Genomic DNA, 72089 nt, shown 5'->3' with positions numbered 1-72089 from the left:
TCGTGGAACTGAAGTCGGCCTTCGTCCAGCCGGGCAATAATGTTAAGTTTCTTTACCAAAGGCTATTAGTGAAATATTAAAAGAAATCCTGATTGTTTATTTTTTCTATCAGTTCAATTTTATTCCAATTTTTGTCATTCGACTTTAAGTTCAGTCATCGACGGTGATAAGATTTCAAACAAAGCCTTTAGAGTCATCACCTTTGCCTCTGAATTACACGTGCAGTGACATTATGAATCTAATACAGAGAACCTGTTGTGAAGAACCTTAAGTGACGGCAACAAGTTTGTGGTCAAAATATTTGTCACTGGTAGAGAGGTCAGAATACATCGGGAGCAATAAATTCTGAAGTTAACAAAGGGCTAGATGATGTTTAATTCAGCAACAGCATTGAGGCAAACGTCGAGACTGGGGATATTGTCGAGGTGGGTGTGGGCAGATTCGATGGCAGAAAGAATACCGAGACATAAAACAGTTCAAGGCAAAAGTCAGGTTGAGGATGTGGACAGTCATGTTTCTTCTGCGATGGTTATGAGTGAAGAGTCTGAAACTAATTTAAAGGAAGCCGAGTTTGTGACTGAAACTGAATAAAATACTCTACGTCTTTGCGAAATATAAATAACAGAATTAGCAATGATTTTCATCATAGTTTATAGAATTGAAAGGGATAGACTTACCAGGAACACCAATAATAGCGAGGATGGGGTAGTAACCAGCTTGAGTAATCCTCAGTCCGGCTTCGATCCGCAACTCTAACCATGGCCAATCCTGAGAAAGCCAGTAAAGACCCAAAGATAAACTCCTGTTCATTGTAGTAACATTCCAATCTAATATTCTCAAATTCGGATCCATTGCTGGAACATTTCAGTCTATTGTTCTGATTCACTTCTTCTCCCTCTCTCTGGAGCTGCTATCCCTATCGTGTTGAGAATCACGCTGCCCCTGATACTACGGGACAACAGGTTCAAAGAAGCCCCTTAATTATGGAAGAGGAAACTCTCCAGTGACACAGTTAGGGCCCATGGAGACTGATATCAATCATTGTCACTGAAAAAACAGCTCCAGTTAACCCATTCCACTGCATCACGTATAGATCACACTAATACTTAGTCTGGGTGGGGTATTGACATCGCAGACTATTGGGTGAATGGCACATCTCCAGTTGTAAAGTTCGAGGTGACGGAGAGAGATGATGTTTTCTCTTCACAAGCTCGATGATTCTACTGTGGTTTGGCAGGGTAGGAATTGCTGGGTTCTCCAGACCATCTATGACTGATCACCAGGCCTACTGCATGCTTTCGTTTTATTTATTTATGTTTAACTTTGACATTTATCTGCCAACATTTAACGGCTTCGGTGCGATTAGGCATTTTTGAGAGGCTCCTGCAGTGCCATAGACGGCTTGATACACTCTATCCCTTGTAGTCTTTGAAGCTGCATTCTGGTCCTGTGGAGAGATGCCCAAGCTCTCATAGAAGCAGGAATCTTAGTTTTACCTTTTGCCAGTTATTGGTAGGGCCTCAGCAGGGTTGGAAGGCAGGAAATCTCTCCCGGCTGCTGCACTCTCTCTTTGAGATTTCTCTCAGAATTGTCTTTTGATGTTCGCTCCTCCTGGATTGGAGAACTGCATGTGAGACAATCTGTTTCCTGAATTTGTTTTGTGAAAAGCGGGTGTTTATAGAATGTTGCCATTTTGGAGTTGTTACTGTATAGTAGTTAAATAATCTATTATTCTGTTATGTTTTCCAATAGCATTAAGTTATTACAAGTTGCTCTTGTTTTTTATTGTATTTTATCGATGGTGTTTGAATATATTGTATTTTGCTGAATGTCGAATATTTTGACCAAGCGAATTGCATCTGAAACAGAGCACCTCATACTTACCATTAAAATAAGAAAACTTCCGGGTTGAGTCGACCTTCATCATATGTTTTCAGGTACGTCAGCTCATGTGCATCGCAAGAAGGACAGATATTCATGTTTTAATTGGTTAATTACTTAATGGACAACATGTTGCAGAAATACGGGGTTTAACAGACGGAATGCGCTGAGCTGGAGGAGTGATAGCTCGATAACGAATTATACTGGATACTCAATCCACTTCACAGATCCAGCCCAGACACGTATAAACCTAGATCAGATACCTGCTGGGCACGGAGCACTGTGCAGACCAGGCTCAGCAATCTTTTCAGGATGGAGCATTGTCCAGACCCGGCTCAGGACAACCCCGCAATTTGTCTGGGATGGAGCACTGTGCAGACCAGGCTCAGGACAACTCAGCAATCATCCAGGATGGAGCACTGTGCAGACTAGGCTCGGTACAACCCAGCAATCTCTCCAGGATGGAATACTGCGTAAGTCTCAGCAGGCCACTGGCTATCTGTCCAACATGGGGACCAGCACAGTCACACCGGAGCATTGATTCAGTAACCCAGGTGAAACGGTCTGTCCAGCATTGGGTGATATGCAGCCCACACGAGTGTCTTGCTTTATAAAAATGGTAAGCACGTTTTACACAGACCAATCAAATGTTTACACTCATTTTATGGTTATCGATATCCAATCACAATTAGTAATTCTCGTTATTTCATTTGTCTCACCTTATCGTATTCAGCCAAAGACGGCTTTGAAATACTTGTCTCATCATAAAATACAATTTCTAGCAGAGAAGGTTTTTACCCTCAGTCGTTATTTTGACCGTTATCTGAATTGTACCTTTTTCTTTGTTATGAAAGTTTCTCTTGCCCTTTGCCTGTGACTGTTTCTGTCTCCCACTCAGTTGGCTGGATGGCTGGTTTGTGATGCAGTTGGAGGCCAACAGCGCCGGTTCAATTCACCACACTGACAGAGGTTACCATGATGGGGACGCTGTCTCACCCTAAACCCATTAACGGAGGTGTGGTGACCCTCAGTTTAAACGAGCACAAGTGGTCTCTCTCTAAGGACAGGGCAGCTCTATGGTCCTTGGAACTCTGTTCTATCACTGTTAGCATTTTAAGATGTTTTCTAGATTACCATTTCGTTTTGCCGGATGTTCTGAAGCAGTGTCATTTTGTACCACTGCCAACATTTCCCCAAGCTGCACATCCCTGCACATTCCTTGATAATCCTTGACTCTGTTGTTACTTATGAACCTTCTATCTGTGCCTCAAAAATATTCAATATCTCTGCCTCCAACGGTCTGCGGGGAAGAGAGTTCCAAAAACTCATAGCACTGAGAAAACAAAAAAAAAAACGCCTCATCTTAGGTGTGAGGTTATTTTTTGTCTACTTCCCTGAGATTGGATATAATTACATTGGAAGCAGTTCAAAGATGTTTCACTTCATGTATTCGAGGGATGGAGCCCTTATATTATGGTTACTCATAGGAAGAGAGGTGATCTTACTGAAACATACAAGATCTTCAGCAGCATGTATCAGGTAGATACCCACTGGGTATTTGTATCGTCCAAACCTCTTGATATTGTTATAGAACCTCAACCGTGTGGAGGCAAGGCATTCTGCCCATCAAATCCACATTCACCCAGCGAACAGCATCCCAGCCAGATCTGACCCCCATCCGATCCATGTAAACTTGCATTTCGCATGACTAACTCACCTAACATACACATTCCTGGGCAAATTATCATGGCCAATCCACTCGAAGCTGCACATTTTTGGACTGTGGATGGAAACTGGCATACTGGGAGGAAACCCACACAGACACAGGGAGAATGTTCAAACTCCACATACAGGACCACCGAGGTTGGAATTGAACCCAGCTCCTTGGTAATGTGAGGCAGCAGTGCGAAACACAGATCCACCATGCTCCTCCGTTAGTTATATTAGTTACTTGTGTCTGACTAAAGAAATCTGCTTGACTTGTTCTTATCATCTAGTCTAAAACTTTTATCATCGGCCATATCACCAACCTGTTCACATTTGAAATGAGATGTGAGTAGTGAAGGAGTGGGACTAGAAAAGGAAACAGTGACACCCTCCAACCTCAGTCAGAACCGGAGTGAGGAGAAATTCACAAAGTGGGAATTTATTCACGTAGGAATTCTCCTTCCCAGAAGTATGGGATGGCTGAAGCTTCATATTATATCGAGTCTGGCTTCATCTGATTTTCCATAGAAAGTTGAATCAGGGATGATGGTGCTTGGAAAGAAAAGTGTAACTGGGACCACAATGAGATGAGCCACGACCTTGTTTACTGGTGGAGTAGTGTCAAAGGGCCGAATGTCCCATTCGTGTCCCTCAGCCTTATGTTCTGATATTCTATTCAGCCCTTCGGACATGCTACACAGGCGCAGATCGAGGCCACCCCGATGGTTAGGTGCAGTTTGGGAAATCCAGGCTGAGCCAGGAATTGACCCGCACCCCAATCCCTCTTTTCAGGCTTCCCATCTCTGTAACTTCTGCTCCAGATGTGGGTCATGTTACAGACTCAGATTCGCTGTGAATACTGCCCTGTACCCGCATTCAGCGTTAGCTCAAAACAATCCTCTGCTCTCCATTAATGCAACATTGTTTAATACCATTTTCAGAAAAATAACCAGTTACTCTCCAGAAGAATAACATAAAACGTAAGAAATAGAAACAGGAGCAGGCTATTCGGCCACTCAAGCCAGCACTGTCATTTAATAAGAACATGGCTGATCTACTTCAGGGCTCAACTCCACTTTCCTGCTAATCCCTTGTATCCCTCAACTCGCTGTCAAAATCCAATCCAACCAGTCTGTAAATACATTCATTGACCCAGTCTCCATAACCTCTGGGTTAGGGAATTCCAGGCATTCACTACCTTCTGAAAGAAGACGTTTCTTTGAAATCGATACCCTTATTCTGTATCTACAACCCTGAGTTCGACTCTCTGCCTTGGAATTTATCCACATTCTCGAAAGCTACTTGTCAAGCCCCCTCTGCATCTTGTCCATTTCAGTAGTATCATCCACATTCATTCCAACTACAATGAATAAACGCCTCACCATTTTAGATGTACTCAATAATTAAACACTTTCCTTCCAGGAACCCGCTTCATGAACCAACCTAGTTACTTGTTGCATCAGCATGCTGACGTTATGTTTCAGACACAAAAACAATCCCATCCCTTTTGTGGGTGTCCTCACCATTAATTAACAGCCTGCCTTTTGGTTCTCAGTGTCATCCTCAAACTCGGATATATATTGCACTCAGCTCCGGCTTTCAGTATAGATTGTAACTAAATCTTGCATTGGACTGATATTTGTGATACTCCAGCAGATATATTTGATCAGGAAGATCCATTAACCCCGACAGTCTGATTTCTATTTGTTAACCAACCGTCATCCCATGCCAATATATTAGCAGTCAAATTATGAGCTTCTGTCTTGTGTAACAAGTTTTATTTCGTGAAACCTTTTGAAAAATCTCGAGAAAGCCTCGTGTCTACCAGATCCCCTTTATCATGTCCGCTTGCAACATTCTCAGGGATCTCCAGAAAAAAAAAATTGCATGATTTAACAGGCAAAATATAGATCGCCTTTCACAAAACCATGTTGACTTTGCGTGAAGCTTTTCTAAATGCCCTGCAATTCCTTCCTTATTAATAGACTCTAGCAGATTCCCAACAATAATGTTGAGGCTAAATGCTTACTGCTTTCAGTCTTGCTGTTTTCTTGAAAACAGGCGCCACATTGTAGGGTCTCCAGTTTACTGGAACATTCCTGCAATCCAGAGTTATGAAATATTTCTTACAGTAACACCAGTCACTCTGTAACCGCTGCTTTTAAAACCAACTGTGAATTACAGCTGACCTGTGTACCCTTACTTTTATCTGTTTATTAAAAAGCCTTGTTCCTTTTGTTAGCGGCAGTTCAAGAACTTCGCTCCTATTGCTATTTACAGTGCCTTTTAATGTGAGGAATGATATAAAGTTCTGGTGTAAGTTATCTGTCTGTTCCCTCCAGGCATACCCTCCAAACGTTCTCAATATATTTTCCTGACTTCATTTCTACTAAAGGGCATACATTCATCTTGAACTTTCTTTATATACACATTAAAGCTTGCTCTGCTTGCTTTTATATTTCTTGCCAGTTTGCTTACATCATATCGTGTCTTCCCCTTTTCCTTGCTTTCTAGATTCATACAGTTATATCGCGCACAAACAGACCCTTTGGTCCAACTTCTCCATGCTGACCAGGTTTTCCAAACTAAACTAGTCACATCTGGTTGCATTTGGCCCATGTGCTTCTGAACGTTTCCCATTTATAAGTTTGTCAAAATGTCTTTGAAATGTTGTAGCTGTACTTGTATCTTCCTGTGGCCGCTCATTCCATAAGCAAATTACCCTCTGTGTGAAAACGTTGTCCATTTGTCCCTTTTAAATTTCCTCCCTTTTAACCTTAAAGCTACGTCATCGATGTTTGGACTCTCCTATCCTCTCAAAAAAACCTTAGCTATTCACCCTATCCATGTCTCCCATGATATTAAAACTTCTAGAATCTCGCCCCTCAACACTCCATCTAATTCTAGCTTCAAGAGCAAGCATTTAAAGATAAGCACTGCAAATTTGTGACAGTATTAAAAATGACAGGTAAACAACACTGAGCCCAAACTTCATAATGTGATTTGTTTTTTCTCCATGTTACAATACTAAGGCAGCTTGCATCTCCTACTAGTGCTAATAAGACGTCAAGCAAACACATTCCTTTGTCTAAAGGGGGTGATGATCTCTACAGTGTAAACGTTACTTTGGCCAGTTCTATGTAAAAAAAAAAGAATTCTTATACCATATGGTCAGCATGCACCTTTAGCAGAGTGAGATGAAGGCTGGGTGTACTTTTTGGATTTGGGATCACAATGTGAATTCAGTGCAAATGGAGAATGGTGTTTTCAATACAGTCACTCCAAGAATAAAACTTTCAGGAGTGAGATGTGAGTGGGAGGTCTAAAACAGCATGAATGAAGAGGCCGAGCCACACTGAGATCAGAGGCAAGGTGGCAGCACAAAACGCAGATTGATGCCAGTGCAGGGAAGGTAGACTGGATCAAAGAGCTTCAGGTGAAGTGGGGAGGGACAATAATGTGAGACAATGTGCTCTGTAATTTGAGATGGAGAACCTGGTATCAGGAAGGGAGGGTAACAGGGAAAAGGATGGAACAGCAATGGCAGGGGTTTCTGGGGGGAATTCAGGATGCAGAGCTGAAAGTCATGCCCAGCATCTGCATATGATCTCTGAAGTAAACATCCTAAATCTGACCCTACACTAATGCTCATCATAGTATCCTTGTCAAACATGGGTGGTACATCTTCTAATCGACTCCTTCTTTTTGAACAGAAACAACAATTTCTGAGCATTATTGGATATCTGTTTGATTGTCTGCCAGGTATAGACACTGACCTTCCTCTGGGTCTACTTCCACATCCTGCATCAGACCAGATGTGAGACAGAAAGCCTCAATTTAGATGTCTGGTTCTTTTCGATCATTCAGGGGGGACTTCTGCATGTAGCTGTACACATGATCAGCGGAGGCTGACTACATTCTCCCAGTTTCTCCGTCTCTGTTGTTTCTGTTTGATGACGCCACATTCCAGTGAACTGCTTGTGACGTGACCTCCTTTTCCTTCAACTCAGAAATCCACTAATTCCGGTGGACAGGGCTTTCAGCTGTGACTATTCCATTTCCCACGCTTCTGCCCTCACTCCGTCCCCTCCTTCCCAGAACAATGATAGATCTCCCTCGTCCTCACTTCTACTGTACTAGAATCCACATTCACAGAATCATTTTCCGCCACTCCCACCATCTCCAAGGGGACAGCACCATCAAACACATCTTTCCCTCGCGACCACTGACAGCATTTCATAGGGACCATTTCTTCTGTGACACCCTCCATCATCCTGAACATTTCCCAAATCCCCCATGACACCTTCCCATGCAATGACAGAAGCTGCAACACTTGCCCATTCACCTCTTCCCTCTTCACTGTCCAAGACCCCAAACGTACCTTCCTGGTGAAGTAGCATTTCACTTTTACTATTTCAATCCGGTCTCCTGTCATTGCTGCTCACAGTCTCCTTTACACTGTGGAGACCAAATAGAGACTGGTTCGAGGACCACTTTCAAGCTGTCTGTAGGAATAACCGACCTTGCGCTCATCCTAACATTTCGGTCCTAGCTGCTGCAATGTTCCAGTGAAGCACTACCCAAGCTCGAGTAACACAAAACTTTACACTTTGATGTGTCACAGCCTGCAGGAGTTAATACACAATTCCAAATTCACAGCCTGATTCCATTATGGCTGTTCTCCATTTTTCATATATTCTACTTCCTGGCCTCCCAATGATCTCGTCTGTGTCTTTTTTATCCTGCACTCAATAGAGACAACCTATTTCTGCCATCCACACTTTAATTTACACCAATTTTATATCTGTTTCTCTTTCACCATATTTAAAAGCCCATCCCTTTGTGCCATTGCATCTCCACATGCTATGTTTCCTATCATCCCTCGTCCACTTTTGCCAAGGCATTAAGCAGCCCTTTTCAGTTCTGAACAAGGACCACGCTGGACTTGAAACACTATCTTTGTTTCTCTGTCTCCACAGATGCTGACAGATATGCTGAGATTCTCCAGAAATTTCTGGTTTTGGACATGTCCAAAGGTATATGTCAAAGCTGCTCAAATGTCCTGACCCACTTGGTTTGCCGGACACTGGGAAGTGAAAAATAACAAACGATGCACAACTATCTTGGTTCTGAAACTACATAAGCCTGGAATCATTGACACTGCAGAGTTCATATTAGAAACCATGGAGAGAACTGAGTGAAGCACATTCAATTTAAACACCGAAAATGGTATAACTGCAAGGGAATACGTTCAGATGAATGTTAGAATTAGAATCGCGACAGTGTGGAAACAGGCCCTTCAGCCCAACAAGTCCACACCAATCCTCTGAAGAGTAAACCAAGCACACCCATTTTCTTATCCTATATTTACCCCTGACTAATGCACCTAACCTGGATTTTTTTGGTTTGTGGGAGGGAACCAAAGCACTCAGAAGAATCCCACAGGGAGAATGCACAAGTTCCACAGAGACGGTCGCTGGAGGATGGAATCAAACCTGGGTCCATAACGCTGTGAGGCAGCGGCACTAAACACTGAGCCGTGGTGTTACCTCACGGAATATGTTTTGGAGTTTTGAAAAAACATGACAAGTAAGAGGTGTGGCACAACAAACAAACGTTCAGAGGAATGAGAATGTGAAAATGGAAGTGCTACCACATGATAAACCAGAGTAGCTCACGGGGTACGGGTCAATGGGTCTCGTATGAGTTGAGCGACAGACATCAGAATTGCATCGCAGAAACTGCAGCTCAAACCCGGGAATTCATGCAATAGTGTAGATCACAGTTGGACAGAAGCAGAATTGTACTAAGTCACAATCTGTAACTTTTTGCCCAGGATAATTCCTCAGTCCATTATTCCCATTAAGCTGAATGATGTTTCAGTCACGAGTGTAGATGAACATACCAGGATCAGAGACGTGTGTACCTAAAACTGATGACAACGCATTTAAAGCTGCCACACTTGACTACTCACTTACATTGCAAACAGCAGGACTAATATCTGATAGAGAGGACGAAATGATTACAAAGCAAACAGATCAGACCGAAGCTCTGCAGTCTTACCACAGCCAGTTAGAAATGGAGTTGAACTATGAAACAACTGACGAGAGAAGAGTACTCCACAAATATTTTTTTTTTATAAAAATGTTCAATGGGATTAGCGTGTCGCTTGGTATGTCATCATTTATTGCCCGGAGGGTAGTTAAGAGTCAAACACATTGCTGTGGGTCTGGAGGTACAAGTAGGCCAGAGCAGGAATGAATGGCAGTTTCTTTCCCGAAAGGGCATCTGCGAACAAGATGGGTTTCCCACACAATCAGCAACTGTTTCATGATCATCATTAGACTCTTAATTCCAAACATTTATTGGATTTGAATTCCACCATTTGCTGTGGTAGAATTCGAACTCAGGTCACATGAGCATTGCCTGGGTCGCTAGACGAACAGCTCAATACCATTAGATTATTACTTTGCCACTCCCCGAAAGAATGGAACTTTGCTGCACATCAGTGTAAAAGACAGTATGCAATGTCTGCACCATCCTCAGCCAGAAGTGTTCCTTAGATGATGCCCACAGAATCACAGATGCCAGTCTCCAACCAATTCGATTCGCTGCACCGCACATGAAGAAAGAGCTGAACACAGTAGGTACGAAAAAGTCATTGGGCCCTGACACCATTCTTGCAATAGGACTGAAGACTTGTGCTGCATAACAAGCCGTGACCCTGGGGAAACTGTTTCATTCCAGCTCCAACTCTGACATCTCCCTGGCAACGTGGAAAATTCCTCAACTATGTCCAGTCTCTTAAGAGAAGAATCATTACAATCTGACAAGTTACCACCCCCTCAGTCCCATCACGATAGACAAAATGGTGTGAGTTATTTTTGACAGAGCTGTCAAGCAGCACAGAAATTATCTGCTCAGTGTGGTTTCCGATTGCGCCCCATGTGGAAATGGTGCTGTTGTGGAAATGTCACTTGATTACCAATCCCGACCAGGCCAATGCTCTGGCAGCTTGTGGAAGTTCAAATCAACTAATAAGATATCAAAATCTAAAATCTGCTGTCAGTAACAGTGACCTTGAAGCCAATGTCGATTGTAAACACCAATTGCCTTCCCAATGTACTTTCAGGCAGTGAATCTCCCCTGCTTTCCTGTTCTGGCCTAAAAGTGCCTCCAGACGACAAACATGTGGCAAACTCTTCAACGATCTCTAAAATGCCAAGCAAGACATTCTATTGTATCAAACTGTTCCGAGCCCTTAATGAATAAAATTGGACAGTACACCCAGCACCAGTCTCGGTATCAGAAACGGGAATGGGAACACAGTCCTGTTGATCCAGCAGATGCCTCCTTCCTGACAGCTGAGAGCTTGTGACACATTTACAGAGTTTTCCCACAGACTGCACAGAAACATCGGGAAAGGAGTAGGTCATCCAACACATTGAGCCTCCCCCATTCTAGTTTTTGGTCTAACATCTCTTCAATTTTTTTTCACAAACACTGCATACTGTCTATCCGTTGACGTAATTAATTATTGGAACAATATGAATTAGGAACTTCCGTCCATCAATTTTGCTTTCCCATTCAATATAACGGTGGTTGTTCCTTTCTCCCCACACCAAACTTCTGCTGCAACCTTGTCCCTTTAGGGTCAAGCAATACTTAACGAAATTCAGTGCCTTGGCTTCCACAGGCTTGTGTAGCATAGAATTCCCAGATTCACCAGTCTATGAGTTCAGACATTAATTCTCACCTCAATGCAGAATGACCTGACCGTACCTAATACTGTGGCCGCTTGTTTTAGACATCCCAGCCAGGTGCATTATCATCCCTGCTTCCAATATATCTCGCCCTGTCAGAGTATTATATATCTCACTGTGATCTCCACTCATTTTTCTAAACCACATGGAATACAGACTCAGTCGCCCCAAAATCTGCTCCCATAGCAAGTTTGTCATGATAGACATCAGTCTGGTCATTCTTTGCTACTCTCCCTCAATGTCAGGTTTGTCCTTTATTAGGTAAGGAGACCAAAACTGCACACAGTACTGCACAATATTCGAGATGGAGTCACACCAAGGTCATGTGCAGCTGCAATAAGATACCCCTGTTCCTGGACTCAAATTCCCTGGAAATGAAGGTCAACACATCACTTACCTTCCTACCTGCTTTCAGTTGCTCCAATAATGCTTTCAGTGACTGGTGTACAGGGAGATCCAGATCCTTTTCAATGTTACATATACCCACTTGATGGGTATTGATGTCTGGCTTCAGAATTCACTGCTGTGAATGGACCTCAGAGTTCGGTGAAGACGTCAACAAAAGTATGCATGTTGGTATCTTCACAGATCAACATTTTCACATCAATTTCTTTTAAAATGCTAGCCTGATATTATAATTTTCCAACCAAAATGTTCAGTGTTACGTCCATCCAAATTGCTGTTCATCTGCCACGTATTTGCCCATTCCCTCCACGTGTCTCAATTACCTTGAACTTCTTTCGTCCACCTCACCCAATCAATTCTCAGTTTTGTGCCATCAGCAGATTTTGAATCATTACATTTAGTACCCTCGAGCAGATGTTTAATCTGCTTCCTGAATAGATGGGTGGCAAACATCAATTCCGGGATCATCCTGCTTGTAATTGCTTTCCACTCCAAAAAAAGGAACTTCTTAATCAGGCCAAATAAATCAAAGCAGAGGGTCTGCGCTGGGAGAACTGGCCACTCCTTTCATAAGGACAGAAGGACTAGGAGCAGGAGTAGGCCAACTGGTCCTTCTAACCTGCTCAGCCATTCTGTAACATCAAGGCTGATCTACTCGTGGACTCATATCCACTTACCCACGCACTCACCGTATCCGTAATTTACTTCATTGTTCAAAACATATCTACCTCAGCTTGAAAAACATTTACTGAAGTAGCGTTAACTACTTCACTGGGCAGGGAATTCCATAGAATTACAAGCCTCTGGGTGAAAAGGTTTTTTCTTAATTCAATCCTAAATCTGCTCCCTCTCATATTGAGATTATTCCATCTTGTCCTAGCTTCACCTGCCAGTGGAACCATCCTCTCTACTTTTTTCTTACGTCATCCCTTAATAATATTTTTATGTTTCTATAAGATCCTCCCCTCATTCTTCTAAATTCCAATGAATATAATGCTGATCTACTCTGTGTCTCCTCTGTGTCTCCTCATAAGACACCCCCCTCAACTCCAGAATCACCAGAGTGAATCTCCTCTGCATCACCTCCACTGGCAGTACATCGCTTTGCAAGTAAGGAGGCCAGAACTGCTCACAATACTCCAGGTATGACCTCACCAGCACCCTGTACAGCTGCAACATAACCTCCCTGCTTTTAAATTCAATCCTTTCGCAACAAAGATTTACATTCCTAATTACTTGATGTACCTGCAGATCAACCTTCTGTGATTCATGCACAAGGACAAACAGGTCCCTCTGCACTGCAGCATGCTGCATCGTTTTACAATTCAAGTAATAATCCTTTTTACTAGTACTCCTAACAAAATACATTACTTCATATTTATTAACATTGCATTCCATCTGCCAGACCTTTACCCATTCATGCAATGTAACTATTTTCCTCTGCAAAGTTTCACAGTACTCTGCACACTTTGCTCTGCCGCTCATCTTCGTGCCATCTGCAAACTTTGACAAACTACGTATGCTCCCAACTCCAAATCATCTGTATAAATTGTGAATAATTGCAACCCCAACACTGATCCCTGAGGCACACAACTCAGCACTGATTGCCAGCCAGGATAGCATTCATTTATACCCACACTTTGCTTCCCGTTAGTCACCCAATCTTTTATCCATGCTAATACTTCAGGCGTAACGCCATCCAAATTTATCTTATGCAGCAGCCTACTATGTGTCACCCTGTCAAAGCCTTTTTGAAACCTAGATACACCACATCCACTGCGGCCTCGTTGTCTATCTTGCTCGTAATGTCTTCGTAGATTTCTAAAAGACTTGTTAAGCATGATCTGCATTTCATGCATTCTTGCTGCATCTGTGCAATGGGCCGTTTTCTATCAAAATGCCTTGCTATTTCTTCCTTGATAATACAGTCGATTTTTGTGCTCCTCAGATGCTGCCTGAACTTCTGTGCTTTACCAACACCACTCTAATCTAGACTCTTCATCTCTTCGTCAATCACAGGCATGTTATTAGTGTAGTTCACTATGAAGACTTATACAAAGTACCTGTTCGATGCCTCAGCCATTTCATCATATCCTATAACTAAATGCTCCTTCTTACCCTCTCAAGGATCAACATTTAAGTTAGCCACTTATTTTCATTTTATATATTTAGGGAATCATCTACTATCTGTCTTCATGTACTGTGCTAGTTTTTTTTTTCTCGTGTTCTATCCTACTTTTCTTTATAGCTCTTTTCGTGGCTTTCTGTTGACCTTTAATCTTTTCCCAATCTTCTAGGTTCCTGCTGTTCTTGGCCATTTTGCATTCCATCTCTTTCAATTTGATAACCTTGCGTATTTGCTTAGACACCCACGACAGACTTGCCCTTTACTTACAGTCTTTCCTTTTCACTGAATATACTTTTGCTTTGGACTTTGAAAAAACTCCTTTGAAAATCCTCCACGGCTCGTCAACTCTGTCCATAAAGTATTTGTTTCCAGTCGACTTTTGCCAAGTCCTCCCTCTATTCTGTTGTAGTCTCCTTCATTGAAGCACAGAACCCTGGTATTGAATTTTATCTTCACTCTCGTCTGTGTTTTAAATTCAACCATACTGTGATCATTCCTTCCAAGTTGATTCCTAATAATGAGGTCATTAATTATTCCCGTCTCATTACACAGGACCGGATCTAACATAGCTCACTCCTCATTGTACGTGTTTTAATTGTACATTTGAAAGCATCCCCAAGTAGTCAAACCCAGACTCTTCGGATTCGCTGCTTTTCAGACCGCTATGAAAGAAAAACAAGGACAGCATAACTTTGTTAAAGGAGTAGCATTGTCACAACACTACGCTTGGGATGTCATCAAAAATGTTTCTGATAATCCAAATTCACTGCATATATTGCTTCGCCATAATTTATTTCGCAGTCTGATTCTTAAATATGATTCGCAATTAATAATTTGATATTGACTTGATCCATGTTCATTCCTTTCAAATTAACATAATTCTCAAAGTTCCCTGGCAAAGCATTCTTTCTAATAGACTCTTGTATTGTCCTGACTGCTTCTTTGGTGCTAAGCAGACTGTAATTCCCTGCTGTCTCCCTGCCTCCTTTAGAAATATTGGGGTTACATTTGCTGCTCTCAAATCTGTCAATACAATCATCAGGAATTTGGAAGACGGCAAGCAAAGTATTCATTATTCCCATGGCTACCTCCTTTAGGAATCAGAGATATAGATTATCATTCGATGGGGATTTATCAGATTTCAGAACAAATAATTTCTCCAAAACTACTTATTTAGTGATTTGATTGTATTTCCATTCTTTCACAGCAGACCTAGAATTGTTTGGAAGCATTTAAAAAAAAATCCTATCATGAAGGCAGAACTGAAGTAGATGCTTCATAGTCTGCCATTTCCCTGTTCTCCATTCGTTGGTTTTGGACTGTAAGGAAGCTACAATTATTTTCTCCAATATTTGACCTCGGTATATTGTACATTGAGAAGATTTTACATTTCATGCTTGTTAATGTACTCTTCGAAATCCCATTACTTCCTGTCTTAAGCTGTTCAATGATTGACCTTCCACAGCCATACAATCACTGAAGCATAGACTCTGTACGATCAAAAAAACAGCACGATCTATATTGTTCCAAATTTCCTACATCAGTCCCGTAGCCATGGATGGTATGACACTTCAAGTGCATGTCCAAATAATTTTGAATGGTTGTGAGGTGACCCGTGATAACTGCCCCCCTTAGGAAGTGCATACCAGATCACATGACCCTCTGGGTGAAAAAGAATCCCTGAATCATCTCTAAACCTCAAATCCTTCCCTTTAAAAGTGTGCTCCCCTGTTCTTGGCCATTTGACTAAAAGGAACAGCTGCTGTCCTTCTATCCTGTCCATGTCCCTTGTAATCTTATACTTCTGAATCACGTCCCCCTCAGCCTTCTCTCATTCAAACTAAACAACCCGAGCTTATCCAGCCTCTGTCCATAGCTGATATGCTCCATCATTGGAAGCATCCAGGTGAATCTCTGCACCCACTCCAAAATAATCATATACTTGCTGTAATGTGGCTCCAAGAACTCCACACAGTATTCCATATTGACCTCACCAAAGTGCTACATAGATCTTGTAATCTATGCCTCGATGAGTAAATGTTATGCCTACTGCTTCAATTGACTTCTTACATAACCTTTTATTCTCCCCCGTCTCATTCAAGAATGCGTGGAAAAGCTCCCCATGAGCTTTCTTGTGTGCTACAATTCATTGCGTATTCCCCATTTAGTTCCTTCTTCCAAAGTGCATCACCTCAGTTATCAGAGTTACATTCCATCTACCATTGATCTACCCATCTGACCATTCCATCTGTATCTTACTGTAACATTAAAACTTCCTCCTCACTGCCAACCACCCGGTCAATTTTTGTATCAAACACAGACTTACTTATCACACTCACACTCACCCTTTACATTCACACTTGCACCATTTATGAATACCACAAGTAATAAGGGACACAGCACTGATCACTGTGGTATACCAGGGGGCACCGGACTCCAGTCACACAAACAGCCTTCTACCACCACCTACTTTGTGCAAAATTTTCTTTAACACTGATCTGAAACACAGTGGTGTATAGTTCCCTGCTCTATCTTTACAACCCTTCCAATAAAGGGTGTTCTCCAGTCCTCGGACACCTCACCTGTGACCAGATTCTGTTTAAACATTTGTATCAGCGCCTTTCATCCCTTGTCTCCAACAGCAGCCTGAGATGTAACTGATCTGGACCTGGGGATTGGTCCAATTTTATACCAGCCAACACCATGAATCCCTGCTCACATCTTACATCAATCTGTTCAAGAGCTTCATCTTCTTGAATTCTGTACCTGCCATCTCCTTTTCCCAAGTAAAAAGATGTGAAGTTCTCATGTAACAATCAATCAGCGTCTCCAGTTTCACACACAGATTCCCGCCCTGATCCCAGACCAAGTCTCCTCAGCAAACCATCGTGCCATCTGAGAGATTAATCTGGAGAATGCCCATTCAGTATATGTGATCAGTATATTTTACTTAGATCACGACATCAAACTTGTCCAGGTTCAGTCCAGGTCCAGTCTCCCCAACTCTCTGTGTTACTGGTGCAGAATGTCTTTACTTCTTGTCGGAGCAATCATGCAGAAGCTGAATCTGCACTGAACCCAACACATGCTAGAGGTCACAGTGAGTCAGACAGCACCGTAAAGAGAGAGGAAGCTGATATTTTGAGTCGAAATGATTCTTCATCGTCTGTATTCGGATTCCCTTTAAAGGAAAGCATTTAAAGGGACACAGCACTGAAACCTGTGGCACACCAGCGTACACCGGTCTTCAGTCACACAAACAACCTTCTACCACCACCTATGTTCTCCAATAGTTTCTCTAATGCTTACCTTCCCCTGTTTGCATATGCTCCTACCAATACACTTTGCTTTAATGTTTTCTGTTAACTTACTGTGTGTGCTAATTAAACCTCTTCGTGAATATCTGACTGTACCACATTCACTGATTCGCCATTGTTTACAAATACAAGAGATATGTTCAAGAAAAAAATCGTAAATTATAACTTCCCTTTCATAAATGCATAACAATTCACTTGAAATTTGCTATAACTTTCTCAGTGTCCAATAAGATCTTCGTTGCAACAGATTCCCTGCTGTGGATGACAACTAACTGGCCTGTAGTCCTCCACTCTCCCACTTGTTCCGTTCGTAAATCATTTGAATGCATTTATAACCTTCCGAAGTGAATACAGAGAAATACAGTTGTCCCTATTGCAATCAATATGTGTATTGCTGTTTTCTCTGAAATTTCAGTTTGAATTATATCTGATCTGTCAGACTTATCAATCTTCATCCCAGTTCTGTTTCCAAATATCACCTCGTAACTGTATATGAATTATTTTAGTCTTTAGTTGCAAAGGTCCCGCGGTGATTTGGTACTTCTGGGAGATTTTTTGGATCTTACTCTTTGAAGACAGATGCAATGTCACTGTTTCGTGTCCTAGTCTCCTTTCGTTCTCTGCAATAAATTATCATATCCACACATTCGCTGTGCCACATTTGATCTTTATTTCATTTTCCTTTCAAGTATTTTCGCCAGTATTTACAATTAAAGAAGAAAATCACAGCACAAGAACAGGCCCTTCAGCCCTCCAAGGCTGTGTCGATCCAGATCCTCTATCTAAATCTGTCGCCTATTTTCTAATGGTCTGTATCCCTCTGCTTCTCATGTTAAATGACGCTATCATCCCCTCCTCTCCTACCTCCGCTGGCAACTCATTCCAGCCACCGACCACCTTCTGCGCAAAGAACTTTTCGAGCATATCTCCAATAAACTTTTCCCCTTTCATCTTGAATTCTTGACCCCTAGTAACTGAGTCCCCCACTCTGGGAATAAGCTTCTTGCTATCCACCCTGTTCACACCTCTCATGACTTTGAAAACCTCAATCAAGTCCTCCCTCAACCTCCGTCTTTCTAATGAAAATAATCCTAATCTACCAAACCTCTCCTTATATTTCGTTCTCTCCATACTAGGTAACGTTCTGGTGAAATCCTCTGCCCTCTTTCCAAAGCATCCAGATCCTTTCAGTAATGTGGCAACCAGAACTGTCCGCAGTATTCTGAATGAGGCCGAACCAAAGTCCTACACAACTGCAATATGGCCTGCCTACCCTTGTACGCAATAGATTCCAACAGATTCCCTCCTGTGGGTGACGCGTTAACTGGTCTGTGGTTCTCCACTTCTTAAATTGTTAGAATGCAGGAAGGAAAGTATGCTGTATGCCTTCTTGATCATTCAATCGACCTGCCACTTTCAGCGAATAATGGACCTGAACACTCAGATCTCTCTGCATATCAATTTTCCCCAGGGCTTTTTCCAGTTAATGTATAATTCCCTCTCGAATTGGATCTTCCAAACTCCATCACCTCACATCTGCCCTTTCTCCACCCAACTCTCAAATCTATCTACATTCAGCTGTGTTTTCTGACAGCCCCCTCAACTTTCTGCTACTCTACAATCATAGTGTCATCTGCAAACTTGCTAATCGGACTACCCATAGCTTCCATCAGATCATGTAAGTATATCACAACAAACAGTGGTCCCAGCACGGATCAATGTGAAACACCACACAGAAAAGTTGTCCATGTTGAGAAACTCCATTCCATTACTACTCTCTGTCTCCTGTTGCCCAGCCAGTTCTCTAATCCATCTAGCTAATACAACATTGACGCCTTGCGACTTCACCTTTTCCATCAGTCTATCTCATCAAACGCCTTACTGAAGGCCATGTATATGACATCTACAGCCCTTTCTCCACTATCAACTTTGTCATTCCTCAAATAATTCTATTATGTTTGCTAAGATGTGACCTTCCCTGCACAAATCATGGAAGGTCTTGTGTGGAGTCCGACGTGTTTTACCCTGGAGTCATACTGGGTTTTTTTCCCAAACAGGACTTTATAAAATGCCACAATGATTAGCTGCGTACAAATTGAATGTTGTTTTGAACGAAATACAATCTTTCCACAAATATAAATCTGCAAACGCAAATTAGGTCCCCAGATTTATATGTGTGACTGTGCGAGAGATGCAGAGTGTGTGTGTGTGTGTGTGTGGGGGGGGGGGGGGGGGGGGGGTTGTGGGAAGGGGCGGTGGGGTGTGTGCGGGTGTGTATGTTTGTGTCCGTCTGTGAGAGAAAGAGGGTGTGTGTGTGTGTGTGTTTAAGGATGAGTGTGAGGGCCTGTGCTTACGTTAAGACACAGACAGATTTGGCAGATCCCTTACCCCACACACACCCAGTCCGTGCATTCAGAGCTTCCATGCTCTGCAGCCTCTACTCCATTTTTTGTTCGTGTTGCAGACCCAGATGCAGTAACTACAGTCCCATGCTCCATCCAGAGTTCAGTCATCAAATCCTCTGATGTCTCTGAATGTCTGAGGCAGCTCACAGCACAACCTCCAGCAAACCATCCCCAGTCCATCCACTAAATTTTCAATAACAAGAGACAATCAGACTTCCCTCCACTAAAAGTGAGATATCTAATCCATTATAATTATACTGAAAGGGACAAACACAGGCGTTCAGTGGACAGGCACAGACCAAGTTTTAAAGACATGAGTCAAAGATGCTGAAACTCCCTGTTCAACATGGAGCACGACGTGGGACACACCGAGAAGTGAGCAGCTGTCCTACACACACACACACACACACACACACACACACACACACACACACACACACACACACACACACACACACACACACACACACACACACACACACACACACACACACACACACACACACACACACACACACACACACACACACACACACACACCTCTTCATGAACCACCTCAAGAGACACACCAGGAAGTGAACAACAGCCCAACACACACCCCCCGTCCATGGAGTAACACATGGGACACAGCGGGAAGTGAATAATAGCCTGACACACACCATTACATTATTTCTGACCTTCATACTGCCAGTATTCGATACAATGCACAACCAAAAAACAAGGCCAGGGAAAGATACAGATGTACAGAGACATTCACATTATCGATAGAAACGGACAATTCAGACAGAAACAGAGCATGTTATTGAAATATGAGGATGGGGAGTTCTGTGTGATATTTGATATGAGCTGTGGAGTATTGACGCAGATTTGTTTCTGCAGGTTTGCAACTGTGAGTGTCGGCAACAGACAAATGCCATCTTTAAGACCGTATTTCACAGCTCATGGTTCAAATAGCAGATGGGATGAGCCAGTGAATTATATGCTGGATTTATCAGTAGTTATAATTAGGGATGGTCAGGATATAGTGTCAGGAATAGGTTCATGGCCAAAGGGATCACTACTGTTGTCATTTGTCTATTTCAGCTTCAGATATTGGCCAGGGATGAGATGGAGACAGAGGAAGGAAGTGCAGTTTGTAACCAGAACAGAAGATAGTGACCTCAATGCTTTCAATATTTAGATAGCAAGTTCAGTGATACAACGAATCATGGTTCACAGCTGAAACTGTGCAGGTTAACATAGCGACCCATGAGTAACACTGCCAGTAGCAAGGAGGGAGAGAGTGATTTAACAATTTAGTAGTGGTTTGTCAAGTGAATATGTGGATTAAAGTCCTAGCAGGAACAATAACAGTGGCAAGGATGATACTGTCAAAAACGATTTATAGAAATAATGACTGAACAGTGAGACTTACCAGGTACACCAACAAAAGCCAAGATTGGATAATAAAAATATTGTATATTGTAAAGTGCATATTTGATCCGCCACGATAATAATATGTTATAAGAAACCAAACATCCCAGTATAAACTCCTGTTCATTCCTGAGACATTCCAGTCTAATGTTCTCAGATTGTGATCCATTGCTGTAACATTCCAGTCTAATGTTCTCAGATTCTGATCCATTGTTGTAACATTCCAGACGCTTGTGCTCAGACTCTGATCTCTCTCCCTGTCTCTCTGGAGCTGCTGACACTGTTGGCTGACCTGTTAACACTGTTGGTGATGCTCCCACATACTGTGGGATAACAGCTTGAACGGAGCCCACTTATCAATAAAAAATAGAAACCGTACACTGGGGTAATTGCAACCCATGGAGACTAACTTTAATCACAGTCACTGAACAAACAGGTTCAGTTAACCCCTTCCTGACATCACTTTTCATATCCCAATAAAAGTGAACATTTTCTCGGTATGGGTGGAATGGATGGGCGTTGCTTAAGGGTGGACCAAAAATCTTTCAATCTTCTTATTGTTTCTTCCGTGCATGTGGGAGTAGTGCCAGAACACTGCAGGACTATGTATATTACATACTGTTTATAAACGGCGACAGTGAAAAAGTAACAGACCCGCTGCATAAGGTGACTGGTGGGGTAATTTCCAGAGCCAATAAACCAATATATATATATATATTTATTGTGCATTTACTTTGTGTAATGTTGCTCCTGGTTTTATGTGCACTGCTGTCAAATTCTTCCATAACATTGGGACATCATTCAGAGCATCAAGACTGCAGCACAGGAACACGAGGAAGTAATTCTGTCTCCATGCCCCTGTTACAAAGGGACAGGGGAGGCCATTCTGCTTCTTGAGTTTGTTATGCAGTAACTATCAGTTGTAAAATACTTACTGAGAAAAATACTCCTAATATAAATTTAAAAGTTTTAAGTTGACTCACGCCAACTTTGAATGTTTTATGTTGGCACTTTGAAAGCTGCTTTGGAGAAGCTATTGCCGGGAAAGTGAGATGCCTTCACAAATGAGTTACAGAGTCTAGCGACACAACGTTCCTGCATATGAGCAGGGTAAGGCTGGTAGGTGTAGGGAATGCTGAATGGCGAGCAGAATTGAGGCTCTGTTCAAGAAAAGGCGGAAGTATATTATTGGTACAGACAGTAGGGATCGAGTGAATCCATCGTGGAGTACCAGGAATGTAGGCTAATACTCAAGAGGGAAATCAGGAGGGCCAAATGGCGACCTAAGATATCTTTCGAAAATAGGGTAAGGGACATTCCAAAGAGATTCTACAACTACATTATGGTCAAAAGAGTAACCAGGGAGAGAACAGGAATGATCAGCAATGTTGATCTATGCGTGAAACTACAGGAGATTGGTGAGATACTAAATAAATATTTTGCATCAGTATTTACTGTAGAGTAGGATATGGAAGGTAGAGAACTTGGGAAATGAATAGTGACATCTTGAAAATTGCCCATATTACAGAAGATGAGGAGCTGGATATTTTAAAATGCATTATTTTGGATAACCCCCTCTGACCTTTTAAGTGACTCTTGGTTAGGCACATGGATTTTTGTACAATGATGGGCATGAAGATTAGTCTGAGCTTAGAGTAGGAGAAACTGCTGGCACAACATCAACAGCTCAAGGGCCTGGATTGTGCTGCATTGTTCTATGATCCATGAACGAATCAGTTGTACCCCAGATCTGTTGGGAAGCTAGAGAAGTAATTGTTCGGTCTCTCGCTGAGATATTCGTATCATGGACAGTCGCAGGTAAGGTCGTGCCATTATTTAAGAACAGTTGGTACGGAAATGTCAGGAAACTGTACACAAGTGGGACTGATGCCATTGGTGGGTAAGTTGTTGGAGGGGAATCTGAGGGACAGCATTTACTTGTGTTTAGAAATGTAAATTACACACATGACTTTGTGTGTCGAAAAGCGTGTCCCACTAATTTGATTTATGGTTTTGAAGAAGTGACGAATAGGATTGACAAAGGCACAGAAATAGAACTGTGGAATAGAATATAGACTTTAGTAAGGCATTCAAAAAGGGTCCGCATGGTAAACTGGCTAGCATGGTGACATCGCATGGAATACAGGGAGAGTTGAAGGTAATTGGCTCGAAGGATAATAGACGAAGGAAATGTTTGTGAACTGTTATATATTTTTCGACTTGAGTCCTATGACTAGCAGTGGGCCACAAGGATCGAATCGATTTTGTCATTTTATAATAAATGATTTGGATGTGAATACAGTAGGAATTGTGAGTTTGCAGATAACACCAAAATTGGTGAGGTAGTGGACAGTGAAGATGGTTAACTCAGAGTAAACCGGGACGCTGATTAGATAGGCTAAAAGGCCGAGGAGTGGCTGATGGAGTTCATGTCAGACAAACGGAATATGTAACATTTTGTTGAGGCAACTTGTGTTAGCACTTAAAGGTAGGATCCTGGGAAGTGTTTCCAAACACAGACAGCTACATAGAAATTATAGATGGCCTCCAGTGTGGAACCAGGCCATTTGGCCCACCGAGTCCACACTGACCCTCCAGATAACATCCCGACCAACAAACCCAAACGTTACCCGGTAACTCTACATTTCCCATAGACAATCCACCGAACCTGCACATCCTTGATACTGCGGAGCAATTTAGTGGGGTCATTGAATCTAATCTGGACATTTTTGGTTGTGAGAGGAAAACCAAACAGTCAGAGGAAACAAAGAGTATCACCAAAGGGTGGAATCGAACCCAGGTCATTGGTGCTGTAAGGCAGTATTGCTAGCCACCGTGCCGCTCAATGACCAGCTGCGCGAGAAACTGCATCCTCCCACTTTCTCTGGATCTGTCACATCTGTTCAAATGATGTCCAATTCCAGTGCGATGCTTTTGACAAGCTCTCCTTTACCTCCACCCCAGGATTCACATTCTGGTGGACAAGGCCTTAAGCTGTGACTGATACATTGCCTGCTCTTCTGTCCTCACCCCTTCCACTTCTTCCCAGATCAAGTCGTCCATTAATACTGCAGCATGCAAGATAATTGCTGATCTAAAATAGAACAAGGAGCTGCATATACTGGAGATCGAAAACAAAAGCTGTTCGGATTAAGAATTCCAAAATTAAAAATGTTGACTCACTCTCTTCCTTCAGGGGATTAGGAAAAAGTGAATTCTGAAATGAATTCCTGATGAAGGCCTTATGACCGAAACATAGACTTTCCTGCTTTATGGATGCGCCCTGACCTGCTGTGCTCTTCGAGGAGAAAGTGAGGACTGCAGATGCTGGAGATCAGAGCTGAAAATGTGTTGCTGGAAAAGCGCAGCAGGTCAGGCAGCATCCAAGGAACAGGAGAATCGACGTTTTGGGCATAAGCCCTTCTTCAGGAATGAGGAAAGTCTGTCCAGCAGGCTAAGATAAAAGGTAGGGAAGAGGGACTTGGGGTTGGGGCGTTGGAAATGCGATAGGTGGAAGGAGGTCAAGGTGAGGGTGATAGGCCGGAGTGCGGGTGGGGGCGGAGAGGTCAGGAAGAAGATTGCAGGTTAGGAAGGCGGTGCTGAGTTCGAGGGATTTGACTGAGACAAGGTGGGGAGGGGAAATGAGGAAACTGGAGAAATCTGAGTTCATCCCTTGTGGTTGGAGGGTTCCTAGGCGGAAGATGAGGCGCTCTTCCTCCAACCGTCGTGTTGCTATGGTCTGGCGATGGAGGAGTCCAAGGACCTGCATGTCCTTGGTGGAATGGGAGGGGGAGCTGAAGTGTTGAGCAACAGGGTAGATGGGTTGGTTGGTCCGGGTGTCCCAGAGGTGTTCTCTGAAACGTTCTGCAAGTAGATGGCCGGTTTCCCCAATATAGAGGAGGCCACATCGGGTGCAGCGGATGCAATAGATGATGTGTGTGGAGGTGCAGGTGAATTTGTGGCAGATATCGAAGTATCCCTTGGGGCCTTGGAGGGAGGTAAGGGGGGAGGTGTGGGCGCACGTTTTGCATTTCTTGCGGTTGCAGGGGAAGGTGCCCGGAGTGGAGGTTGGGTTGGTGGGTGGTGTGGACCTGGCGATGGAGTCACGGAGGGAATGGTATTTTCGGAACGCTGATAGGGGAGGGGAGGGAATTATATCCTTGGTGGTGGGGTCCGTTTGGAGGTGGCGGAAATGACGGCGGATGATCCGCTGTACATGGAGGTTGGTGGGGTGGTAGGTGAGGACCAGTGAGATTCTGTCCTGGTGGCGGTTGGAGGGGCGGGGCTCAAGGGCGGAGGATCAGGAGGTGGAAGAGATGCGGTGGAGAGCATCGTCGACCACGTCTGCGAGAAAATTGCGGTCCTTAAAGAAGGAGGCCATTTGGGTTGTACGGATTTGGAACTGGTCCTCCTGGGAGCAGATGCGGCTGAGAGGAAGGAATTGGGAATATCGGATGGCATTTTTACTGGGGGCAGGGTGGGAAGAGGTGTAGTCTAGGTAGCTGTGGGAGTCGGTCGGTTTATAGTAAATGTCCGTGTTGATTCGGTCGCCCGAGATAGAAATGGAAAGGTCTAGGAAGGGGGGGGGAGGAGTCCGAGACGGTCCAGGTGAATTTGAGGTCGGGGTGGAAGGTGTTGGTAAAGTGGATGAATTGTTCAACCTCCTCGTGGGAGCACGAGGCAGCGCCGATACAGTCATCGATGTAGTGGAGGAAAAGGTGGGGAGAGGTGCCAGTGTATCTGCGGAAGATGGACTGTTCCACATATCCTACGAAGAGGCAGGCATAGCTGGGGCCCATGCGGGTTCCCATGGCTACTCCTTTGGTTTGGAGGAAGTGGGAGGATTGGAAACAGACGTTTTTCAGGGTGAGGACCAGTTCAGTCAGTCGAAGGAGGGGGTCAATTCAGGGTGAGGACCAGTTCAGTCAGTCGAAGGAGGGTGTCAGTTTCAGGGTGAGGACCAGTTCAGTCCCCCATCACGAAGGATCCAGTCCCTGTAAACCTCCAACTCCCAACACGAAGGATCCAGTCTCTGTACACCTCCATCCCCCATCACGAAGGATCCAGTCCCTGTACACCTCCATCCCCCATCACGAAGGATCCAGTCCCTGTACACCTCCATCCCCCATCACGAAGGACTCAAAGCCCTCCACTTCTTCCTTTCCCGCCGTACCAACCAGTACCCTTCCCTGCAGTAGTGACTTTGATACACATCTCCCACCAGGGTTTGCTTATACTTTTTGTTTATAAACGCCAGTCAAATTGTTTCTGCGTAATCTGATTGCTAGGGTGAGATGAATCGGAGATTCAGCTAGATCTTTCCTGAGGCCTTTCTTGATGTCACAAAACCTCGTTGCACTTTGTTCGAACAAGATAGAAATTGAAAAGGCAGAGAAGGATATGGGCCAAGTGCAGGGAATTGGGGTTAATGTGGACGGACATTTTGGTTGGTATGGACCAGTTTTGGCTGAATGGCCTGTCGCCGTGCATGACTGTAAATGAAAGTGGTTTTGGGTCTAGACATAGAGGGTGAAATTGTGCAACAATGTCTTGGAAGGATGTGTTCACAGGTTTTAGAATGCTGAAATATAGAAATTTCAATAGCATCCGGCAAAATAAGCCAGTATTACCAGGAATGATGGCGAATGGAATGCAGTAATGAGTTCAGATGATGGAGAGTTTTGGGTAAGGATTTGTTCTGCAGCTCTGTAACTGTGAATGTGGTCAGCAGAGTCTTCAACTCCTCGGGCTGAATCTGACAATAATTTATCTTGGAGTGATTTTCATTGAATGTGACAGGGGGATTGTCTGCACGAGGCCGAGCTAGTTTCCTGGTGCTATCATATCGAACTCACCTCATTAACTACCCACCCTAACCCATGGTGTCCCTCTCATTCAATGCTAGCCCGATTCTCCCACCCATCTTGGCTGGAGGTATCCACCATCGCCCGGATACCCCTGGATATTCCATTATCCCTAGCACTGATGCCATCTTTAAAAGGACAATGGGCACTCGATTGAGCTTTCCTCAGTTTGGAGCTGCCATACAGTTTATCCAGAGCATAGCATATTAGGATCAATTACACCACGGTTTGTCAACAGGGTCACAGATATCCTGGTGGATGGGTTAGTACATCTCTTCACAGAGTGGGCCACACCACCAGAACCACCGAGCATGATCTGAGCTCACCACCCAGCTCAGTGCAGGATCTGTGATCTGTAGCAATGTCCAACAATACAGGACAAACATTAATAACATTCCCACTCTGCGAGGATAAGGTCATTGTCTGCTCTCTGTCCCTCATATTAAATGTATGTCTGTTCCAGCACCGAGACCCGAACAAGGCTCATGCTCCACCACTCTCACTCCTGCATGCAGCACCCGCCCCTCTCTCTCTGTGTCTCTTCCCTTTGTAATATCCACACAGATTGTAGAATGCTCTGGAGAATGCTGATTATGGAATATTCCAAATAATATTCCAAATACTTCCCAGTTTCAGGAAAATGGTAGTGCCCCAGTGTGTAAAATATTTGGTGAAGGAACAGAGTGTTTCTTTTTAAATCACATGCAACTAAAATCACAATAAGTCCATTCAGCCCTTCAAATTTGCTGTACAATTTAATAAGATCGAGGGTGATCTGACTGTCTTCTGAGCTTCACGCTGCAGGAACTTTCAATCATTTTTAGCCCTCTGGTTTCCTGTCACTGACCAGACGACACTTACGCACTTCCTACTTTGGGTTTCTTCAAGTATATGTTCGGGAGGCAATTCCCAAGGGACCAGCCCTCCAAAAATATATTCCATCAGCTTTTTACTTTCAGACAATGGTTAGCATGCTTCACACAGACCAATCAAAAATGTACTCATATTTTATAGTTATCGATATCTAATCACAATTAGTAATTCTGGTTATTTCGCTTGGGTCACTTTATTATATTCAGCCAAAATATAGCATCCAATCAACTGTCTCGCTATAAAATACAATTTCCAGCGAAGTATTTTTTTTCCTCAGATATTATCTTGACCGTTATCTGAATTGTACCTTTTTTCCTTCTTATCAAAGTTTATATTTTACTTTGACTTTGGCTATTTCTATCTATAGCAGTTACACAGTCTTGTAATATGTTGGCTGGATGGCTGGCTTGTGATGCAGAGGAAGGCCAACAGCGCAGATTCAATTCCCCACACAGACAGAGATTGCCGCGAAGGGGACTCTCAACTTCATCCTGTCACCCGAGGTGTGATGATCCTTAAGATAAACCATAATTTGTGGTCTCACTAATGAGCAAGTGGTCCTTTGGGACTCTATTCTATCCATGTTAACATTTTAATTTTTTCAAAAATATTTTTATTCAGAGAAAACCTTTTTAATGCTTCAGTGAACCAATAAGTACCCAACTGAAAAAAAACAATGCAAATTGAACACAATTACACCCATGGGCATGTACATAAAAAAAGCAAGGTAAATCAACGGACTGAAGAAAATTTTTAAAAATTAAAAAACGAATAGTAGAACTCAGTGTAACAAAAATATAGCTCTCAACCTTCAAGAGCCTTAACTAACACACGTTCATTTGTTCGTAATTCTTCCTCTCTGGACATTAGATTCATTAGTCAAGATCGTCGTAGCTATATAAAAGTCCTTATTCGAGTGGCAGATAAGCCTGTATCTTGGTAATTCAAAAAGAGCCGCCATGTCTTATAAAACCCCTTTATTTTCTGGTGCGACATACCTTTAAAAAAGTCCAAAGAGCTATGCTTCATGACGATGTTACGACAACCCAATAAACCCAGAGGGTTTTTAGACACCCAACACAACAGAACTTTTTTTCCTGAACACTGAGAGTGAGGCTGTCGAAGTATTTTTTTTCATATGCACATCTGAGTAAGGTAGACTGGGCAGACCCAGGAAAAGGGAAACCTGATCCATCTCCAATTCGGTCTCCAATATCCTTTCCATCGCATCGAACACACCGCTCCTATAGCGCTGGTCGAAGTTCGACAAGCAATGCGTCAGAGTGCCCATAGTCATTCTGTATTTAAGACATAGTCCCACCTTGAATTTTGAGAGAGTATCTGGGGCCAAATATATGAAGAATCTTAAACTACATGGCAAGAGTCTTCTTACAGATCGAAATCCTTCTTGCATTTTCACAAATATCCTCCCCTGTGTCCGAAGAGATCTGAACCCCAAAACTCTTTGCAGACCTCAGAAAGGCACAAAGACTCGTCTGAGGGGCCACTCTCCAACAAATGGTAAAGAGTACTGACAGAAAGTGTGTTCTTAGCACTAAGCACCCTCTTCTCTGTATCAGATCTGTACGGGTCTGTTAAAAGTGTGGTTCTTTTTTGAATAATATCTCTGATATGATGAAAAGAAAACTGAAGAGATCTCTACTCGGTAGTCTATAGTTACGACTTATTTGATCAAAGGACATCCTTGTTTCTCCCTCAGATAAATCATCAAAGCAAGATACAACCACAAGTTGCCTATAGTTTATACATGGAATCCTGTATCCCCCGTCGGAAACACGGTACACCACATTTCGGGATAAGCAATGGGGTTTAGCTATATTGCCCTCGATCGGACACATTGCCCTCCCTACTTTAAAGTTATTGATACTCATTGGGAAATGGCAATACTTCGTACCTGTCCACATTTTGTCATGGATACCAGACTAATAAGGGAGCATTTTGCCTGGGAAGCTTCAATATCTAACCATATTGATTCTGAGGCCTCACTAACATTAAATAAGAGCTTAATTGATAGCTTTTAATATCCGGGAGAACTACTCCCCACAAACTGTGGGGTCGTTATAATTTGGTTAACATGATATCGGGTAGCTTATGGTGACAAATCAAAAAACTAAATCATCCATTTATTCTCCTAAATGTCTGCCTGGGAAACATCAAATAAAGCATTCACACGGGGTATAGCAAACAAGGGAGAGAATTCATGTTTATAAGAGCTATCTGACCTCGCCAGGATATTGGAAGTGTCTCCCATATTTGAAGGTTTTGTTAAATTTTGTCAAACAAATGGATGAATTCCACGTTAAATATAAGTGCAAAGATAGGATTAATGAATATAACTAAATAGGGAATACTCACAAACCCCCAGGACCATTGAAAAGGGAATCAGGATTCTCCATCAACATCAGGTATTTCCCCAAGATCGCCCCTAGACATGGCCTGCGACTTTGTACAATGAATGGTATAGACAGAAAAGGCACCATTCGAACTGATGCATTACATGAGATGAGGTACCAAAACTGTGGGATTGAACAAAAATATTAAACCATCATCTGCAGACAATGCAATCTTACGTGACTTCTCTCCCACTTCTGGGGGAGATATATTGGGGTCCCTGCAGATGGTCTTCACCAGTGGCTCAATCACCAACGTAAACAACACTGGCAAAAGGAGTCTACCTTGGACTGCCTCGAACAATATTAATGTTATAGGATCGCACAACATTGGCGAGAAACGTGGCCAGAGGATCGCTTTCAAGGACCCTCACCTGCTTGATAAAAACTTTGCCTCGACCAAACCATTCTAACATATAGAAGAGATAGAGTCACTCAACCCAATGAAATGCCTTCTCTGCGTCTAAAGGGATAACTAATACCTGTATAATTTGTTCTGGACATGCTGGGACCATATTGAGTAATCCCCTAATATTGTTAGCGCATCTGCAGCCCTTTATAAGCTGGTGTGGTCCAGTTTGACAATGGAAGGATACACATATTCCAGCCGTAATGTAAGGGTCTCTGACAGGATTTTGAAATCAACATTTAAAAGTGAGATGGGCCTATAAGAAGCAAAACTTTCCGGTGTCTTCGTTTTCTTTAGAATAAGAGAGACATGAAACTCTCTTAAGGATGGTGGGAGGCAGTCGTGAATTTGTGAGTGACTAACATGGTAACCATCGGGCCCGACAATAGGTTTATAAATTTCACATAAAATTCACTTGGAAATCCGTCAGGACCGGGCGCCTTTCCGCCCTGAAACTGCTTTACAACCTCCAACACTGACAATGGTGCATTAAGGCAAGACACTTATTTGGGGGTTACCGCTGGAAGATCCAAGTTCTTGAAGAAAGACTCCATCGTAGTCCACCTATCCTCATAATGCTCAGTCTGATATAATTCGGAGAAAAATCTCCGAAATGCTGCTTTAACCTTTATGGGATTTCAGGTAAGGGTTCCAGTACCTTCCCTAATTGAGGTAATGGCTTCAGAACTCTCTTTTTCCTCGCAAGATAGGCTAAAGACTTGCCCAGCTTATCACCATGCTCAAACAGCCTTTGGTTTGCAAAAGTAAGTTCCTTCTTGGCTGTTTCTGTGAGCATGGAATTCACTGCAGACCGAAGCGTTGTGATCCTCTGCAGCCTAGCCACCGAGGGTCTATCACAGTATGCCCTCTCGGCTGCCTTCAACCATGCCTGGAGCAAGCGTTCCTGCTCCAGCTTCTGCCGCATCCTAAGTTATAATTATTCCTTTGGCATAAGCCTTAGTAATTTTCCATAGAATGGATGAGTTACTGGTTGAATCTTAATTAATGGCTCAGAAAGATCTGAATTCATTACAGAAATACTCAATGTACTTTCTGTCCTTAGGAATATAGGGATCTATTTGCCAGTGTCTCGAACTTGTTATATTGTCCTTAATCTTTACCAATAAGTACAGTGTTGCATGGTCAGAAATGGTAATATTCCCAATTGTAAAGAACACCACTGAATTGAAGATTGCTGCAAGGTGTGGAAGAGATCAACCCTAGTGTGGCATTTCTGCGAGTGAAAGAAGAAAGCAAAATCCCTATCCATGAGGTAAATCGGCCTCAAAACATCCACCAGCCCTAGTTCCACACAAAAGCCCACTAATTGCTTAGAACGTGAAGATGGTACTGGGGATTTTGGGCATTCTGTCCACCCTGGGTGCAAAAGACAATTAAAGTCTCCTCCTACAATAATGAGCTGCGAAGGAAGATTACTTAATTTGGAAAATGCATCTCTCAGCAATTTAAGGCTGTGCACCAGGGGGCAGTAAGCATTCAAAATACCATTTTTTCCCCATATATGTTTGAGGATTATGATACTCCCGTGGGTGCCTAATACAATCTCGTAATTTAAATGGAAGATTCTTCCTATCCAATATGGCTTCTCCTACTCCTAGTATTAAAAGACGAGAAATAAACCTGATCAAAACCACCCTGCTGTAATGTCAAATGTTCCTTGTCATCATGGTGCATCTCCTGCAATAGGACAACATCCACTCTCTCCTTGTGAAGGCTAGAAAGTACCTTTTTCCTCTTAACTACTTCCCCTTAATGCTCCAGATACACCATTTAAGCACAACATTAGCTATAACATATTGGAACAACATTTGAAATCCAGAGAGGAAAAACTCGAATTACAAATCGCTGAGCATCAATGAAAAAAGACTCATCGAGCCTAAAAAAAACATACTAACTAAAACTACTACAACTAACAAGCTTTCAAAACGTTCTACAACTAAATACATATAAAAACAAACAAGAAACAGACTACAAAGTGCCGATGGCACTCAGGAGGCGCATTAAACCTCCGCCCCAACTGGGGGCATTTGCAACTCACACATCTTTATCTTCTGCCCCATTATCGCCACTACATCCCGGGCAATTAATCACAAAAATCGGGATTGAACTGTCCTTGGGTAGACATTCAGTCTTCATGATCAGCTTCATAACTCCCTCCAGCTTGAGCCAAACCCGACACAGAAACTAAGCAAGAAAAAAACGAGTATTAATATTAATCAAGTTAAAAGTGTGTACTCTACCCATCCCTGACTGTAATTTAACATTACTTAATACCAGAAAAATTCAACAAACGTTCTTTAAAACGAGAGAAACATGATTATCGATATCCATTAAAGCATCCAGCCTGCTTTATAGTGTCCACAAAGTTTTTGCGTCCTGTGGAGCGTCAATGGATCTATTGAAAGATCCACCAGTGCGTAGATCTATTGAAAGCATACGGAGCACCGCTGCGTTCATTGAGGAATACTGAGTCTCAAGTTCCCTTAATCTTCTCTTGATATCATCAAAAGATTTTCTTTTCTGAATCACTGCCGCTGAAAAGACCTGGAAGAACATAATCCTGGAGCCCTCGTCAGATTTTTTCCCTGAGTTCTGGAAGCTTCCATAAGTCTTTGATTGTCTCTGCAACTACGTAATCGCACAAGGATAGGGTGAGGGCGTTGGTCTGAGTCTGGCCTGCGCTCCGTAACCCGATGAACTGTCTCACTCTTCACCCGTCCCTCTTCAGCTTCGAAGTGAAGGAACACAGTTCGAGAAAAAATCTCACTGGCTGAACACCTTATGTCTGCAGCAGACCGATGATATGAACATTCTTCATTCTGCCCCTGCTTTCGAGGTCGTCACCTTGTTCAGTTAAGGTACGGACCTGTTTTCCAAGGGCGCGGATCCGCTCCCAGAGGAATCGATTACAGACTCTGCCCCTGCAGTTTGACGTTCGACCTCATCCGTTCTGTCTCCAAGGCGTTCAATTTGCTGTTCATATTTTTGGAGCACGCCTGAGAGTGGTTCTAGCCTCCTGCTGAACTTTTCTTCAATCATGGCTTCAATCATTTCATGTAACTTGGTGAACTCAGTGACCAAGTCCTGGTGAGGAACTTGGTCCATGGAACGAGCAGAGTGGGTTGCAGGTGAGGTCACAGGCATGCTGACAGCTTCTGACGGGTCCCCTGCGTGTTGGGACTTAGTCGATCCTTTCCCATGTTTTGTTATTTCCACTTGACAAGTTGGTATTAGTAAGGATTCTGTAACTCTTTTAGTGTTGACTTTTAAGTAAATGAATGTGGTGGGGTGGGGTAGAGCATTACTGTGATGCAGAGCTCAGCAAAGCAGACCTTCCAAATCGCTGCCATCTTGTTTCCCCTTTAAAACTTTATCGATGTTATCCATTTCGTTTAATTCCTGGATATTCTGGAGGCGTGTCATTCAGTACCACAGTCTACAGTTTCCCCAACACTGCACATTGCTGCTCAATAATCCTTCACTCCTTTGTGATTCGTGAACCTTGTCTCAAAAGTATTCAATATCTCTGCTTCCCATGTTCTGTGGGGAAGAGTGTCATAAGACTCACTGCACTCTGAGAAAACAAAAATAAACCGACTCATCGATGTGTAAGATTAGCTTTATTTTTGCAGTCGTATCTGAGCAAGGATATAGTAACACTGGAAGCAGTTCATAGATGTTTCACTTCATTTATTTCATGCATGAAGGGCTGATATTATGGCGACTTTAACAGGCTACCCTTGGAATGAAAGCTGATCTTATTGAAATATACAAAGTCTTGAGGCGAGTGCATCAGGTATACACCGACTGGGAGTTTGTCTAGCCCAATATTGATGACGTTGTCATTGAACCCCTACAGAGTGGCAGCAGGACATTCAACCCATCGAGTCCACAACAACCCACCGAACATTATCTATCCAGACCTGCCCCCCTAGCCATGTTACCCTGCATTTCCCATGACCAACCCACTTACCCACTGGGTAATTTAGCATGGCCAATCAAACTAAGCAGTATATCTTTGAACTGTGGGAGGAAACTGGAGAACTGGGAAGAAACCCACACAGACATGGGAAGAATGTTCAAACTCCACATAGAGTGTTGGACGAGGTTGGAATTGAGTTCAACTCCTTGTTGATATGAGGCAGCAGTACTAACCAAAAATCTAACTTGCTGCTCCGTTAGCCCTATTTGTAACCTGCGGCCGACAAAAGAAATCTGCCTGACTTGTTCATATCGCTAAACCTGACCCAGTCTGAGACCTTTATCATCGGTCATATCACCAACCTGGTTACATTTAAAATTTGTTGTGAGCAGTGGAGGAGCAGTACTAGAAAAGGAAACAGTGACACCCTCCAACCACCGTCAGAGCCGGAGTAAGGAAAAATTCACAAAGTGGGATTTCATTCAAGTGGGAATTCTCTTTCCCAGAAGTTTGGGATGGCTGAATCTTCATATTAATATTACATTATCTTCTTATGGCTGTGTCTGATTTCCCATAGACAGATGAATCAGGGATAATGCTGCATGGAGAGAAAAAGTGCTGCTGGGAGCACAATGAGAAGAGCCATGATGAGATTAGATTACAGTGTGGAAACAGGCCCTTCGGCCCAACAAGTCCACACCAACCCGCCGAAGCGCAACCCACCCATACCCCTACACCTAATACTACAGGCAATTTAGCATGGCCAATTCACCTCACCTGCACATCTTTGGACTGTGGGAGTTAGTCGGAGCACCCGGAGGAAACCCACGCAGACACGGGGAGAACTTGCAAACTCCACACTGTCAGTCGCCTGAGGCTGGAATTGAACCCGGTCTCTGGTACTGTGAGGCAACAGTGCTAACCACTGTGCCACCGTGCCGCCCACTATGACCTTATTTACGAGTGGAGTAGTGTCAAAGTGCTGATTGGCCCACTCGTGTCCCTCAGCCCTTTGTTCTGATGTTTGATTCAACCCTTCAGACCTGCTACACACAGGCAGATCGAGGCCACGCCGATGGTTAAGTGTAGTTTCGGAAATGCACTTGGAAATTCCAGGCTTGGTCAGAAGTGACCGCCAGCAGCAATCCCTTTTTCCAGACTTCCCCGCTATGTAACTTCTGCTCTGGAATAGCTCTGAAGACTGCCTCCATATCACATCCAGGGTTAACTCAGGCAAATTTTCTCCTTTCACGAATGCAACATTGTACAACACGACTTCCAGGAAAATAACTAATTACTTTCCAAAATCATAACATAAAAACTAAAGAAGTAGGAACGTGAGTCGGCTATTCGGCCCCTCAGGCCTGAACTCTCATTCAATAAGAACATGACTGATGTACTTCCGGTCTCAACTCCACTTTCCTACCCAATTCCCTGTATCCCTCCACAACTCTCTAGGTTAGGGAATTCCAGACGTCCACTGCCTTCTGAGAGAGTGCATCATTTTTCACCTCAGATTGAAATCGATGTTCCTTATTCATTATCTACCGCCTAGAGTTCGAGACTCAGGGGAAACACCTTCTCAGCATTTACCTTGATAACCCCCCTCTGTATCTTATACATTTCAGTAATATCACCCTCATTCATTTCAACCGCAATGAATATTCGCCTCACCATTTTAGATGTATTCAATAATTAAATCCTTTCATCCCAGGAAGCTGCCTCATGAACCAACCTAGTTACTTGCTGCATCAGCATGCTGACGTTATGATTCAAACACAAGAACACTCCAAACCCTTTGTACTGCTCCTTTTTTGGGCGTCCTCTTCATTAAATAACATCCTGCATTTTGGTTCTCAGTGTCATCCACAAACTCGGATGTATATTGCACTCATCTCCCGCCGTCAGGCTATCAGTATAGATTGTAAACAACTGATCCCATCGGTTATTTGTGGTAATCCAGTAGATACGTTTTTATCATAAAGATCCATTAATCCTGACTCTCCGATTTCTATGTGTTAAACAACTGTCATCCCATGCTGATATATTATTCATCATACTACGAGCCTCTGTCTTGTGTCAGAACGTTTATATTGTGATACCTTGAGAAAACTTTCTGGAAAGCCTCATGTTGACCAGTGCCCTTTATCAAATCTGCTTGTCACTTTCTCAGGGGTTCCTGATGAAGGGCTCCTGCCCGAAACATTTATTTTCCTGCTCTTTGGATGCTGCCTGACATGCTATGCTTTTCCAGCATGACTCTAATCTTGACATTCTCAGGGATCTCTAAAATATAATTTATATGATTTTACAGAACAAAAATAGTTTCCCCTTCATAAAACCATGCCAACTCTTCATTCAGCTTTTCTAAGTGCCCTGCAATTCCTTCCTTAATAACAGACTCTAGCAAATTCCCAGCAATAATGGTTAGGCTAAATTGTTCCTGCCTTCTGTCTCATTCCTTTCTTGAAGACAGGCACCACATTGGATGTTCTCCAGTTTCACTGGAACACTCCTGTAATCCAGAGAGTTATGGAATATTTCACACAGTGCCACTAGTCACTCTGTAACAACTTCTTTTAAAATTAACTATGAATTACTGCTGACCTGCCTACCCTTATTCTTATCTGTTAGTTAAAAACCTTGTTCCTTTTGTCAGAGACAGTTCAAGAACTTCCCTCCTATTACCATTTTGTTTATACAATTGACATGCTTACAGTACTTTCCCCATGAAGAGTGATTTAAAATACTAGTGTAAATGATCTGCCTGTTCCCTGTGGCCAGTTCTCCAGTCACACCCTCCTAATGGCCTCAATCTACTTTCCTCACTTCACTTCTGCTTCAGCTCACACACACATCTTCAAGCTTTTTTATGTAGATACGAAAGCTCATGATGCATGTTTTTATATTTCTTTCCAATTTATTACATCATATATTTTCGTAAATTTTCCTCACTTTCTAGATTCATTCAGTCATATCGTGCACAAACAGATCATTTAGTCCAACTTGTCTATGCTGACCAGGATTTCTTAACTAAACTAATCCCATCTGCTTGCACTTGGCCCATATGCCTTAAAACGCTTCCCATTCATATGTTGGTCCAAATGTCTTTGAAATATCCCAGCTGTACAAGCATCTACCACTGTTTCTCTGGCAGCTCATTCCGTACGTACATCGCACTCTGTGTAAAAAATGTTGTCACTTTGTCCCTTTCAAGTTTCCCCCTTCTACCTTAAAGCTATGCATTTGTGTTTGAACTCCCCGAACCTGCAGAAAGGATCTTCGCTCTTCACTCTATCCATGCCTCTTATGATATTATAAACGTCTAGAATGCCACCCCTCAAACTCGTACACTCCATCTGATACTAACTTCAAGATCAAACGTTTAACGATAAGCACTGCAAATTGGAAAGAATATTAAAAATGACAGGTAAAAAAAAAACCTAAACGTCATACTGTTAGATTTGTTCTATGTTACCAAACTAAGGCAGCATGAAACTCTTACTCGAGCTAATAGGAGGTCAAGCACCTGAATTCCATAGTATGAAGGCAGTGATGATGTATACTATCAAAACGTATAGATCTAGATCTATTTAATACCACATGGTCAACATTCTCCCTTTTGTTCTCCCTATGACCTTGTGTGGTTGTGTCTTCTTTATCTTACACTCAGTTAGAGAGAACCCCTTTCCCCCATTCACACCTTAATTGAAACCCATTTTGCACCATCTTCTCGTTCAGCACTGCTAACAGCTTGTTTATCTTTTGCTACGCACTCTTTTCCAAGTCACCCATCCCCCATCACCGGCAAGGGATTACAAAGCCCAGTTTCCAACCATTTTCAGTTCTGAACAAGTCACACTGGTCTTGTAACGCCAACACTGTTTCTCTGTCTCTGCAGATTCTGCCAGTCCTGCTAAGTTTCTCCAGAAACGAATAGGCACAGCAAAAAAATTCAATTATAAAAAACTATGAATACTGGAAATAAATACAAAAGTTGCTGGAGAAACTGCGAGCTTTGTAGAGGGTCACTGGACCCGAAAGATTAACTCTACATTCACTACAGAAGATGCCGCCAGACGTGCTTGGTTTCTTCAGCAATTTCTGTTTTTGAACAAGTTCCAATGACGTGTGTGAAAGCTGCTCAAACGCCCTGTCCAACACAGAGCGCCCTACACTGGGAACTGAACGATAACGCAAAGTGCACACATTCATTCGCTCAGAAACTGCATTAGTCTGGCATCACTGCCACCACTGAGCACTTAATCATGGTCAGGGACAAAACCAGATAACACATTCAATTCAAACGCAGAAGATGGCCTTACGAGAAAGGAAACGATTCAGATGAATATGTTAAAGGGTTTGAGTAATGTAACAAATTGGAAGCATGACACAAAGGAGAGCCCTCAGCAGAATGAGAATATGAAAATGGAAATATTACCACATCAGACACCAGGTGAGGTCACTGAGTACACGGCTGATGGGTGAATGGGTCTCGATGTGAACTGGGGACAGTCAGTAGAATTGAATTGCAGATATTGCAGCTCAAACTGGGCTATCACGTGATGCTGTAGACAACAGCAGCAACAGAAGCAGAATTGTATTCAAACATAATCTGTAACATTTTCCCCAGGATATTCCATCAGTCTACCATTACCATCAAACCGAGTGATGGTTCAGTGATGAGAGAGGGTGAACATGCCAAGGTCAGAACCGTGAGTACCTCAAGCTGATGACAAACCATTACAGCTACGGCGCTTGAGTGGTTTCATTCCAAACAGCAGAACTAACATCTGATAGAGAGGACGAAATGATCTCAAGACCAACAGATCAGATCTAAGCTCTGCAAGCCTGCCACATCCAAACATAAATGTCGTTCTCCTATTAAACAACTTACTGGAAGAGAGGACACCAGAAATATCCCCATCCTAAATAATGGAACAGCCCTGTACATCAGTGAAAAAGACAAGGATGTAGTATCTGCACCATCCTCAGCCAGAGGTGTTGAATGGATGATCCACCTCATCCTCGCCATGATATCCACAGATTCACAGATGGCAGTGTTCAACCAATTCGATTCGCTGCATGTGACATGAAGAAACCGCTGAACACAGTAGATACGACAAAGACAATGGACCCTGACACCATTCCTGCAATTGGACTGAAGTCTTATGCTGCACAACAAACCGTGTCCCTGGGGAAGCTGTTTCATTCCAGCTCCAACTCTGACAACTCCATGGCAATGTGGAAAATTACTCAACTATGTCCGGTCCCCTAATTGGTGAATAATTACATTCTGACCATTTAACACCCCCTCAGTCCCATCACGATAATCACATCGGTGGGAGTTCTTTTTGACAGAGCTGTCAGGCAGTACAGAAATAACCCGCTCAGTGTGGTTTCCGATAGGTTCCTATGTGGAGATGGAGCTGTTGTGGAAATGTCACTGGATTACTAACCCAATACAGGATAATGCTCTGGCAACTGGTGGAAGTTAAAAACAATTAATAAAATATCAAGATCTAGAATCTGGTGATGGTAACATTGACCTTGCATCCAATGTTGATTGTAAACTTTAATCTCCTTCCCCAACGTACTTTCAGGAAGTGAATCTTCCGTGCTTTCCTTGTATGGCCTAAACGTGACTCCAGACACACAGATATTTGATAAACTCTACAATGGTCCCTGAAACGGCCAAGCAAGACACTCAATTGTATCACACTGCTCCGAGGTCTTAAAGGAAAAAAAAACAGACAGAATACCCGGCACCAGCTTCGATATCAGAAAAGAGAACGGGAATCACAGTCCTGTTGATCCTGCAGAGACCTCCTTCCTAACGTCTGAGAGCTTGTGACAACATTTACAGTGCTTTCCCACAGACTGCACAGAAACATCGGGAAAGGTCACATAACACATTGAGGCTTCCCCATTCTCGTTCATGGAGAAAATCTCCTCAATGCAGTTTTCCCGACACAGTGTTCATATCTATTAATATGTTAAAACATTGTGAAATATGAAATAAGAACTGTTGTCGTACCTTCAGTCCATCCATCTTTCTCCTCGATTCAATATACAGGCAGTTCTCTGATAACGCGTATCTATTAAACTGATTTGACTGCAATACGATTCGTGAATTTCGCACCTTTTTTCTATAAAGTGAACTCCCGTTCATGTGACGCGACTCCTTGCCAGGCACCAGGTGAACAACAAAACCCAGCTTCAGGATCCTCTCTCTGCCAAATGCACCGTGTGAATGTTCAGCTAAAACAGAAATGCAATCCGCTCTGCAAGCTTTGAACCTGAGCATGAAACGGGGAATTGCTCTCTCCAATTAGAAGGAACTTTATTTCAAACCGGGGGAGAATCTTCAGGAGAACTGGGACTCCATGTTGGCATCCCATGGTCAGTCAGTCCTGCTTGGTGAAAGGTACAGGGATGTAGCCAGTGACTGCATTGTCATTATTAGCACTATTTCAGTACAATATATGATTTAAAAGTTTAATTAGACTGTGCTAGTGTGTGTTAGACTAACTTTAATTTTTGTCTTTTACTGATATTTTGCAGTTCGCCCATTATCCTCTTTTCCCCATAGACCACATCATTAATATTGCATGATTTTCTGCGACACAGTGATGCACAGGAACACAGCTACCATGTCATTGGAGAACAATCTGTAATGGTATCTGATCCCCTATCTTCATACCATACCCTGCTCTCTCCCTATCCCTTTAGTTTCCAGAAATCCATATTTATATTCAGTGCCTTGGTTTCCACAGCCTGATCTGGGAGTTAGTACCCCAGGTTCGCCAGTCTCTGAGTGCAGACGTTTATTCTCATCTCAATACAGAGTGGCCTGTCTGTACCTAATACTGTGGCCCTTTGTTTTGATGTCCTAGCCAGGGGAATTGTCACCCCTGTTTCCAATCTGTCTCCTCCTAACAGCGTTTTATATATTTCACTGAGATATCCACTCATTTTCCTAAAGCCCATGGAATACAGGAATAGCCACCCCAAACTATGCTCCCACAACAAGCCTGTCATCTCAGAGATCAGTCTGGTTATCCTTTACTGCTCTCCCTCAATGGGAGGTTTCTCCTTTATTAGGTAAGGAGACCAAAACTGCACACAATACTGCACAATGTTCCAGATGAGGTCTCACCAAGGCCCTGCTCAGCTGCAGTAAAACACCCTTACTCCTGGATTCAAATCCTCCTGAAATGAAGGTGAATACACGCTTTGTCTGCCTATCTGTTTTCTACTCCTGCAAAATTGCTTTCAGTGACTGGTGCCCAGGGAGATCCAGATCCTTTTCAATTTTACAGCTCCACACTTGTTGGGTCTGTGTACACTGGTCAGCGTCCCAATCCCATTCCCAGTACTAACTTCTGGATTCAGATCTCACTGCCCTACACTGACCTCGGAGAGTTGCACAGAAGGATACAAAAATGCATCTTAAGTTCCTTTATAGATCAACATTTTTCAAACAATCCCTTTTCAAATGATAGGCTCCCGTTCTGTTTTTACCATCAAAGGTCACAACATCACACATCCCCCATAGATCATGCCCCACACCCCCCCCCCCCCCCGCCATTGCTCTGCATCTGTCATGTATTTACCCAGACACTCCACTTGTCGCAATCACCTTGCAGTTTTTTGACACCCTGCTCACCCACTCACAATACGATATTGTTTAGTGCCATCAGCAAACTTGGAAATGTTGAATTTGATCCACTCAATAAAATATATGATGTGTATTGGGAATAGCTGGAGCCCAAACCTCGATCCTTGCTATATCCTCCAAACCTTCCTTTCCAAAAAAAATATTGTTTTATCCCTACTCACTGCTTCCAGCCAGCTTTCCCATTCTAAAACCATATTAATCCCAGTTCCAGAGGATTTGAATTTGCATAATAGGCTTGGGGCTTTATCAAAAATCTTTCTGAAAATGCAATCATATTGCATTGATTGCTTCTCCATAATTATGCTAAACGTCACTTTCTCAAACATGATTCCCATTTGATCAATCTCTGTTGACTTTGTCTGTGCGCATTACTTTCAGTTCCAATAATTCCTCTAAAACTGTTTGGTTGCTAATTTCATTATATTCCCTTTTTCCCAACAGACTAATGTTCACTAGTATTGTTGGGAAGTTTTCCTTTTTATTTTGTTTTCTTCTGTGAAGACATAACTAAAGTATTTGCTCCATAGTTCTGCCTTTTCCATGTCCTCAATTCTCTCGTGTCAGACTGTAAGAAAGCTGCATCTTTTTCCACTTAATTTTGCCATTGACGTATTTTCAGAAGATATTACAAGTTCAATCTTAAAACCCTTGTTAATATACTCTTCAGAAATCCATCAATTCCCATCTTAAGCTACTCGATGATTGACCTTCCACAGCCATAAAAACACAGAAGCACAGACTTTGTACCATCAGAAATACAGCACGGTGTACATTCGTCCCATTTTCCGATACAAGACCCGTAGACGTGAATCGTATGGTATTTCAAGTGCACAGCCGTGTATTTTCTAATGATTGTGAAGTTACCATGACAACTCCTCTCTCAGGAATGGCATTTCTGACCCCAACACCCTCTGGGTGAAAAACAAACCTCAATTCCCTCCAAATCTCAAACCCTTCACTTTAAAATGTGCTGCATTGTTCTTGGCCCTTTGATTAAAAGGAACAGCTGTTGTCCAACCACCCTGTCCATGTCCCTCGGAATCCTATCCTTCTGAATCATGGCCTCCTCAGCCTTCTCTGCTCCAAACTAAACAAACCGAGCTTATTCAGTCTCTCTCCATAGCTGATATGCTTCATCCCTGGGAACATCCTGGTGTATCTCCTCTGAGATCCCTCCACTACAATCAGATCCTTCCCATAATGTGGTTCCCAAAACTACACACAGTATTTCATCTTGGCCAAACCAAAGTTCCGCATAGCTCTTATAATCTATGCCTTGGTGAATAAAGATTATGTTTACGGTCCCTTATGCATTAACGTATTTAGTCACATTCAGGGAAGTGTGGAGAAATGCCCTCTGAGCTTCCTCGTGTGCTGCCATTCATTGAGTACTCCCTGTGCAGTTCCTTCATCCAAAGTGTATCACATCATATTTATCAAAGTTACATTACATCTGCCATTGCTCTGACCAACTGACCATTCCTTCTGTATCTTCCTGTAACATAAGACCTTCCTCCTCACTGCCAACCACCCGGCCAATCTTTGTATCAAACACAAACTTAGTTGTCACACTCCCACCACCCCCGTCTATATTCACAGCTGCATCATTTATGAATACCACAAATAATAAGGTTAACGATCATACAACACCAGGTTACAGTCCAACTGGTTTATTCGGAGGCACTAACTTCGAAGCCTTTCTTCTTCATTAGATGGCTGTGCGCTTTGAAAGCTTGTGCCTCTGAATAAACCTGCTGGACTATAATTTGGTGTTATGTGATTTTTAGGTTTGTTCACCCCAGTTCAACACCAGCACCTCCGAATCACAGAACTGATTCCTGTGATACACCATTGGACATCGGTCTCGAGTGACACTAACAGCCTTCAACCACTACCCTCTGTCTCCTAACATTAAGTTGATTTGGATGCAACTTGGCAAGTTATTAATGACTCTTACCTGTTCCCTTGTTATACATTTCTGCTTGACACACTTGCAGAATATCTGGAGATTTTCCTTAATCTTATCCTGCCAGCAGGTTTCTATTACCCTATTTTAGGCAGTTCTCACCGAGTGATGAATTTCCTCAAAATTACGGTCTTAAGTGGCCAATCCCTTATCTTGCCATTATTTGCCTTGAATTTGGATTGGGCAGCCAGGGAAGCGTCCTGTTAATTTCCAATTTGTCATATGTTTTGTGAATTTTGTAAATTTCACTGTGACCCACCGCTCATTCGTTGAAACACTAGAGAACATAGGCCGAGTTTCCTCATCAGACATTCTCGCCATCTGTGGGATTAATTTGGAGAACGTCCATTGCAGTTTTGTTGTTGTCAGTATATTCTTTCTCAGATTGGGTCACCAACACTGTACACAATGGATGCAGGTTTACTCGCTAAGCTGGGCGGTTCATTTCCCGACGTTTCCTTACCATACTTGGTAACATCTTCAGTGGACCTCTGGCGAAGCGATGCTACACATTCCTGCTTTCTTTTAAAGGGTTTCTTTGGGTTGTTGATGTCATTTCCTGTGGCGAAGTCACTTTCTGTTCCTTTACTCAGGGGGTGGTAGATGGGGTCTAACAACTAATAGCACATCGAGTTAAACATCTGCCAGAAATACATGTGGATTCTCTCCATTGATCCTATTAATTTCTAAATATTCAATATCACATGCTGCATAATAGATTCAGTTTCCCTGCGGATGTCAATTTAATTGGTCGGCAGTTCTCCAAACTATGTCTTCTTCTCTTTATAGATGTTTGGATCCCTTCCATTAATCTATAGTGCTTGAACCACGTTTACTAACTTCCATTTATCCGGAATGGCTTCCGGCCTCTGCAGAATACACAGGAAAATAAAACGCAGTCATCGACAGTGCAATTAATACTTCTGTTGCTGATTTATGTCTCACATTTTAATATGAAGTACGTCAGGTTTGTCAGACTCAGCAATCCAGTTACACTTTCAAATACTACCTTGTTACTGATATAAATTGACTTTTTGTCTTCAGTTGCACAAGCGCTACATGATCACTTGGTATTACTGGCTGATTTTATGGATCTTCCGCCTTGAAGACAGATACAAAACAAATGATTATTTTCTTGGCCATTTCCTTGTTCTTCACAATAAACTCTCTCCTCTCCCAATTACCAATTTCCATATTTGACGTTGCTTTTACTTTGTTTCCTTTGAAATACACATTGTAGATTTATGCAGTGTTTTTGATCCTGTTTGTTAGCATTCATGTTCTATTTTTGATTTCCTTATCAGTTTCATGTCCCTTGTTTCTGGGTCGTGAATTTCTGAGAGTTCTCAGGTTTCCACAATGACTGAAATTCTTCTGAAGTCATTTCCTATGATTGTTACATTTTCGAATTTGTTATGTTAAACATCATTGTGTCACTTTCCCATTCTTTGGTGCTTGTATCTGAAATAAAAATACTTTGCAACATTTCTATAAATTTCCTGGTCCTGACCAGATATATTCAGGAACACTGCAGGAGGACAAAGAACGAATTGTCGGAGCCCTGTTTGATACTTTTGCATCATCGCTGGCCAACGGGCGAAGTCACGAAGGACTGGAGGACAGCGAATGCTGTGTCCTTACTCAAGAAGGGTTACAAAGAAAAACGTGGGAACTATAGACCACTGAACGTAAAATCTGTTGTAGGTAACTTACTTGAACAGGTTCTGAGAGATAAGATATACATGCATTTGGAAAGACAGGGTGTGATTAGGAGCAAGATTAGAGTGGTGCTAGAAAAGCACAGCAGGTCAAGCAGCATCCGAGGAACAGGAAAATCAACGTTTTGGGGAAAAGCCCATCATCAAACTCAGCACGGCTTTGTGCATGGGAGATCATGGCTCACAAATTTGTTCGAATTCTTTGATTAAGTGACTAGCAACGTTGAGGAGGGCAGGATGGTGTATGTAGTCTTTATGGATTCCAGTAAGGCCTTCAATAAGGTTCCATATGGTACTCTGCTCTGGAAGGTTAGATCGCATGAAGTTGAGGAGGAGCTGCCAAATTAAATGCAAAATTGCCTTGATGGTGGGAAGCAGAGGGTAATAGTGGAAGGATGCTTGTCAGACTGGAGGCCTGTGATAAATGGAAAGCCTCACAGGTTAGTGCTGTGTCCACTACATATTACATATATCTATGGTTTAGATGAGAATAAATAGGCACGATTTGTAGGTTTGAAGACAACACTCAAATAGGCAGCATTATGGAGAATGAGGAAGGTTATCATAAATTTCAGAAAATACAGCAGTACCTTGATCACCTGGAGAAGTGGCTGAGAAATGGCAAATGGATTTTAATATAGATCAGTGTAAGTTCTTGCATTTTAGAAAGTCGAGACAAAGTTGGGGTTTCACGGTGAATGGTTGGGTCCGAAGGAGTGTAGTGGAGCAGAGGGACCTTGGAATTCAGGTGCATGCTTCTCTGAAATTTGATTCAGAGGAAGACAGGGCAGTGAAGAAAGCTGAGTATGTAAATTAGGGAGTTACGTTGCAATTATACAGGATGCTGGTGAGGCCATACTGGGAGCGTTATGTTCAGTTGTGCTCACTTTGCTATGGGAAGGATGGTATTAAACTGGAAAGAGGGCAGAAGAAATTTACAAGAATGTTGCAAAGGACTCAATGGTCTGAGTTATTGGGAGAGGTTGGACAAGTTAGGACTTTTTACTTTAGATGTATGAGGCTGAGGGGGAATCTGAGAGAAGTGTATAAGATCATGGGAAGGACGGACAGAATAAATGCACTCAGTTTTTTTTTTCCAGGGTTAGGCAATCACGGAAAAGAGGGCATCAGTTTAAGGTCAGAGGGGAAACAATAAAAGGGAACCTGAGGACCAACTGCTATTCATACAGGGTGATACGCATATGGAATGATGTACCAGCGGACGAGATTGAGGCGGGAACATTCACAACATTTAAAAGACGTTTGTACAAATACATGGACAGGAAAGGATTAGAAAGATACAGGGCAATGTCAGGGAAATGGGGTCAGCGTGCATGGACAGTTTGGTCGGAATGGACGTGTTTGGGCCTGTCTCCGTGTTGTCTGACTCTATGACTCCAACAAACATTGCTTGCCTCCCACTGTATGTTATATTGTACCTAACCAATTCACTGGAGCGAACTTGACCCTCCAACCTCCAGGCTACCATGATGTTTAACCAGAACGTTCAAGCATTCTATATTCATGCAAACACCGTGTAAAGTGCACCTTATTAACTTCTCTATTCTTTCAAAGATGATTCAGAGCAAGGTTATTAATTCTTCCTTCTGATCACACAACACTAAACCCAAAATAAACTGCTCTATAGTTTGCTTCACAACATACTCTTCAACCCACCTCACATACACGTACAGAATTTATTTTGCACAGCATAAGCAGTCACTTAGTTAATACAGTTTATATGCAACTTGAGAACATCCAATAAAACTGCAGTGTCCATGATACTTGCATATCAAAATTCCAGAGCATATGATGCTCAGATTTTCTGCAACCGATATATAACACACCAATATTTGCTGCGCCTTGCTATTTGTAAGTTCTACATAAACTGATTCTGTGGAATCTGAGGGACAGGTCTGTGTCATTATTAGTGATAGACTTGGACAGGACATTCGGGGAGGCTCACCTCGACGCTGAGATGATCTGAAGATATCTCCATCAGTACAGGACAAGCATCAATATCCTCCCTGCTCTGTCAGGATAATGGTCACCGAATTCTCTCTGCTCCGTCACCTTCTCTGTATAACTTTTATAGCACCTACCCCCAGAAAATCCTCATGCTCTATCTCCAAATAAGGCTCAGGCACTACCGCTCTCATTATTGAATTCAGCAACTTACTTCCCACACTTTCTCTGACACCCACGCAATACGCACACACTAATAATACTATATGGATTCAAAACGGTCGACTGCCACATTCTGGACGCCTCACAATTCCTCCCAGATCCACCTCCACCAGCTCAACAGCAAGGCCACCACTTCTGCCCTCTCTCCTTCCATCCCTTTCTTCTATTCCAAGAGAAACAGCCTGGAATAGGACAGAAATAGCCAAGCCGGGTGGTGGAGTGCCCAATATCCATTCCCTCACCCCTCCCCCACACCCGCCATGCGGGGAGGAACCTAGTACAAGATGAAGCGGACTGGGATGCCTCGTGTAGAATTTCTGAAACATCCATGTCCCACTGACCGATTAAGGAGCAGTGCTCAGTGAAAGACAATTCTCACTGTAAACACACTGGTATTTTGAACGACAGTCCTTTAACTTCCCCCCCCCCCCCATACGAAAAAACACAATACATACAAGGGAATAGGCATACACACGCGTAGAAACACACGCAGACATATAGAGTCATACACAAATAGACACAAACATTTATAGAAACACACAGGCTGATACACAGAAAGACAAACGTAGATGCACAAATATACAGATGACAAGCAGATGGACAAACATACGCACACGTAGACACAGATACAAATTGATAAGTTTTTGTTTTATAACGGGATCAATGATTCTTGGTGAAAAGCAGGAGAATGAGGTTAAGGAACATATAAGAAATCATTGAATGGCATATCAGACTCGATGGGTCGAATGGCCTCATTCTGCTCCTTTTTTCATGTGGTGCTATGCTAACAGGTATTCTCTTCCTGAGACAGCAGCAGAGGCTGGTTTTGATACATATTCGATTGGAAAGGTTCAGTGGGAATGTGGGACAGGTTTGGAGTCCGGAATCGTTTATGTTTATTCCTAATTATCCTGTCCTTATATCTGCAAAGAGGTGGTGATTTGATGTTCAGTTAACAAAGTTTTAAAATAACAGGTCCCACAAAGAAATAAGGACGTACCTTTAACTTTAGTCTTGTGCTAACTGTGGTGTCCTCAACGTCAGGGAGCAGTGAAGACTCGTTTATAGAGTCATAGAGATGTACAGCATGGAAACAGACCTTTCAGTCCAACCCGTCTATGCCGACCAGATATCTCAACCCAATCTAGCCCCACCCCCCTGCCGGCAACTGGCCCATATACCTCCAAACACTTCCAATTCGTATACCCATCCCAAATGCCTCTCAAATGTTGCATTGTACCAGCCTCCACCACTTCCTCTGGCAGCTCATTCCTTACAAGTATACCCTCTGGGTGAAAACGTTGCCCAATAGGTCTCTTTTGTCTCTTTCCCCTCTCATCCGAAACCTATGCCCTCTCGTTATGGACTCGCCGACACCAGGGAAAAGACTTTGCCCATTTACACTATCCATGCCCCTCATAATTTTGTAAACCACTATAAATTCACCCCTCAGCCTCCGATGCTCCAGTTAAAACAGCCCCAGCCTGTTCAGCCTCTCCCTGTAGCTCAAATCCTCTAAACCTGGTAACATATTTGTAAATCTTTTCTGAACTCGTTCAAGCTTCACAATATCTTTCCAATAGGAGCGAGACCAGAATTGCACGCCATATTCCAACAATGGCCTCAACAATGTCTTGTACAGCAGCAACATGACCTCCCAACTCCTGTACTCAATACTCTGACCAATAAAGCAAAGCATACAAAACGCCTTCTTCACTATTTAATCTACCTGAGACTCCTCTTTCAAAGAGCTATGAACCTACACTCCAAGGTCTCTTTGTTCAGCTACACTCCCTCGGACCTTGCCATTAAGTGTATAAGCCTGCGCTTGACTGATCTTTGTTGGACAGGAGAATCAATGTTTATTGGGAACAGACAGGAGACGGATGGACAGACACATTCGGATCAGCCATGAGCATTCTGAATGGTGCAGCCAAATGACCAACTATTGCCCCTACCTCGTGTGTTGTTCCCTCAATCCACCCTCGAGGCTATTACATGGTAGGGGACGACCCCATTCAATCAGACCGGATCGATGCAATGAGACAGGAGGAGACCATTCTGTCACTCCAAGGAATTGCACAGCAATATAGAATGAAGTAATTCTGCTCGTTTAGTAATTTACACAGCCCAGCAGGAGGTAATTCAACCCGCCTGAACGGCTACCCAGGAGCAGGGAACATCGACTCTCCTAACCAGCAAAGATCAGTCGCTAACAGGAAATCGAGAGTAGAGACAAATGTTTATTTTCAGGCTGCAAAGCTGTAACTGATGGAGTGCCTCAGAGATCACTGTGGGGTCATCAATGATCAACAATTTGTATCAAAGATCTGAAAGAAGGGGAAGGAATTGCTTGGAGCTCAATCAGCTCGTACACCAAGATGGTTATTCAATGTGTCATCAAATGAAGGTTGTGAGTCTGCAATGTGAAACAGACAGGAAAGGTTAATGAGCAAACCTTCAGCAGAAATAACATAAGGTAAGTTGACTATTTTAGCATGAAGAATAAAACAATCGTAAACAATGTAGATGCAGAGAGATTGCAGAACTCTGTGATACAGGCGGTTTCCATGTTCCTGGGACATGAATCATATGAAGTCAATTCGCTGATGCAGCAAGTGATTTGGAAGGTAAGTGGAATAATGCTGTTTTTGGCAAAAGGTATTAGATTTTATCGCAGGAATGTTTAACTGCATCTGTACAGGGCATTGCTGAGACCACATTTGATGCACTGTGTGGTGTTTTGATTCCCGAAACTTAAATGAAAGGATTTAATTCTTTTCGAAGATTTGCAAAGAGGTTTCCCTTTACTCATTCCTGGAATGCTGGCCTTTTGTTATTGAAGATTATCAGTTTTGATTTTAGCTGAGAAATAGTATTGAACTTTCTGAAGAGTGTATCAACTGGATGCATATTATCTCTTGTCAGGGAGACTAAATCTAGAGAATAAACTTTAAGAAAAAGATGCATTTATATTAACACACATACAATGAAGACAACTACCAATATTTACAACTTACACAGACACATGTAAGCATGTCATCAAATTATAAAGTGGTTGCCATTACGAAAGAGATAGTGCTAGAAAAGTTAAAAAGTCTTAAAATTGATAAATCTCCTGGCCCCGATGGGACACACCCTAGAGTTCTGAGAGAGATGGCTGAGGAAATAGCAGAGGCATTGGTTGAGATCTTTCAAGAGTCACTGGAGTCAGGAAAGGTCCCGGATGATTGGAAGATGGCTGTTGTAACCCCCTTGTTCAAGAAAGGATCAAGGCAAAAGATGGAAACTTATAGGCCAATCAGCTTAACCTCGGTTGTTGGTAAAATTCTAGAATCCATCATGAAGGATGAGGTTTCTAAATTCTTGGAAGAGCAGAGTCTGATTAGAACAAGTCAACATGGATTTAGTAAAGGGAGGTCATGCCTGACAAACCTGTTGGAATTTTTTGAAGAGGTAACAAGTAGGTTAGACCAGGGAAACCCAGTGGATGTGGTCTATCTAGACTTTTAAAAGGCCTTTGATAAGGTGCCACACGGGAGGCTGCTGAGCAAGGTGAGGGCCCATGGTGTTCGAGGTGAGCTGCTGGGATGGATTGAGGATTGGCTGTCTAACAGAAGGCAGAGAGTTGGGATAAAAGGTTCTTTTTCAGAATGGCAGCCGGTGACGAGCGGTGTCCCGCAGGGTTCGGTGCTGGGGCCACAGCTGTTCGCATTATATATTAACGATTTCGATGAGGGAACCGGGGGCATTCTCGCGAAGTTTGCCGATGATACGAAGTTAGGTGGACAGGCAGGTAGTACTGAGGAAGTGGGGAGGCTGCAGAAGGATCTTGACAGGTTGGGAGAGTGGTCCAGGAAATGGCTGATGGAATTTAATGTGAGCAAGTGCGAGGTCTTGCACTTTGGCAAAAAGAATAAAAGCATAGACTACTTTCTAAATGGTGAGAAAATTAATAAAGCCAAAGCACAAAGGGATCTGGGAGTGCTAGTCCAGGATTCTCTAAAGGTAAACATGCAGGTTGAGTCCGTGATTAAGAAAGCGAATGCAATGTTGTCTCTTATCTCAAGAGGGTTGGAATATAAAAGCAGAGATGTACTACTAAGACTTTATAAAGCTCTGGTTAGGCCCCATTTGGAGTACTGTGTCCAGTTTTGGTCCCCACACCTCAGGAAGGACATACTGGCACTGGAACGTGTCCAGCGGAGATTCACACGGATGATCCCTGGAATGACAGGTCTAACATATGAGGAACGGCTGAGGATACTGGGATTGTATTCGTTGGAGTTTAGAAGATTAAGGGGAGACTTAATAGAGACGTACAAAATAATACATGGCTTGGAAAAGGTGGATGCTAGGAAATTGTTTCAGTTAAACGAGGAGACTAGGACCCGTGGACACAGCCTTAGAATTAGAGGGGGTCATTTCAGAACAGAAATGCGGAGGCATTTCTTCAGCCAGAGAGTGGTGGGCCTGTGGAATTCATTGCCACGGAGTGCAGTGGAAGCCGGGAGGCTAAATGTCTTCAAGGCCGAGATTGATAGATTCTTGTTGTCTCGAGGAATTAAGGGCTACGGGGAGAACGCTGGTAAGTGGAGCTGAAATGCGCATCAGCCATGATTGAATGGCGGAGTGGACTTGATGGGCCGAATGGCCTTACTTCCACTCCTATGTCTTATGGTCTTATGGTCTTATGGACTTTTTTTGCGATTGAAACGAATGAACTTGCATATAATCTATAATCGGGTTTTCCAGAGAATGTTCCAGAAGAGCACACATGGTCCAGTTTGGTGTTCAGTTGACATTATCGTATGTTTCAACACAGAAAGGGAGAAAACTGTCCCCTGCCTGAGAAGCAGCAGCCTATTGATCTCTCTCTCTTACGTTGTTCCATCCAATAGCAAAGTGTGAGACCATAAAATCCCTGTGTTATCTCTACCACTTGTGAAAGATTTCTGGTGAGAATTCACTGGAATCTCTCCACTGCCTGAAACAAAGGGAATTTAGCCAAATTCAACTGTTCCAGAGTGAAACCCCACTACCAGTAGCTTGTGTGAGTAGAATAACTTCAAAGGCAGAAAATAACGTTCATTTTACCATTTGTTATGAGTTCAACTTTCTGTGTCTCACACTTTTGTAAAAAATGGTATACTCTGAGACCTACATCATTGGTCACATCACAAAACTGGTTGCATTAAAGATTGGTGTAACCAGTGGAGGAGACGGACTGGAAAATGACGTAGTGACCTTCCAACGTTGGTTGAAACACAAATGAGAAATTTTCAAAGGGCTGTTCAAATGGAAATTCCCTTCCCCAGAATTGTGGTGCCTGGATGCTTGCATTTATTCAAATTATATTTGGTGACATTTGACAGACAAGTGAATGTCGGAAAATGGTATACAGACAGAAAAATGCTGCTGAGACCACATTCACATCACCGATGGAAATTGTGAGTGGTGCAGCGGTGACAAAGTGTCTAATAGCCCACTGCTGCTGCTCATTCCTATGTCCCTATGTTCTATCCAGCTCCTCGCAGCTCCTGATATTAGCAGATGGAGGCCAAATATCTGGTCCACCGTAACACAGGATATCATTCAATCCCTCAAGACTGTCACACACGGTTTGGTGTGGGTTGGAAAATGTTATTTGGAAAACCAGGCTAGTTTCGAAATATACCTCTGGTCTCTTTACAGGGTGTCTCCTCTCTGAAACTTGTGCTTCATTTGGTCATGTTGGAAACCCAGATTCACTGTGAATACAGCCCCCATACCTCACCCTGAGATGACTCACAAAATACTTTATTCTCTGTGACTGCAACATTCAATAACAGAACGTTCAGGAAAATTACAATTATTAACTTTTTAATTACAGAATATGAGAACATAAGAAGCAAGATTAGGTGACTCGGACGATCAACCCATTGTATACCATCATGGCTGACCTACTGTTAGCAATAACTGGTCTTTAATGTCCAATTCTTCACACCCTTTAGCTCTCTGACAGGCCAAAAATTCATGCACCACCTCTTTGAATACTTTCAGTGATGTAACCCCCCTCACTATCTAGCCCAGATACTTCCTGGCATTGATTACCCTCTGTGAGAGGAAAACACTCCCAACACATACACCATCATCTCTTTCTTTGAACAAGAGGTGAACACAGGAGCTCAGGAAAGAGTGAATGGCCTTGATAACAAGGTAGCATTTGACTGAGGATGGCATCAGGACCACCTACTTATTTGAGCTTAATGGGAATCAGGTGTACCCGCCTCACTGGTTGGAGTTTTTTACAGCACAAAGGAAGATGTTTGTGATCGGTGACTGACAATCCTCTCAGTCCTGGGACATCTCTGCAGGAAATCCTCAGGGTAGCAGCCTCAAAACAAACATCTTCAGCTGGTTCATCACTGTCTTTCCTCATCATAAGATCAGAAACGGAGATGGTCACTGAAGATCACCCAATGTTCAGAACAATGTGTCGCACCTCAGCTCCTGGACTAGTCTGTGTCCATGTGCAGTAGGTCCCGGACAGCATTCAGGCTTGTGCTGTTAAAGTGTCGGTAACATTCATGTAACAGCAAGGCCACACACTCTACATTTACACAGTTAAATGAACAGCTCATTCAGCATCTCAGGCACATTAGAAACGGATATGTAGAAGCCATTCAGCCCTTCGAAACTACTGAACAAAGAGAGCAATAGCCGATTCAATCCTCCTGCCTGTTCCACAGGAAGAAGAGGGGTCTGATTATCACATCAAGTTGTTAAACAGGAACAGGCAGGGCCAAGTCAGACCCATGAACCTGTTCCATGGGACCTGGAGGAGGCCATTCAGCACCTCGAGACACTTATACAGGAACAGGAGTGTGTCATTGATGCTCCAACCTGACAAATCAATGTAGCACAGAATGCACTCAGAGACGGATCCACGATGTTCCTCGTGGCTCCATTTCCTGTGGGACACATGACACTTTAACGTGGTTTGCTCGCAGTGAGGAAGGTAGCCAGATGCTTTGTCTCAAATCTCAGCGAGGCATCTTTCATCTCTGAGATGACAGAACCATGTTCTCCATGGACGTCAGAAGTTGGTGGGAATAGTTAACTGTTTTATAATGAAGGTATTGTGGCTGTTGTCGGGATTGTGGATAACATGACGTTTAATGCAGGATCACACACCAAATGCACTGTATTAATGCGGGGAGAATTTATTCAAAGACTGACCCTCTATCTCTCTCAATCAACATATGGAGTAGGGGTCGGCTGAGGGGAACGTCCTCGGAGGCTCTTAACCAATTGAGAATCATTTAACCCGAGTTACTCAAAGCCATGGAATTTGTCATCGTATCAGTGCCTGTTTTGAATATCATGAGTGACTGTCCATCCCCCTTCAGGTTCAATACAATCATCTCTTATTCTCTCCCAGAGCTTCTCTCACAGCTCATGGTGCCATCATCCCAGGGATTAGTCTGGTGTCACTTGAGAGAAAGTCTATCCACAGTAACCCAAATACTGCCTCAACAGCACTCTCAGGGATGATCGCAATAATTCCCTTCTCTCACTTAGACATTGCCGTTTCTTTCCTATGCCACAAAAAGCCATTCCTTCTCTCTGCCCTACGTCTGTCATGGAGTGTATAAATTGCTTACATCTGTACGTCAGCATCAATAAAGCCAGCACCAGAGATGCGTATGGAGATGTGCATCACTCTCGGGGGGAATTTCAATGAGATTGAATACACCTAAAATAGGGGATGATCTCCTAGCTGAATAGAAATGAGCTAGAGGAATACGGAAAACAGGCAGAGGAAGGGAGCTATCTTTACTTCTGTTCTTCTCTCACAGGATGTATGCAGCCCTGGTCAGGGCAGCATGTTATGTTGATCTTGAACTGAATGTTTGGTTCAGCTGTTCCACAGGACAGTAAAGAGAAAAGCACATTCCTGTGGGATTGTAGTGTTACAATACAGGATACAGTCTCCTGCTTAATGTAAAACCAGCAGCAGGGAAAAGATTTATCCACTGCAGTAATCATGATAATTCTAGAGTTCAAAACTATTTGAAGTAAAAATTAACAACTTTATTTCTTAAAGTATAGCAGGGAATAATAGACGAACGAATATTTACAGCTTCTTCCTCTAAGCAATATTTTATTACACCCCCCCCCCCCCCATTATACTAGTCCGATTAGACTCCTAATTAAGATTTACAAAACAAAGCTTCTTATCTCAAAACCAAGAATCTTTCGGTTCTTCTCCATATTCCTGTCTTCTTCTCTTCTTTGAGATTCTGCTTTTACCAGTTACTAATCAATAAACTTACCGAGAGGAGAGCTGTTTTTCAGGCAATCTTTGCATGCTGGTAACTTGGCAGTTCTCCTCTCAACTGTCAATTTCCCGCGGTCTTGTACCCCCAAACCATTGGACTGTGTCATTGGCTTTTAAGATTATCAATATACTAAATTCAAACTTGATTGGAGGTGTGTAACCTCCAATTATAATTTTGGATTATAATTTAACCTGTTTGGCTGAATTTGTTTTTGTCTTGAGAAAATAAGCTAATCGAGACCTTCAACCAAATGTTACATTAAATCTATTTTTCAGAAGACTTGGTGCTGTCAAGTTGTTTTTGCTGGCTTTTAATTCTGTTAAAGGTGCAGAACACCCACATGTTCATCACAGAAGTCACACTGAAACCTGACTAGGGAAGAATGACACATTGACTTCGCTTAAGGACTTGGGGCAAGCAGATGGGCTTTTATGGCAAATGAAAATAGTTGCTTTTAATTTCCCTCATGAGATATCAACAGACTATTATCCTGTGGCTCGAGAGTATGAATCTTGACCACCATAAACTGTCGTCCCGTTTGTACAGAGAACAAGTTAAACATCCTCAAGAGCAATTTTTTAGTGACGGACATGTGGTTAGAAGGAACTTGACACTGTTGCATCTGGATTAAACAAAAGCACAAGTTATGGTTTATTCAGAAGTTGCAATGAGACTGAGAAGAGACTGGGATATCATGACGGTGGTATTGAACAGGATTGGTGAGTGAGGACAAGATGGAGATGTAAATCTGTGAAGGACAAAATGGATTATGGAGTTTGAGAACAGTCTGGTTCGTTCTTGCATATCAGTGAGTAATTTAGAAACAGTGGTTTCATACTGATTAATATAAGGAAAGGAGGTTTTGTTTGTAACTGAAAACATTGTCTTGCACTTTCCAAATTTTATATATTATGAGCAGAAGTTCAAACCAGTTTAGTACACAAATATAATGAATTACCAGGAACACCAATTATAGCGAGGATGGGATAGCAACCACCTTGAATAATCCAAAGGATATCCTGGATCCGATATGCTAATGATATCCAAGGACGAGAAAGATAGTAAAGACCCCAGGATAAACTCCTGTCTGTTATTGTAATATTCCAGTCTAATACTCTCAGATTCTGATCGATTGTTGAACCATTCCAGTTTAATGGTATCAGATTCTGATCCGTTGTTCTACCATTCCAGTTTACTGATCTTAGATTCTGATTCACTATTAGAACATTCCAATCCGAGGTCCTCACATTCTGAACCATTATTGTAACGTTTCAGTCTAATGTTCTCAGATTTTGATCTCTACTTCCCCTCTCTCTCGAGTTGATGATCCCTGTTAGTGCTGTCAGTGATGCTCCTACTCATACGATGGGATAACACACTGAAAAGTGCCCACTTATCATTCAATGATGGAAACTCTCCACTGGGATAATTAGGATCCACGGAGATTGATATTAATCACAGTCACTGAACAAATAGCTCCAGTTAACCCCTTTCAATTTAATATTGATTTTATTAAAATTCAAAATAACGTTTAAAATTTATACATTTGGCATGGGATATGTGGGAGTGACTGAGAGACGGAATATTGGAGATGGTAGATTGAATGTATGTAATCATTCAATCTGCCTTGGATATCGGAGTAATGACAAAGGATTGCCAGAACATAAACAAGTTTCTCCGTTCATAAATAGAAACATACAGTCTGTAACTACCAATCAGTTATTATAACGTCAGGAAAATATGGAGAGAACTTTTCTAGTCCGGAATCTGACAGGAAAATGTGCCGACGATAACACCAGTGATAACGGACAACTGACATGGACATGTTAACAGATAACATGACGTGACATACAATTGAGATGGTTATTCGAGAATCAGAGAGGGCAGGTGAGGGTCATGCTTTGAATGTTATCGATGTCAATCAACTGTGATTAAGTACCATTGGATTTCAATTGCAGTGTGATTATGATATTGGGGACATGGCTGCTGAGACTGGAGTGAGGCAACATGATATTTCCCAGTCATCAGTAGTGTAAATCATTTGAAGGTCAAATTCCAGTATACAACTCCAATGAGGAATGAGGAGACCCAATATTAACCATACAACCAGAAGACAATGGAGCAGAAATTTGGCCATTAAGCCCATTGAGCCTGCTCCACCATTCAATGATGGCTGTTAAGCTTCTCAACCCCATTTTCCTGCTTTTTAACTGTAACCCTTGATCCACTTTACAGTCAAGAACCTATCTGTCTCACTCTTAAATGTACTCAATGACCTGGACTCTACAACCCTCTGTGGCAGTGAATTCCATAGATTCACCGCCCTCTGGCTGAAGAGGTTTCTCTTTATCTCTGTTTGAAAAGGTCTTCTCTTTATTCTGTCCCTTCGGGTACTAGTCTCTCCTACCATTGGATATATCTTCCCAAAATCCACTCTGTCCCAGGATATTTAGTATTCTGTAAGTTTCAATTAGACCTCCTAACATCTTTCTGAACGCTATCAAATACAGACCCAGAACCCTCAAATATTCTTCATATGTTAAGCTTTTCATTCCTGGCACCGTTCTCGTGAATCTCGTCTGAAAATGCTCGAATACCAGTACATCCTTCCTGAGATATAGACCCAAAACTGCACACAATAAACCAAATGTAGCATGACCAAAACCTTGTAGAGCCTTAGAAGTACATCCCTGCTTTTATATTTAAGCCTTCTTGAAATAAATGCCACCATTGTATTTACCTGCCTATCTACTGACAACCTGCATCTTTACCTTTCAAGACTCCTGGACGAGAACGCCCTAGTCTCTTTGCACTTCAGATTTCTGAATTTGCTTGCTATTTATAAAATAGTCTATGCCTCTATTCATACTGGCAAAATGCTTTTCCACACTTTTCTACATTGTACTACATCTGCCACTTCTTTGCTCACTCTCCAAACTTGTAAAAATCCTTCAGCAGGTGAAGGTGAGGACCGGAGATGCTGGAGATCAGAGTCAAAGAGTGTGGTCATAGAAAAGTACAGCCTGTCAGGCAGCATCCGAGAAGCAAGAGATTCGACATTTCAGGCATAAAGCCTTCATCAGGAATGCGAGGTGGGCGGAAGGGGCCAGAGAGATAAATGAGAGGGTCTGGTGCTGGGAGGCAGGTAGCTTGGAAGGCGACCGCTAGATGAAGGTGGGTGGTGATAGTGATAGATCAGAGTGGATAGATGGGAAGGAAGATGGACAGGTAGGACACTCCCAGACGGCGATTCTGAGTTGATCTGGGATAAGGTGGAGGGAGGGGAGATAAGGAAACTGGTAAAATTGTCCTTGATACCGTTTGTTTGGAGGGTCCAAAGGCAGAAAGTGATGTGTTCTTCCTTCAGACATCAGGTGGCTTGAATTTGTCAGTTAATGAGGCCACAAACCTGCAAAGCCTTGGCGGAATCGGAGGGGGAGTTGAAGTATTCAACCACAGGGCAGTGGAGTTGTCGGGTGTGTGTGTCCGAGAGTGTTCCCTGAACCGTTCTGCAAGTTGACGTTCTGTCTCGCCAATGTAGTGGAGACCAGGAGCAATGGACAGACTAGAAGAGGTGTTTGGATGCACAGGATGTTATCTGACTGATGTGGAAGGATCCTTTGGGGCCTTGGGTGAAGGTGAGGAGGGAAGTGTTCGCACAGGTTTCATACCTGTTGTAGTGGCATGGGAAAGTGCCGGGAGTGGAAGCTGGCTTGTTGGGGTTGCGTGGCCTTGACGAGGGAGCTGTGAGGGAATGGTCTCAGCAGTATGATGATAGGGGTAGGGAGGCAAGTATAGCTCTGGTGGTGGAGACTGACTATTGGTGGCAGAAATGGCGGAGCATGATGCGTTGTATCCTGAGGTTGGTGGGATGGAAGACAAGCACCAGAGAGGTTCTAACTTGTTGTAGTTGGAAGGGTGAAGTTAAAGGGCGGAGTTTTGGGCAGTTGAGGAGATGCGCTAGAGCACCCTCCTGCAGCCGAACCATCTCCTCAATGCTATCTGTCCCTCTATCTATCTTTGCACTGTTTGAAAGCTTAGCCCAAATGCCCTCATTTCCTTCATATAGATAATGAATGCACAAAGTGAAAGGTTGTGGTCCCAAAACTGAGTCTTGTGGAACACCACTTGTCACTGGCTGCCATCCTGAGAAGGACACTTTAATCCACTTTCTCTGCTTTCTGTCAGACAGCCAAACTTTAACTTCCACCTTGCCTCTAACACCATGGACCCATATCTTTCTCAATAGCATCATGCATGGCACCTTGTCAAAGGATTCTTGAGGTGCAGATGGATGACATCTATCGGTTCTCCTTGATCAAATCTGCTCATTCCTCTCTCAAAGTATTCTAGCTGGTTTGTCAGGCATGACCTCCCCTTGATGAAACCGTGCTGACTCTGTCGTATTTTACCAAAGACCTCCAAGTATCAGAAATCCCTTTCTTCACGATGGATTCCATGATGTTACCCACAACCAAGGTTAGGCTACTCAGTCTGCAGTTTTCCATCTTCTGCCTAACTCCCTTATTAAACAGTGTCATGTTAGCAATTATACAGCCACTTGGCCCTTTCCTGATTTTAGTCATTCATGTAAGATTACCACTTACACCTGCACTAACTCTTCAGCGATCTCCCTTACAAGGCTGGGGTACAGTCCATCTGGTCCAGGTGAGTTATCCACATTCAGACCTTTCCGTTTTCTAACATGTTCTTCTTGGTGATGGCCACTGTATTTAGGACTGCTCTCTCACTCTCTTCAATTCTTGGGAAATAACTCGTGTATTCCAGCGTGAAGAATGATGCAAAATTCCTCAGCCATTTCTTTGCTTCCCACTACTGTCTTTCCAGCATAATTTCCCAGTGGTCCATATTCACATTTACCTCTCTTTTGCACTTAAGATATCTAAAGAATCTCTGACAGTTTCCTTTATATTACTGGTTACCTTACCCCCATACTTAATTTTCTCCCTTTTTGTGTATTTTTTCTTGCCTTCTGTTGGCCCCAATTCTCCAGTTTCTCTCTGCCGTTCACTCTGTTTGCTCTTTTGCTTCTATGCAATCCCTGACTTCCCTTGTCAGCCCTGGTTGCCTCATCCTCCCTGTACCATGCCTCTATTCCTCAGCATGAATCTCTGCAGTGTCTTTTAAATTATCATGGAATCTCCAGCCATTGATGTTCCTCAGTCTTTCCTGCTAAACGCCTCTCCTGTTCAATTCTTCCCAGCTTCTCCCTTATGCCTCTCAATTTGCCTTTATTCAGCTGAAATACTGTGATCTCTGATTCTATGTTATCTCTCAAATTGCAGAATAAATTCAACCATGTTCTGATCACTGCTTCTGAAGTTTTCCTTCACCTTAAGCTCCCTTGTCCAGCCTGCGTCATTAAATCCAGTGTCATCTGTTCCCGAGTGGGCTCCACCACATGATGCTACAAAAAGCCATCCCGTAGACATTCTTCAAATTCCTTTTCTTGCGATTCACAACCAACCTGGTTTCCCATTGCACTTGCATATTCTACAGTTGCCTTTTCTACAGATCTTGTCTATCTCCTGGTGTATCTTCTGCCCCAGCTCGTGACCAATCTTTGGAGGCCTGTGCAAGTCTGCAACTGTGGTTGTCTTACTTTTGTGGTTCCTCAGTTCTACTATGCAGATTCTACACCATCTGACCTTATTTCCTTTCTTATTGTTGATTTAATTTCATTTCTTATTAATAATGTAAACCCACTCCCTCTATCTTTTCGATAGGATATATGTCCTTGAATATCCTGATCCCCTTGCAGCCACTTCTCTGTGATGCCCATCATGTCATACCTCCCAATTTCAATCTATGCCACAAGCTCATTTACCCTATTCCTTATACTGCATGCATTCAGATATAACCCTTCAATCTTGTATTAACTGTCCCTCCTCTATTGCCATTTGTTTGTCCAGTATGCTTGAAGTTTGATTGCTTCCACTTTCCATACACTCTGTCCTATTTGCGTCTATGCTGGATATTTTAATAACCTCTCCTGAGCTCTGTACACTTACCTCCTCTTTTCTAATTAAATCCTATAACGGAACTCCCACCCCGCGCGCACACACACTCCTAATCAGTTTAAAGCTCTGTCCTTGGTTAGGATTCACTCGGACTCTCGTCCAAGCACGGTTCAGACGAAGACTGCCCCATCAGAACATGTCATTTCTTCCTCAGTAATAAAATGTGTTTAAAGTTTGTGAAAAGATTTGTAGCTCGGGTGCTCGTTGTTGTAGTTCTGTTCGCTGAGTTGGGAATTTGTGTTGCAGACGTTTCGTCCCCTGTCTAGGTGACATCCTCAGTGCTTGGGAGCCTCCTGTGAAGCGCTTTTGTGATCTTTCCTCTGGCATTTATAGTGGTTTGAATCTGTGGCTTCCGGTTGTCAGTTCCAGCTCTCCGCTGCAGTGGTCGGTATAATGGGTCCAGGTCGATTGAATCTGTGAATGAGTGTCATGCCTCCAGGAATTCTCTGGCTGTTCTCTATTTGGCTTGTCCTATAATAGTAGTGTTGTCCCAGTCGAATTCGCGTTGCTTGTCATCTGCGTGTGTGGCTACTAAGGATAGCTGGTCGTGTCGTTTCGTGGCTAGGTGGTGTTCATGGATGCAGATCGTTAGCTGTCTTTCTGTTTGTCCTATGTTGTGTTTTGTGCAGTCCTTGCATGGGATTTTGTACACTACATTGGTTTTGCTCATGCTGGTTATCGGGTCATTCGTTCTGGTGAGTTGTTGTCTGAGAGTGGCTGTTGGTTTGTGTGCGGTTATGAGTCCTACTGGTCGCAGTAGTCTGGCTGTCAGTTCGGAAATGCTCTTGATGTATGGTAGTGTGGCTAGTCCTTTGCGTTGCAGCATGTCCTCATTCCGTTGTCTTTCCCTTAGGCATCCGTTGATGAAATTGCGCGGGTATCCGATTTTGGCAAATACATTGTAGAGGTGTTCTTCTTCCTCTTTTTGCAGTTCTGGTGTACTGCGTCTTGTGGCCCTTTTGAATAGTGTCTTGATGCAACTTCTTTTGTGTGTGTTGGGGTGGTTGCTTTCGTAGTTCAGGACTTGGTCTCTGTGTGTGGCTTTCCCGTATACCTTTGTGGTGAATTCTCCGTTAGGTGTTCTCTGTACCATCACGTCTAGGAATGTGACTTGATTGTCCTTTTCTTCATCTCTCGTGAATCGGATTCCTGTGAGTGTGGCGGTGTGTGTTATCCATTTCTGTGTTTTTAATGATTACAAAGGTGTCAACACATATCTGACCCAGAGTTTGGTTTGAATTTGTGGTAAGACTGTTTGTTCTAATCTTTGCATTACCGATTCTGCTATGAGTCCAGAGATGGGTAAGCCCATGGGTGTGCGGTTGATTTATTCATATATTTGGTTGTTGAATGTGAAGTGTGTTGTGAGGCACAGGTCCAGTAGTTTGAGTATGCAATCTTTGTTGATAGGTTCCCCGTCTTGTTATCTGTTCTGCATGTCCATCAGGTTGGCTATTGTTTCTCTGGCTAGGGCTTTGTCAATAGAGGTGAACAGCGCCGTTACATCGAATGAGATCATGGTTTCTTCCTTGTCTATGTGTATATGTGTATCATTCGGCTTGTACCACCGAATGGCCTGTTTCTGTGCTGGAATGTTCTTTGTTATAACATTATCAATGACCAATCAGACCCCAGTAATGATCTCCTATAACCTCTTCCATCAGGCTAAAAGGTACAGAAGCTTGAAAACATTGAGCAGCTGGTTCAGGAACAGCTTCTTCCTGACTGTTATTAGACTGATTAGTGTACTCCCTAATCTCAGATAATGCTTATCTTGTTCCTGTTGATCTCGCCTCGCCCACGCCCTGTGCAGCGTAACCTGCATGACTCTCAAACATATTTTATAGCCATTGTTCTGTACATCATTGTTTACTATGCTTTGCCTTTATATCTTGGTACAGGTCAAAGTAAATCCTCACGTCCCTTCCCCCAGTTCCTCCAGTGCTCACTCACAGCTGTCTCTGGTCCTCATACCCCAGAACCTCCCATTCCCCACCCCCAGCACACTGTGACCCCATCCCCAGCTCCCTGTGTGCTTTGTATCTCACTATTTCTCTCACACTGTCTGTTTCCCTGTGTTTTCCTTTTCTCTGTCTTCTGTTTCTTTCCCAGAACTTACTATCTCCCCTTCTCCCTGTCCATGTGACTGTTTGTTTCTTGTTTTGTTTCCGTTCTCTGTATTACTGACTGTCCTTCTCTTTGCCTCGCTGTGTTCGCTCTCCTTCTACGTGTCAGGACCTTGTGTGAAGCTACTGGTGATGGCTTCTCTATCCTTTTGAAGCATGTGATGGCTCTGTGGTTAGATATTGGCAATACAATAAACTCAATTATGTTTTGGTATCTTAGACATAATTTAAATTTATTGGGTAAATTTCAATTGTTGCCAAAACAGCAAACAGAATGTAGATATCCATTTAACAACCGATTGTAACATCTAAATATTTTGGAACTGCCTTCTCCAAGTGCTCTGCATACTGGCAACTGAAAGCATTCTAGTCACGTGCATAATAGTGTGACGGTGTCTGCTCTTCCCAGGACCATAAGAAATTACAGACGGTTTTGTGCACAGCCCATACTATCATGGAGGAAAACCTTCCATCCATTTATGCTTCCCATTGTCAGTGAAAGGCTGGCAACATCAAATATCTCTCCCAAACTGGTAATGATCTTCAACAACCTCTTCCAAAAGGGAGGAGATACAGAGACTTGAAAACATGGACCAGTATGCGCAGGAACACCTTCTTCCCTACCATAATTAGACTGACGAATTGACATCTCTAACTTTTCAAATAATATTAATCTTGCTAAATTCGATCTTGAATTACAAAGCTCCTGTGCAGCTGTCACCTTGTATGCCTCACTCTGTCTAAGTGCCCTGTGAGGCTCAAGGTCTTCTCAAGGGCAATCAAAAAAGTGAACTAATGCTGGCCCAGCCAGCGATATCTATATCCCATTAATAAATATAAGAACATGACGACACTCAGGGAACACAGACAGGTGGGATCAAATCGCTTTAAGCATGATCTTAGATAGATAGAGATTTCATAGAACATAGAACATAGAAGAATACAGCGCAGTACAGGCCCTTTGGACCTCGATGTTGCGCCGATCCAAGCCCACCTAACCTACACTAGCCCACTATCCTCCATATGCCTATCCAATGCCTGTTTAAATGCCCATAAAGAGGGAGAGTCCACCACTGCTACTGGCAGGGCATTCCATGAACTCACGACTCGCTGAGTAAAACATCTACCCCTAACATCTGTCCTATACCTACCACCCCTTAATTTAAAGCTATGCCCCCTTGTAATAGCTGACTCCATACGTGGAAAAAGGTTCTCATGGTCAACCCTATCTAAACCCCTAATCATCTTGTACACCTCTATCAAGTCACCCCTAAACTTTCTTTTCTCCAATGAAAACAGCCCCAAGTGCCTCAGCCTTTCCTCATACGATCTTCCTACCATACCAGGCAACATCCTGGTAAACCTCCTCTGCACCCGTTCCAGTATCTCCACATCCTTCCAAAACTGCACACAATACTCCAGATGCGGCCGCACCAGAGTCTTTTCCAACTGCAACATGAGTTGGTATCTGAAAGTAGAGTGTTCCTACAAAGCCTTTCATAAACTGATACGGCATAAAGTGAAGTGCTATTTATTTATGTGCGAAAAATCTACTTTTCTTGTTAAAAGTGAAAATCCTCTTCGGATTTCTTTTGATTAGTGAAAACAGGACGTAATGGAGGTTTTTCGGAAAGGCAAGTGGAAAAAAGCGAATTTTTGAAAAGCGGGGTATACATGTACCGGCATGGGCATGATATTTAGGAAGATCGGAAAAGTTAAAAATAAATGAGGAGGATCTCACATTTTAGTTCCATCCCAGCTGATCATCATTCCCTTTATTTGCGCTTTTTCTTCTATCTCTCTCTTTCTCTATCGATTCAAATCACTCCTCCTGCTCTTCAAAGCAGACTTCCCTGTCATCAGCATTGTTCACACTATTTTCCAGCTGCTTTCAGTTCAGAAAAGCTTCCCAGCACTTTCTGATCTTTTCTTTGCATTATTTATGCAATTTCAGATCTCCAGCATCTTTCTTTATTTGGTTTAACTTTCAAATTTGTTATTCCATGGGAAGTCGGCATCTCTGCCAAGGGCAGCATTTGTTAATCATCACTAATTGACGTGACCCTGAGGCCATTCCACAAGCCAATATAAAGTCAAGCACATTGATATGGGTCTGAAGTCACACTTAACCCAAACCGGGTAGTAACGTTAGATTTCTTTACCGAAGGTGATCAGTGAAATAGGAAGATTTTCAGACAGAATATGGGTTTTATGGTTGTTTTTCATGAAATTCCCTTTTATTCCAATTCTTATCATTTTTATTTAAGTTCTGCCATCAGCTGGGATAGGACTTGAAACAAATCGCTTGAAACAATGCCTTTCATTTAATTAGCTTTGCTTCTGAATTATATCCAGCGACATTCCTACTCTGATATATTGTCCTAATCGTGAAATAACGTCCGAGACAAGAACAATTTTGCGATTGAAATACTTGTAACTGGAAAAGTGGCCTGAAGAGAGCTTGAAACATAAAGTCTGAATTTTACCAACGTGCAGACAATGGTTTGTTGAGCCACAGCACTGACGCAGAGATGGAGACTGGGGATATTGTGAGCTGGTAGTGGACAGGGTTCGTGACAGAGAGAACAAGAGACATAAATCAGTTCAAGGCAAAAAGGGATCTCGAGGTTGTGCACAGTTTTGTTCTCAGATGTTTGTAAGGATGTGGTCTGCAATTCAGATGAATGGAACTGCAATTGAAATTGAAGGTAAAAGTTTTTTTCATTTGCAAATATAGATAAAAGAAATTGCAATGAAGTTCAAAATTGTTTATGGGATTAATGAATGGACAGAAGTAGAGAACACCAACAATTGCGAGAATAAGTTATGATTTGGAGATGCCGGTGTTGGGCCGGGGTGTACAAAGTTAAAAATCACACATCGCAGGTTATAGTCCAACAGGTTTAATTGGAAGCACACGAGCTTTCGGAGAGTCGTTCCTCCACCATAGGTTAGTAACACACTCTCCACCCCGCCCAATCAGCACGACTAATATCCGATAATGTAGAAATTTCCAAACAGAGGAAAATGTTGAAAACACCCAAGGAAAGCCTCCTCTCCATTTGTATAATTATCCAGTCCATTATTCGCAGATTCAGATCTGTCCTCTCCACGTCTGTGCAGCTGCTGATCTCTGTTACTGTTGGAGCTGATGCATCGGCTCCTAGGCTGGGATAGGGCACTCAGTGAAGCCCCTCACCAATAGGACACAGTTACAATGGAGACTGACATCAATCGCAGTCACTGAGCAAACAGCTCTAGCTTTCAATACAGCACATTCAGTTCACAATATATCTGGACTGGACTGGACTTGATGTTAACATTGCTGGCTATTGGTCACATCTCCCAGCACCAATTCCTCTCGTGAAGTCAGTTGTGAGGGAGAATGATGGACGTTTTCTTATCGCAGGCTAGATGACTCTGCCCTGTTGTACGCTTGCAATGCTGTCACCATCTTACCCCGAATCTCCGCCTCTCCACAAAAAAAGGGAACACAATCAGGATGCTGTTACTGTGCTGATCTCTCGTCCACGGGAACAAACCCAAGCCAACAGACTGTCACTGGGCGCAATTGCCCTGAACGTAGACAGGAAATGTGGACTTCTCTGAATGGTCCTCTCACTGCTCTAATAAAGAAACGTTGGACCTTCCATATAGAATATGCTTCAGTAATTAATTTATACAAATTGACAAACATCTCATTGAAGTTTTATTTGCTGTAAAGCAATAATTTTTCATCTTTTTTTCCCCTCAGTCCAAAACCAAAAGTTAACTTATTCATTAAGACTTATGAATTAATAAGTCAGGTTTAGCTAGTAGATCGGGCGGAATGGGGGTAGTTGCTGTGGAGACTGCATGGGGAATACAATGATATTCCCCAGTCATCATCACACTTAACATCAGATGGAATTAAATACAGTTCACAACATGGAACGAGCCAACGTTTGGGAGATGCAATGCTCAATGACAATGTGAACTGAACAGGATAATTTTAAATGTGATAAAGTGAACCATATTTTATATACACACCATTTAATAATTGGGAATACAGATTGAGTAGTGTCACCGCATCTGAAGCAGTAACTTTGATGTCTCTTCACAGATACTGCCAGACCTGCTGAGCTTTCCCTCCAACGTCTGTTTTTGTTTGAGATTGATCATGTTGTTCATATCTGGCAGGATGCTTACAATTAAAAGCAGATGCTAATAACAAAATATACAGGGGTATGGGGACAATACAGAAGAATGATCGTAGAAATATTGCTCATTCCAAACTGGATGAGACAATGGGCTGAGTTTTCACCACCTTTGCTGTAATAATTCTATGTTATGCATTGAAAGCTTTTGGAGATTGGGGAGAAAAGCTAGTTCAATGAAGGACACATCATCAAAAATCTATCCCTATTATTTCATGAAGTTCAGCTGCCTCTAAAATGTATTTTTAAACAAAATAGATTTCCTGAGATTTACAAGATATTCACATTTTCTTTTTACTTTCTATCTTAAAGAAGAAACAGATTTCGGCTGTAATTCAGGTGTCACAGACACACTAACTGTATTAGAAACATGAAAGTACCACATTGTCCAAATATTACCAAGGTCAACGTGTAGACCTGTCAAGAAACATGAAATATAGAGATAATGGAAATTTGAAATGCAAACAGAAAATGCTGGAGAAACGAAAAAGGTGAGGACGTGTCTGCAGAGAGCAACAGAATTAACATATGTCATACGATGTGACACTGTTCTGAAAAGTCCTATTAGAATCAAAGATTAATTTTTTGCATCTCTGCTCATATGTTGCCAGATCGACTGAGTTTTGCTCCAGCTCTTTTGATTTCTTTCTTCTTTTTGAACTGTGACAAAGTGTCTGATCTGAATGATAGCAGCAAAGCTGTTATCTCAGTTGAATCTCGAGTAATTTGTTAGGGACATTAATTGAGAAATTACAAAGTTCCTCTGTTTGACAGGGCTCTAAATATCGATGACGTATTGCACTGTGAGAACTTGCGATGAAAATGTTGAAACAAAACAGAAGTTGCTGTAATCGCTCAGCAGGTTTGGCAGCGTCTGAGCTGAGAAATCAGAGTTAACGTTTCAGGTCCAGTGCCCCTTCCGCAGAACGGATAGTAACACGGAAAATGTTGGTTTATATGCAGAAGAGACTGGATAGCTCTTAATGGAGACTGTTAGTAGCTAACAATAGGGTGTGAGTAATGGACGGCTATGTGACAACTCGGCCTGGTGTATGGGTAGCGGGGTGGGACATTGGAGAGTTCAGTCCCGCAAATTATTGAACTTGAACTTGTGGGCGGCACGGTGGCACAGTGGTTAGCACTGCTGCCTCACAGCGCCTGAGTCCCGTGTTCATTTCCTGCTTCAGGCGACTGACGGTGTGGAGTTAGCACGTTCTCCCCATGTCTGCGTACCCGGTTTCCTCCGGGTGCCCCGGTTTCCTCCCACAGTCCAAAAGATGTGTAGGTCAGGTGAATTGGCCATGCTAAATTGTCCGTAGTGTTAGGTAAGGAGTAAATGTAGGGATACGGGTGGGTTGCGCTTCGGCAGGTCGGTGTGGACTTGTTGGGCCGAAGGGCCTATTTCCACACTGTAATGTAATGTAATGTGAAAATGTAATGATTTTGAGTGTAAAGGGCTGCAGATTCCGCACATGGAAAATCAGGTGTAGTTCTTTCATCTTGCACTGAACTTGCCTGGAACACTGCAGCAAGCCTGACACAGAGATATTGGTCAAGGAATAGGATGGGCTGTTAAACTGGCAGGCAACTGAAAGCTCAGAGTCATTTGCAGCGGTCCAACTTGGATGTTCTGTGAAGCAGTCACCCAGTCTACCCTTCATTTCCCCAACGGATTGTGGGAATTGTTGGAAAGGCTCTGCTTCACCTCAAAGGTATAGTTGGGCCCTTTGATACTGATGAGGAGGGAGGAAAATGAAAATGTGTAACACCTCCAGCAGGGGAAAGTGAAGTGGACCTGTGGTGGGAGTGAATAAAGAGTAAACCAGTGTGTCCTGGAGGGAATAATCCCTTTAGAAGGTGGACAATGGAGGATAGGTGAATATGTACAGGTGGGGCATCTCGCTGGAGGTGGGGGAAATGTGGGCTGATGATCCTCTGCATGTGAATGCTGCTGGGATAGTAGGCAAGGACAAGGGAAACTCCGTTGCTAGTGGGAAGGGGAGGGGTAGACTAGATGGGTCAGACTCGGTTGAGGACCCTGTTGACAACAATGATGGGGAATCCCTTGATGGAGGAACAAGGTGGACATTTGAAAGTATTCCTTGTTGCATTTAGTATCAGGAGAAGCAATGCAGTGGAGTCGGAGGAACTGGGGGAATGGAATTGAGTCTATGCAGGAAACCAGGTGTGAGGATGTATTCTCCAGGAAGCTGTGGGAGTCGGTGGGATAATACTGGATATCAGTGGCTTTCTATCCCCAGAAATGGAAGCAGCAATGTTGAGGAAACGAAGTAAGGATCCAGAGATCGACCAGGTGAAAGTGATGGAAAATTTCAAATTCCAAACGAAATCGGCGAACTTTTCCAATTCCGAACAAGAGAGAGATGCAGCAGCGATGATATCATCTATGCATCGGACAAAGAGTTGTGTAGGGGTGCTGGAGTAGAACTGGAACAGGGAATGGTCGACGTCCCCCAAGAAGAAACAGGCATAACTGGGTCCCAAGTGTGTATCCATGCACTTCCTCTGTGTGGCAGAAGCAGACTGAAGCAATGGGTCTGCCCGGGCAGTTCTGTTTGTGACTTTTTTAGAGGAGATATAAGCGAGCTCTGCTATCAGAGGACCATCAGCTCGAGGGCAATTGAGGGGATGGGGTGAGTGGTGCAGAAATCTCCAGATGAAATGTGGTCAGTTATCATAGTTGATACGATGGCCTGATGTCCCATGGTCCAAGGGGAGATTAGAGGAGGTACCTGAGAGTGGGCGTTCAACCTTTGCAATGTTGAGGTCAGTCCACCAGACTGTAGCAGCACCACCCTTGTCGGCACAGGCTGAATAACGGGGTTAGACCTAAGCACATGGAGTGTAGGCTATTCGGACATTGATAGTATGGATTTGGTGAGGGGAGTGCAGAGAAATTAAGACATCCAATGTCATGTTGAGATTTTTCAATGAACCGATTTAGTTCAGGTAAAGGCCAGAGGGAGGTATCCAAGGGGAGGGAGAGTGTTGCAGCTGGGTAACGGGGTATATGGGACAGGGAGAAAAATCTTGCCGAAAGAAATGGGCACTGAGGCGAAGACAGCTGAAGAGCTCAACTAAATGTCATGCCTAACATTCATTAAAGTGGGAGCGCAGAGTGGTAAAGTTCAGATATTTGATTAGTACAGAACATTCAGCATCAGAGAGTGGAAGTTAAGGAGCGATGGTGATTAAAGAACAGGAAGTGAAGTTGGTGGAGTGCCTGGAATCAGTGGGCAGGTATGGGAGGGGAAGGAAGGTTCCAAAGGGTCAAGGGCATCTCTACCTTGTTGCAAATTGTGTACCCAGT

Source organism: Chiloscyllium plagiosum, unplaced genomic scaffold, assembly GCF_037043375.1.
Source record: "Chiloscyllium plagiosum isolate Xiang-an unplaced genomic scaffold, Cpla_swu_hap1 HiC_scaffold_39, whole genome shotgun sequence".
Lineage (NCBI taxonomy): Eukaryota > Metazoa > Chordata > Chondrichthyes > Orectolobiformes > Hemiscylliidae > Chiloscyllium > Chiloscyllium plagiosum.
This window is presented reverse-complemented; position numbering follows the sequence as displayed.